The sequence below is a fragment of the Hevea brasiliensis genome, chromosome 17 (genome assembly GCF_030052815.1).
Source record: "Hevea brasiliensis isolate MT/VB/25A 57/8 chromosome 17, ASM3005281v1, whole genome shotgun sequence".
Lineage (NCBI taxonomy): Eukaryota > Viridiplantae > Streptophyta > Magnoliopsida > Malpighiales > Euphorbiaceae > Hevea > Hevea brasiliensis.
The window spans coordinates 23,246,152-23,317,644 of record NC_079509.1 but is presented as its reverse complement, the minus strand read 5'-3'; the positions used below and the strand labels follow the sequence as shown (position 1 = coordinate 23,317,644).

The following is a 71,493-nucleotide window of genomic DNA, read 5'->3' as shown; positions in this document are numbered from 1 at the left end:
ACTGGTAGAATGTTATAAATACTAGCAGAAAAAACAAAGAACTTGGTTATGGCAGTAATGTATCCTCCAAAAATAATAGTGCCAGTAGAGTGCCTATTGACAGTTTGATTTCAATGTTTAGCCAAGAAATAAGCAGTGTTCAATGGCTTTCTCTCTCTTATACATAAAAGCAAAAACAAATCTCTAGCACCCACAACACTGTTACTATGCCCTTTCCCCAACACATTGTAAGATATAAACCTATGCAAGTATTTCAAAACAGGATTCTTAATACTAGAAGCTTTAGCAGATTTAGGCCTATGATAGTCTCAGTAAGGAGCTATTTTCTTCCAAAATTTTACAGGTTGGTAAATTTGGCCTTGCCATTCTATCAGCTCATACCCCTCATATCTAAAGCCAAAGATAGCACTCATTGAACCCATATCAAGTTCTCTGTCAATGCTAGCACATCTAAATTAAATCACATCCCTATGCCCTTCTATATCTAGCCTAAAAACCAATTTCAAGGAACTCAAAAATTCAAGGGTTAACTCTGTATAAGCAGGTTCCTTGATTCTAGCAAATTCTATCCAATTAACCATATCAAGTTATTCAAATATAGATGTCGCAAGGGTTTTGCAGTTGCTAGACGATCCTCATCGAAGCGAAAAAAAGTGAGGAGTCACCACTTTAATTTTAAGAAAAATTAAAGAAAACCTTTTATTAAATTTATGAAAACCACTTCTAAAATAGAGATCCTAGGTTCAGGGTCCGTGTACGGCCAAGAAATGTGTTAGGCACCCCACCTTATCCCTCAATGAGGGCAAGTAGATTTAGTGATGTACTCTTTATAATTTAAAATTGATAATTATGGGGTTAGAATCGTGATGTTAGTCCCTGTCATTGATAGTGGGTTACCCCAAGAACATGAGTTACCCCAAGAACATGAGTTAGTGGGATGGACATTCAATGTTTCACTATTTTGGGTTACCCCAAGAACATGAGTTAGTGGGATGACCCCGAAGTGAATTGATATCATGTTTATTTTATTTGTTATATATTTATTAAGTTCCTCCCTCCTCAAATTAGGACTCTAATTCCAAAGAGGTGTTATTCGGTCCCTAAAGATTCATAACGAGTGAGGAGGACTCTCAGCTTACCCATTATGTACCTTATCATTGGCATTCAAATAACTGAGGGTGTAGTGTGTGTGATGGGTGTATAAGAACTAATATGAGTATAGATCTTCATCCCTCTTAATTAGGACTCTAATTCAAAAGGGATGCATTAATGGAAACCTAAAGACTTCCCTTCCTCAATAAGGACTCTCAGTTAATGGAGGGAGATCTCATCATCGGCATAAAATCTCTACTTATATCGTTTCCTATTAAAATTTTTTGATGTTTTATTTAACTAAGCAGAACTGAAGGGAGGATTCCCTTTTAATAATATAAGTACGAGGACCTCGAGAAGGACTCTCCATCGAGGCTTAATATAAGATTCGGGGTTCTTGGAGGGGCTCTCCTGCGAATCATTTATTAAAACATGTAAAAATTTACCGGGGCTGACGAGGAAAGGACTCTCTCCCGATCTCCCAAATTTCATACAAAATGATTTTATTAGAATTCTAGATTGCGGGGTTTAAGGAAATGACTCTTCTGATCCCTCCAATTTGACATCAAAGAAAATTCTCAAAAGCACAGGAAACTTTAGGAAAGAACTCTCTCCCGATCTCTCCCATTTAAACACTTCACAAAATATAAAACAATAGGAATTTCAGGAAAGGACTCTCTCCCGATTCCCTGATTTGACATCGAACACTTTGTAAAATATAAAACTACAGAGGTTTCAGGAAAGGACTCTCTCCTGATCCCCCTATTTTGAAAAGTGAATCTAAAAGTCACGAATGTTGATCGAAACTCTTCATCGATCTTTCACGTAATTCCTCGATCTCTTGCCATCCGAACTTCTTTGTTTCCACCCCTATAGCTTATTGTTCAAACTTTTCTATTCTGGATTTTGTGTCTTATGATCCGGGTTTGTCTTGATTGTCCGATCTTATAGCTTATCGTCCGAACTTGCCTCAATTTTTGATCTCATAATTTACTTGTCTGGGCTAATCTCGGTTTTTGACCTCACAACTCATCTGAACCTTCTACATTGACCTGGAATACATCTATTTTCCTAATTATTTTCCTTATTTATTCGGATCGAAAATTTCCAAGTCGTCACTTTTATCCGTGCTCCTTACGGTATTTATGGAGTGTTAGTGACCCGAACTTTCACTCTCATAAGAAATAAAAAGAATTAAAAATAACAATAACTATAAGACTTGCAAATGATAGGAGACCAAAGATAATATTTATGACACAAGTCAAACTTGATATGACCCTATTCCAAAAACTTGGTGTGATAAGGCACCTTAAAAATACTTACGTCATGAACACAAACTAGCGATATTTAGAGAGTAACAACTTAAACACTTACCTGTAGAGAGCTGAAACAATAGGTGAATCAATACTAATGCTCTGCGAACTCTGGAGCTGCTAAGGCTGAGATGATGGAGTGACTTTGAGCTGCCGAAGGAGATGACAATGAGGTCTTAATGACGAACTGCGATTGGACTTTCAAAATGGTGCACGATTGCTAAGGGTATGGATTGCAAGACCTGTAGCTTTAGTGATAAGATCCTTTAGAAAACTTGTTTCTAAAGTCTCTAGGAATTTCAAGAGCTTCAGAATGAAGGGTAATAAAACTATATCGAAATTCAGAGGTTTCCTGATGATAATTGCTATCCCCCTCTACAGTATTGCATGCAGGTATTTATAGGGAATGGGTAATCAAAATAGAGGGTCAGGATTCCAGCAAGAAGAGATGGAAGGCTCGGATTTAAAAAGAACGTGATCCGACGTCTTAGAATTAAAGAGAATCAAGATTAAGGGTCAGGATTTGGTTCAGAATCTCTGTCCTTTCATTCTTTAATCCAACGATCAGGGGTCTTACCTTACAAAATAGATCTAAGGGATGGGAATAAAAAGTGCAGAATCTGTTATTTACTTTTGATCCAAGGGCCTCAAATCCATCCTTACAATTATGATCAACGGTGTAAGTTGAGATGTACTGGGTTACTTTAACCATTTGAAATCTGACAGTGAAGAGTGCATCCTTACAAATGAAATGGATGGTGAGAGCTAAATAGTACCCAAAATGCTTTAACTGACTCGAATCTGACAGTAAGGGAATTATTCTTATGAATTAAGGGTTATGATTAAAAGTGATTTGACTCCCCGAGCCCTTCGATCTCTATAAGTTATTCCTCGGTCTACCCGACATTTCATTGTGATTGACTGATCTGAGGCTTGTTATTTCGATCTCTATCTGATCTTTTCTTGCTTCCCAATCTCTTCCTATTCCCCGATTCTTTCCTGTCTCTCCTCTGTATCCGACCTGTATTAGTCAAAGCAATAAATTCTTCAATTATCGATGAGCCACTTTGAGTTCTGTAGGCATTAAATGTCAAGACCCTATATATATGTAGGAGGGGAGCCTATCATTTTCACACTTACACTCTTCTCTCTCTGGCTAATTTCCCCATGCGCTACTTCTCCGATTCTAACTTTTTCAGCAAGAATTCTCTTCATGATGACCGCTTCAATCTTTTTCCTGATCGTTTTACTAGTATGATCTGTGGACCGATCTCGGACAAGGGGACCGCTACTTTTAATCTTAATATCGGTGACCGCCTCTTGAAGTTCATTTGGCTCCTAACCATGTCAGGGGTCCCGATTGAGGCTCGATTCTAGTCGATGACATCGACGATAGCACTGAGCTTTTCGTAGTCTTTACAATAGTTGATGAGAGCTATCCTCCCGATCTCCACATATCTCTTAAATGGCTTATTGAGATTGGGGTTGACCCGAACTATGAAAGCAAGATAGGTAGAATGTAGTGTAGGGACATTTGTAATTACTGATCTTGAGAGATCACCCAAAATGATGTAATCTGGTTCTTTGGAAATGAAATGAAGTCTTATTATTCAAAATTGATTCAATTTATTCTTCTTTTATTATTGCATTGATTATTTTTTTGATCCCTGATAACTGTGTCCGATCTGATCCCTCATCCAATCCCCATCCTACCGCTCCCTTTGGCTCAAAACCTTATTCTATCGGATATATGGTCGATCCCTGTTAGCCGATCTTACTTGTCTGATCTCCTTGCCATGTTTCTGGAATTTTCCTTTGTTGCGTCATTGAAATGATCAAATCCTGCTAACCGATGCGTCACCTAGGACCTCATGAGCATTTAATGCTCGGACGAGTATAAAAAGGAGAGGGAGGGGGGTTAGCCATTTACATACTTATGTTGTTTTATGATTCTCTGCTCACCCCAAATCTACTTGAAGGCTTTTCTCAAGTTCTTGATTTCTTCGGCGCTGATTCATTATCAGGTAGTAGTTTTAATCTTTTTCTTGTCATTTTGCCTCTGTTATCTAAAAATGAGTGGTACCGACGATCAGAGAATTGTAAGCCCACTTTCCGTTCACGTTTCTTGGTCTTCCGATGAAGGTGATGAGGCTGAACTAGGCAGGCGCCTCAAAGCCATTAGGGCTATCGTTCTAACCACTAGTCAGCCTACAGGGCCAAACCGGTAACAAGTCTCGATCAAAAGGAGAGAGCCTCCCATGGTAGATGAGCTCATCTCAGTTCTGGGGATGTCCGATCTCGAGTTAATAAGCCAGGAGTTCAACCTTCCACTTGACTCCTTCGAACTCATTCGATGTCACAGGGACTTTCGCGCAGATCACTACTGTGACGAGGTCGATATGATTGTGGTATACAAGGAGCAGTTGAAGGCTGGGCTGCGATTTCCTCTGGAGTCATTTTACAAGGACGTCTTGAAGTATACCCGAGTTTGCATCACCTAGGTACATCCAAACTCGTGGCGAACCCTGGTGGCTTTTAGAGGATTATGTCGAGCTAAAGAACTCGAACCCATGGTGAAGGTCTTCACCGAACTACACAGGCTTGTTCGACCGAAGGACAATGAGTTTTGGTTTTTTCAGGCAAAACCATGCTGTGGATTATTCATCAATCTCCCCTCTTGGCTCAAAAATTGGAAAGATCGATTCTTCATACTTCAAAATAAAGAACCCCATGGCTTCTAGGGGATTCCCCAAAGTTATAATTATTTGGCTGAGAAGCCAAAGAGAATAGTCGTACTGACTGATGTCGAGAGCGCTATGGTGAAGGAGCTCAAGAGCCAGGTGAACTCTTGCAAATATTCTTGCCTAAATGTGATCATGGCCGAACTCAAGTGGTGGTTGATAAGTGTGATCGCTCACAAGAACTTCCAGCTGCAACTCTCTAATCTGGGTCCCGAAACGGGTAAAACCTAAATCTTTAATCTCTTAGTCCCTGACGATCTCACTAATTTTGTTTTTCTGTGTAGATATGGCTGGAAATGAGGCAACGAAGGAAGCTCGAAAGCGGAATAAAGAGCTCAATAGGATAGTATTAGAAATGAAGAGATTTGAAGCTCAAAAGAGAGCCCAAACTGAAGAAACGAGCTCAAAGGTTCTAATCCAATATCAATCTATCCCAGAGGGGCAAATCCTTGTTGTGGAGCCTCCCGTCGGATTTGAAACTCCTCCCCAACCTTCATCACTTTAGCTTCAGAGGGCAGATACTCAGGACAAGGAGCTTCGTCTGGACGACCTCTTTCACAAATTGCTAGAATACTACTCCAATCATTAGAGAAGAACAAATTGGTGCGGCGCAATCTTGATTTGGAAAAAGTAGTGAGTGCCACGATCTATTTCCCTAAGAATCGGACCAGAATGGGTCCTAAAAATATTAATGATCTTCTCAGTTTTTCAATAAGCTTGAGCTCGGAAGCAATGGCGACCCAACACGTGATCAGAGAGAAGGTTTATCTTATGAAGAGGGAGATGTAAAGGCTGTCTCAAAACATGGCATCAATACAGAACCAACTCTCTGTCGCGAATGCCCAGGTCATCGAGCTGGAAGAACAAATGAAGTCTTATGAGGAAAAGGCAGCTCGACTAGAAAAGGAGCTTGATGATGTCCAGGTTAAGTTCTCCGAAGAGATTCAAGTGAAGGATGAAGAGGCTCTAACGAAAGAAGCTGGGGCTTATGTGAAAGCTCATAGTGATCTCCTTACCAAGCTTGTCAAACGTTATCCCAATGAGGACTTCGCCTAGCTCGAGGAACTTGCTCCAGGGGCTGAAGCTGAGAGTAAGGGCGAACAAGAGAGAGAGAGAAGGGAGTAAATGTTATGTGACTGAAGAGCAGGCTAGGGAAGATCCTCCTGCCGAATGACTTGTGCTTTTTATTTCCTTGGATGGATTTTAAAGTTCTTTTTTTTTTTTGTTTGTGATTATATCTTGGTAAGATCGGAAAATATTAAATTAAGTATAGATGAGTATTGAATCAACTCCCACTTGATCGGATAAGCTCGGACATAGAACTTAAGATTGGTTATTAATCGTGAAACAACTGTTTAAAGGGATCAAACAAATTTAATCACGAGTGTGAGATCGGAAAGCCTTGTGACCTAGAACCGGTTAAAACTTGGACGCATATATAAAAATGATTTCAGAACAAGTCTTAGTCTGAATTTGATGAGTTCGGGACCGCTTATTAAAGATCGGTTAAAACATTAACTTGGTTAAACACTAGAACAATTCGGGCAAGGTAACTGATCACAAGACGTCCCGGAATTTGGAATCTTGAACGTGAAAAGATCAGAAAACAAAATACAAAATCAGATGGTCCGAAAATTAATCAAAACAAGTCAGGAAAATTGGAAAACACTTGGTTTGAGCTCACTTTGAAGTTTATCATTTATCTGGGAGGTTACTAGCTCAAAGAAAATGACCTAGGGTCAGATAACTAGTTGAGATCGGTCAAACACCTACTAAGGGGATCGATATAATTGCAATTATTCGAACTATAATTTTAAACATTGACCAAAATATGGTGTCTACAGCAGAATTAAAAATCCCTATCTCCTTCAAAATTTCCTCATCCATGTATGTAGTAGCTAGAACAGATTTAGAGGCTAAGGTTTCATACTTTTTTTTCATCTCCATATTCTTAAAGGCCCATGTTAGAAGGGAATTTACCTGTTAAATATCTTCTATAGATGTTGAAGGAATAACTAAACCTTTAGTAAGTTAGGACTGTTTGGTTTGAGGTGCAGCAAAGGACTGAGGTGCAAGTTTTGTTACAAAACTTGAAACAGAGGATCTAGTGCGCTTTCTAATAGGCTCAGATTGTAAAAATTGGGGCTTTAAACTAGACCCAGTAGGAGTAAGTGGTTGTTTCCTCTTATAAACTGACTTAGCCATAGCACTCTCTTTAGCAACAACTTTCACTTTAGCCTGAGGGATTGGTTGAGTCTTTGGAGGTGGGGATTGCAAGTCAGGGTTTTCAATAGGGGTGGTTTGCAGTGAAACTAGAGTGGGTGGTATGAGAGATGGGGTTTGGTCTACAATAGGGCTTGTAATTGGTGGTGTAGTTGGCGAAGGAGATGATGGTGGAGTTAAAAATGGTGGAGGGTTTTCAATTGGGGATTGGGGTGGAGTGTTTTCACCAGCCATGGCTACTCTAGAATAGTGTTTGGATTTGCGGGGTTTGTAGGTAAACCACATTTTTGTACCAACCATGAAAATGCAAAAAGGAAACTACTTTAACTTGCTTATGGTAACTGCTGAAGGAAGAAAGTGGGGGAGATCACGACGACACAAGCTAGTGCTAGCCAAAAAGATAGGGAGAGAGAAAAAGACGTGTCGACGAAAGTTGGTGGGCTTGTCACAACCCAGGGATGGGGTTGGGACGTGCTCGTTCAACCAGCTATGCACTGGGTGGGACTTCGTGTCCCACATCAGAAACGGGAAGGAAAGATTTGGGCCACATATGTGAGAGCCTTCCTCACCTGGTTAGCGCGCTTTTGGGAATGAAACCTCCCAAGAGACAAATCCGTGAGGCCCACGAATCAAAGCAGACAATACTAACTAGAGATGGACTGGGCTGTTACAATTAAATTATTAGGTTTTAATGTAGCCTAACCCTAATAGTGACATGAGGTACTAACACTGGGTATAAATAAAATGACATGAGGTTAAGCATAATGACATAGGGCTAGGACCTAAGGTAAGCACAGGGAAATTGTGTGAGAAGGGTGCTAGAGTTTAGGGTTATAAAACTAGTGATACTGCATAGTGACATAGGGTATGAACAAAATGACATTGGGTTAAGCAGGTGACAATAGGTAACGACATAGGGTTAAGCAACTTTATCTATAAGTTTCGATAGTTTTTATTAAAATTGAGATTTTTCATGCTGAAAACACTCTAAAGGTCATTTTAAGGTCACCCTACTCTCCATGATACTCCAAATATCTACTAACACTAGAAAACTTAGAATTTTACCCAAAAACTCTTAAAAACTAGGAACACATAACATAAATATATGAAAGATTAAGCAGAAACCTAGCATAATTCAAATTTAATTTAGAAATGCAAACTCAAAATGGTTCAATCTAGCTTAAACCTTAGCTAAAACTCAAGTAATTACACTAGCAACACCTTAAACACATGTTAAGCATTTAGAATTTGCACAAATAACATGAAAAATAGTCTGTTAAGTAGCATAGATAGTAGCATGAACTGTAACCTAAAAGTCTACATACTAAACAATTAAAACTATAAATTCACCAAAAAGATAAATTCAACAAACATTATTTTTGCACTCAAATCAATCTAAAACATTAAATTTGGTCCTCATTCAAATTCATTCAACAAAAATACCCATATCACTTAATTAAACATGTGTTATATGTCAAATTTTCAAAATTAGCAATTTAGCACAAATCCAACAAAATTTACTATTTACAGGGACAATAAAAGTGCATAATTTCTTCCCCAAAATAGCTGAATTGCATTCTTCCTCTTTTCAACAATTTTCAATTTGCCCAATTGTAACAGCCCAATCCATCTCCAGTCAGTATTGTCCGCTTTGGCCAGTGGGCCTCACGGATTTGTCCCTTGGGAGGTTTTATTCCCAAAAGCGCGTTGACTAGGTGAGGAAGGCTCCCGCATATATGGCCCAAATCTTTCCTTCCCATTTCCGATGTGGGACACGAATCCATCCCAGTGCGTAGCTGGTTGAACAAATACGTCCCAACCCCATCCCTGGGTCGTGACAAGCCCACCAGCTTCCGCCTGGTGCGTCCTCGCACCACACACCGTACTAGAGGGAGTCCAGCTCTGATACCACTAAATGTGACACCCCTTACCCATCTACAGTGTAGCCGAGCAAGATATGCTGCACAGTGTGTCGGAGCACCAAATCATATTTCAATTCAATTTACCATTTTTTACTCATTTATTTAAAATTTTTTATTAATCTGAATTTTCCATAAATTTTATAGAAAATCCAGCAGAGTGCTGGCTATAAATTGGAAAAATAGTTCTTCTGAACCTGTTTAAAAGACACTTCCAATATAGTTTTCAAATCCAGAATTCCATTATACACACATCTCAACTCAATCTTAAAATCTCAACACTATTTTTTGAATTTTTGTTCACATCATCACTTGAAGCACATTCATGAATATTTCTTAACATTTCATTTTTTAACATAATATACAGAAAATTTCAATAACATGAAATTTTATATCTTTACATTATCACATAAGCTCAAGAGTTTGTAATTACAATCAAAACTAATACAAAATGCAAAATACAAAATACAAAATACAAAATACAACCCAAAGTCCTAATGTCCTACTAAAACACTGCAAATGTGAGGTGACTCTGAACTCTGTGTGCAGATCTGAAAGCTCACCCAGTATGAGGTCTGCTGAACTCCCCAGCTATGTCTCCAGTACCTGCGCGTGGCAAAAGCGACGCGCTAAGCAATTCTGCTTAGTGGTAACAATATAAAATAAAATAAAATAACTAAAATAATATAAATATGCAGAACGTATGTTTACATTTTAGGTAGACTTAATTTTTGACATTTATTGCAGTATAATTTGATTAAAATTTTGTAAGATTCATTATCATTGCCCGAGTAACTCATACTAGTCGACTGGACTGGATAAACGGGTAAACTGGCACTGGGTACTAAGTACCTCGGATTATCACACCATCGGTCACATTGTGTCTCCCGGTGTGCAACAAAACAGCTAATAAGCTGTAATAATTATCAGGGATAAAACCCAAGTATAACAACTCAATCAACATAGCCAAAGGCTATTACGTCACAGAATGGCACGTGAGGCCATAAAACACAGAATGGCATGAAGCCATATGCAGTACTGCTAACAGAACCCTATTGGCATGACAACCTATCCAAACAAATCTTGCTAGGTGTACTAGGGCATGTTACACTCTTAATTTATACAATTCTTGAAATTTAGGTTTAGGTGTTATTATTCATTCCATTAGTCAATAAAAATGTTGACTTTTACATAGACAATAGGTACATTAGTTTTAATACTCTCAACATACCACATTTTTCATTCTAAAATTGTTGGTATTGATTGCCAATACCATTTCTAAGCTTAATGTTAATTGTTCAAAATTTTTAGATTTTAAGTTTTGTGTTTACTGTTCCATTAGTCATTTTTGTAGTCGGAATTTGGCAAAGTGGTCAACATAAAAGTTGTTCCTTGTTGTGTCTAGTTACATTTCTTTTTTTGAATCACTCCATTTGGAGTTTTGTAGCTCAAGTTATGGCCCAAAAACCACAACTGGCCGGATTACAAATTTTCCAGATTTTCTGGACTGACCAAATCTACAGTATTTTGAGCTGTGACTATAGGTCACTTTTTGAATATGTTATGGTCATAATTTGGGTTAGGTTTCTTCATGAAAATTGTAGGTCTATATCTCAGCTTGTTGCTAGTAAAATTTGAGGTCAATTGAACCTTTCTACACTGAGTTATGACCAAATAACTAAACACAATTCATTTGGTCATTTTACCTAGGCAGATTGCAGGTCACCTGGATTAGGGCAATCTTTAGGTCCACTTGGTTTGGTTTTCTGGGCATAGTTTCTTCACCAAAGTTGTGATATTATATGTCTAGTTTTATGTCCAATTGGCCTTGCACAAATTGAACCTCTACAACTCTAGTTATTGCTACTCAAACCTGCTGGACTCATGCCCAGTCTAGCAAGTCACCAAGGGCAGCCACACTAACTTCAATTCCCACTAAACAAACCACTTCATTTCTTATTCACACACAGCCCAATGGTCAGTAATTGAACATAACTCTCTTTCACCAAATACATGAATAAAGTCTCAATTTGGGTTCAAACCCTAGCTCCACCATCCTAGATTGTTGCATTACTTGCACTTCACCTTCCTAATCAATATATTAGTGTTAAGGGCAGCCACAATATCATTTTAATTCTAAGAAATCTTCAAAACTCAACCAAGTTCAAGGCTGCTGGAATTTTAAGCAAGACATACACATGATGTTTACTAAATTTTTTTGTAAATTTGCATCAATTACCACTCCTTCAACATGAATTGAAAGATAAAAATCAAGTTTAGTCACTAACCTCTAATGGAGCTAATCCAAAGCTTGCAAAAACTCTTCCTTTTGATTTCTTTTTGCTCCCAAAAGCTTTACTAAGATGAAAGAACAAGAATATGTCTTGGGAACTTAAGCTTTAATGGGTGAAAAACCATGGAAATTAAGCTTTGGTAAGCTTGACAATGGTGGACATGGGAGAGAGGTGGTGCAGCTTGGGAAGAAAGAGAGTGGCTGCTGTGTTTTTTTTCTAGAATTTGACTTCTGTTCTGCCTATTTTATGTATTATAAGTGTTTTTCTTTAATTTGATTGGCTAAACATTTTAATTACCTCATGCTTACATAAGGAAGAGGTAATAAATCTCATTTATTCACAATTTCTCTTCTTCCTTTTCCTATTCATTTTTAATTAATTTTTTATCAATATTTGTTCATATTTTATGTCATATAATTCACTTATATAAATGGACAAGTTGGTCAAAATTTATCTCCAAAGATAAATTACCAAAATGCCCTCCGTTTGGCTTAACATACCAAAATTGTCTGTACCGATTGAAAAATTTTCTAAGTATTTTCTTGGCATTCTAATGCCATAAGAACCTCAATAACCCTTCTCTGGAGTCCCAAAAATTATTTTATAAATTTTTCCTTGGTCTAGGGTTGCTAACGGCCTTCACCGTCACTTCCCTTTCAGGTTACTCATCCATGGGGTTTCGGCTCGGTTAACCTTAGTGTATTTCATTCCTATAAAATTTCCTTGATTTTTATGAGCATTATTTAGTTTCTTTATAACTCCCAACTTTAGTCTAATTATAATTTCAAACATTCTAGCTGCCCGGACCGACATTGGTCACCGAAAAAGTAGACTGTACGGACTAGCTAAAGTGAGGATGTTACAACAATCTTCATAATTGACCCATAAAAGATAAATAAATGTCACCTTTGAGTTTAATAAGGTAAAAACCAAAATAAAATTTGAAAGTTTTAGAACTCAAATAGAGGAAAAATAATCAAACTATAAAAGTAAAGCTTGGGGTGTCTCCCAAGAATTGCTAGTTTAAAGTCTTTAGCTTGACCTTTCACTTTAAGTCACTCACACACCCCCATTTGGGGAACTAAGCCATGAAACCTCTACAACTTTTTGTGTAGGATCTCCAACAATATAGTGCTTAAGTCTTTGCCCATTAACCTTGAAAGTACTTTAAGTTTCATTTCTTATCTCAACAGCCCTATGTGGATATACCTTTGTAACTGTATAAGGCCCTAATCATCTTGACTTCAATTTTCCAACAAACAAACTTAACATAGAGCTAAACAAAAGTACAACATCTCCCTCCTTAAATTCTCTCTGCCTAATGTGCTTATCATGCCATTTCTTAGTTCTTTCCTTATAAAGCTTAGCATTATCATAAGCATCAAGTCTAAGCTCCTCAAGTTCATTCAATTGCAACATTCTCTTTTCTCCTGCAGCCTTTAAATCAAAATTCAGTGCCCTTATGGCCTAATATGCTCTATGTTCTAACTCCAAAGGCAAATGATAAGCTGTCCAATAAACCAATCTAAAAGGAGACGTACTAATGGGAGTTTTAAAAGCTGTCCTATAGGCCTAAAGAGCATCATCTAACTTTAATGACCAATCTTTTCTTGAACTATTCACTGTTTTCTCAAGAATTCTTTTTAACTCTCTATTTGAAATCTCCACTTAACTACTAGTTTGTGGGTAGTATGGTATTATAACCTTATGCTTAACTCCATATTTTTGCAATAATCTCTCAAATTGATGGTTATAAAATGAAAACCTCTATCACTTATAATGGAACGTGGAGCTCCAAATCTTATAAAAATGAACTTCTAGAGAAATTGGACCATAACTTTAACATCATTAATTAGAGATGGTATAGCTTTAACCCATTTGCGCACATAATCTACTCCAACCAAGATATATTTGTTCCCAAAGGATGATGAAAAAGGTCCTATAAAGTTAATACCCCACACATCAAATAACTCCACTTCCAATATATTTTGGAGGGGCATCTTATCTCTTTTAGAGATTTTTCCTATCCTTTGACATCTATCACAACAATTCACATAATTCTTCACATCTCTAAAAAAATGTGGCTTGCTTGAAGTACTTTTGTTGTAGTCTTTAAAACACTCATATGACTAGGGGAGAGCAGTTTTCGGTTTAAACTGAAAAATCAAATCGAACCGATTCAATTCGGTTCAATCGGTTCGGTTTTAAATTCAATCGGTTCTGTTTGGTTTATAATTTTGATAATTTCGATTAATCAGTTCGGTTCAGTTATTTTAAAAAAAAAAAATCGAACCGAAATGAAATTATTAATATATATAGGAAATCAAAGAAAATCGAATCAAACCGAATCGAATCGAACCAAAATCAAAGAAAACCGAACCGAACCTTAAGATTTTTGAGTTTTGATTTCTATTTTTTTTTGTTTTTATGTTTTATTATTTAGATTTAATGTTAAAAATATGAAATTTTATAAATTTCGGTTTGATCAGTTTAAAACTGAACCGAACCGATATTTATCGGTTTGATTCAGTTCGGTTTCCTCTTATTAATTGGTTTGGTTCGATTTTTAAAATTTTTAATTTTTGATTTTCGATTTTATCGGTTCGGTTCAAAATTGAACCGACCGTTTGCACACCCCTACATATGACCCCCATATAGTAAAGATTGGCAATATCTAATCACATCTTCTATCTCCTCATCAGCTAAACATCTCCTAATCAGCCCATCTCCATATTTTATGAACAAAAATGGTTCCTCTCAATTATAATCTCTCACATCAAAAAGAAATCTCTTTTTTTATTGCCATGTGAAATCAGGTGAAAGGATTCTACACATGAAATAATTCACAGAATCTGTATACCAAGGGATTTTTGCACTAATGTTTGTCAAAAGCTGCTCATTAGGAAAGTAATTTTCTATTGGAAGTTCTTTTCACAAACTTTCTCCTTGTTCTTACTCAATCTAGATAAATGATTAGCTATCACATTTTCTACGCCTTTCTTGTCCTTAATCTCCAAATCAAACTCTTAAAGGAGTAGTGCCCATCTTATCAACCTAGGCTTAGCCTCTTTCTTTTGTAAAAGATACTTGATAGCTGCATGATCTATGTATACTATTATTTTTGACCCCACAAGATAAGACCTGAATTTATCTACTACAAAACCACTGCCAAAATTTTTTTTTTCTGTGGTAGCATAATTCACTTGAGCATTATCCAAAGTCCTACTTGCATAATACATAGCATACACCTTCTTATCCTTTCTTTGCCCTAAAACAGCCCCAATGGCTTAATCACTTGCATCACACATCAACTCAAAAGGTAATGATCAATCAGGTGGCTGCATAATAGGAGCAGATATAAAAGTCTCTTTTATCCTACAAAAAACATTCATACAAATAGTACAAAATTAAATTCATCATCTTTACTCAATAAATTAGTGAGAGGTTTAGAAATATTAGAAAAATCTTTGATGAATCTTCTATAAAATCCAGCATGTCCCAAGAAACTTCTCACTACTTTCACAAATATTGGGGGTGTCATTTTCTCAATAACTTCTACCATTTCCTTGTCTACCTCAATAACCTTGTTTGACATAAGATGTCCCAAAATAATTCCTTCTTATACCATAAAATGACACTTTTCCCAATTCAAAACTAAATTAAACTCTTCACATCTCTGCAAACCTTAGACAAGTTAGATAAGCATTCATCAAAAGATTTACCATGCATAGAAAAATCATCCATGAACACTTCCATAATATCCTTAATGAAATAAAAAAAAATGGACATCATACATCTTTGAAATGTGGCTAGGGCATTACACAATCCAAATGGCATCCTTTGATATGCAAAGCTACCATAGGGACATGTGAAGGCAATTTTATCCTAATCATCTGGGTGAATAGGGATCTAAAAGAACCTTGAATAGCCATCCAAATAGCAAAAATAAGAATGATGAGCTAATCTCTCAAGCATCTGATCTATAAATGGCAATGGAAAATGATCCTTCCTAGTTGCACTGTTCAATTTCCCATAGTCCATGGACATTCTCCATCTAATTACAGTCCTAGTAGGTATAAGTTCATAATTTTCACTTTTCACTAGATGCCACCTTTTTGGGTATAACATGAACTGGACTTACCCAAGTGCTATCAGAAATAGGGTAAATGATACCTATATCTAGCAATTTCAAAATCTCTTTTTTCATAACCTTTTTCATACTTGAATTCAATCTTCTTTGTGACTCTCTAGAGGCATTATGATCATTTTCTAACAAAATTCTATGCTTGCACATAGAAGGATGTATTCCTTTATAACCAATTATCCTCCTACACTCCCTAAAAATGCTTAACAATTTCTCAACTTCACAATCACTCAATTTAGCACTAACAATCACAGGATATGTAGAATTTTAACCCAATAAAGCATTCCTGAGATTTGTTAAAAGAGGTTTTAACTCTACTTTCGGTATTTCACTTTCTTTAGGAATTTGTGATGAAGTAGCATCTTGCTTCAAATCTTCAATCTTCTCAATACTAGCCATAGGTAAGGATGGATTTCCTTCCAAATTTTAAGCATATTTTGTAGTTTCTGCAATTTCATCCCCTTTAGTGATGTTGTGGACTAAATAAGCTTTTAAGGGATCTTCACGATGTCACTTTTTGAACACTTCTTCAACCAATTCATCTATCACATCAACTCAAACACGAATCTAAGTCATCTTTCTTTTTCATTGCTTAAAACAAATTGACTCAACTTTTTCTTCCCCAACTTCCAATGTAAGCCTTCCATTCTTTACATTAATCACAGCTCCAGCAGTAGCAAGGAAAGGTCTACCAAGAATAATAGGAATGTGTACATCCTCTTCCATTTCTAACGCTATAAAATCCACTAATATAAAAAACTTTCCAACTTTTAAAGGCACATTCTCAATCACCTCAACTGGAAATTTAATAGACCTATCTGCTAATTGTAATAAAATGGTGGTAGGTTTCATTTCTCCAATCTTCATTTTCTCATAATTGGACAAAGGCACTAGTTGACACTGGCTCCAGATAAAGCTAACATCTGTAATGTGACACAGTATTGAAAAGCTGCTAGGATCTTTTAACTTGGGTGAAAGTTTATTTTGCAAGATAGCACTGTTTTCTTTTATAAGAGCTATTGTCTCAAATTCTTCCAAGTTCTTCTTGTTAGACAAAATTTCCTTCAAAACTTGGCATATGAAGGCATTTGTGCTAAGGCATCAGTAAAAGGAATAGTCGCATGCAAAGACTTCAACACCTCCAAAAACTTTCCAAATTTTTAATCTAACCTTTCTTTCTGAAATCTCTATGGGAATGGCAAAGGTGGAATATAAGCCTTAGGTGCCACATATTTAAGCTCTTCCTTTTCACTCTCTTTCTCTTTACTTTCTTTCTCTTCAACTAAACTCTCTTTTTCAACTTCAGCTTTTTTATCTCCTACTTTATTTTTCTCTTCCTCAACTCTCTCTTTAGCTTTTTTATCCCTGCTTTCCAAAATTTTACCATTTCTTAATGTGATAGCTTTGCAATGTTCCCTTGAATTTTTTGGCTGGCTAGAAAGCTTTCCAAATGCTTTACTATTTGAAGAGTTCACTTGCTGAACTATTTGATTCTCAAACATCTTGTTATGTATTGCCATTTGATCCACTCTAGATGTTAATTGAGAATTCATATCTTACTGACTTTGATGACTTACTAGTAGAGTCTCAATCATAGCTTTCAATCTAGCTGTCTTGTCTAGTTGTGCATATTATGGTGGAGGTTGTTATGGTTGTGGTGGAGTAGGTGCATTCTGAGGTTTAGGAATTTCAGGAGGAGGCCCTTTATTCTGCTGAAAATTCTAATGTTATTGATATGCATGAGGTTGTTAAAAGTTTTGGTGTTGTCCTTGTCTACACCCCCCCCCCCCCCTCCTCAATGAGAAATTAGGATAGTTTCTCTATGCTGTATCATAAGTAGTAGAAAATGGGTTACCAGCCCCTCTTTGATTGTAGTTCCCCACATAATCCACTTGTTCACTTGAAAAGTCTTAACCAAATGCAGGAAAATCAGTAGCATAATTCACATTTGTAGCACTAATATCTACTGAATTACTTGAACCTCCAACTGAATAATCTACTTTCATGCTCAGCTTGTCCATCTTCCTTATTAAAGCATCAAACCTAGCATTAATCATATTTATGGCATCAAGCTCAAACATACCAGCTGGTTTCTTAATCTCATTCCTCTCGTAACTCCACTGGTAATTGTTATAAGCAATTTTATCCAAAGCTGAAAAAGCTTTATCTTTAGATTTCTCCATAAGATCACCACCAAAAGATGCATCAATTGTACTCCTAACAGCTAAAGAAACACCATTGTAAAAATGTTGGACAAGCATCTACTTAGAAATCCCATGGTGTAGATATCTCCTTTGCAAATCCTTATATCTCTCCCATGTTTCATACAAGCACTTAACTTCTCTAGGTTTGAAAGAAGTCAGCTCATTTCTTAGCTTGGCTGTCTTGCTTGGTGGGAAATATTGAGCTAAAAGTACTTAAGAAAGTTCATCCCATGTTGTGATAGAACCCAGAGGCAAAGAATATAGCCATTGTCTAGCTCGATCCTTCAGAGAAAAAGAAAATAATCTGAGTCAAATTACATCATTAGAAACTCCATTTATCTTCAACACATCACTGATCTCAAGAAAGTGTGCTAAATGCACATAATGACTTTCACTTGGACTTCCCCCAAATTGCAATTGTTGTACCATCTAACAAAGTGCAGGCTTTAATTCAAAGTTATTAGCTTCCACTTTTGGCCTTGTGATACTTTGAATAAAATCTCCAATGTTATGATAGGTATGATCCTTCCCATAATGGTTGTTGGCATTGTTGATGTTAGCCATTACTTCTTGTGGTTGCACTTGCTCTTGTTCTTATTGTTGTTGAGCTCTAAGTTATGCTTTTCTCCTCTTGGTTTTCGCTCTTAAGGCTTTAGCTATCTTTTCTATTTTTGGATCAAAGAATAAACTGATTTCTTTTCTTTTTGTTATTCTCATAAAATAAATGTACCAGAAAAACAAAACAAATAAATTCTCAAAATAAAATGATAAAAGAAATTAAAAATAAAAATACCCAAACTAACCAAATAACAATCATTCAATATCAAACAAAAAATCAAATCCCTAGTAATGGGGCCAAAAACTTGATGTTGTCTCTGCAAGTATACAGGCCATATCGAGTAACAAAGTGATAAGTCAAGTATCGTTCTCACAAAGATTTGCGTTTGATTACCAAACTATGAATAAAGTGATTATTTGGGCTAATAATAAATGAAGTAAAATGTAAATAGAATATACTTAATGAAATTGGTAAATTTAAACAAAATAAACAAATAATAAGGTAAATAAATTCTTAATCAAGATGTAATTAAACTAAATTAGTAATGGGTAATTCAAATTAAAGACTAATTAATGGTAAAATTGATTCCAGAGTTGGAGTTATGCATAAATTAATTGGGATTTATCTTGGTTCATCCAATTTTAAGAAAAATAGAGTTTGAAGATGATTGATTCTAAAATCTCTTGATGTCTTTTTGAAGCAAATCAAGGAGTATTTCAAGAAAACTAAACCTACTTTTGTATGATATTTGATTTACTTAAAACCCATTAAGTTTTCTAACCAAACAATTAATCCTCTTAACCACTAATTTATTTCTAAATCTAGCTAATTTTAAGTTCTAATCCTTAATTATCTATCAATAATTTTCACCTTTCGGCCCTTCAATCAAAGATTAAGATAATATCCAATAGGTAGCAATATTTGGCAAGTAAAATAGGCATACAAGAAAAAGAATTAAAATTCATATTTATATAAAATCTGGAAATAACTAGTCCAAATCCACAAATTAATCTAAAACATGGTTCCTAACTCTGAAATCTAGAGTTTTGACTCACTCATGGTGATATTTACAAGAGAAAATAGTGAAGAAGAAGAGAGAAACATGAAAATAAAACCTAGGTGGAAGAATCTAAGATGTCAAAGTTCTGTAACTCTATACGTCTCAGCAACTGCTTGCCCCCTGACAAATCAATGGCATCTCCCTTCTTTCCTTTTCTTCCTTGTGTTTTTCTGTCTCTTTCTCCCTTTTTAGGCAAAAACTAGATAATGATGCTTTTATATGATGCCAAAAGCTACCTTGAAGTAGGTCTAAATATGGGTAAGGACAAATAAATAGATAGGAGATGAAGTGTAGAAAATTTCTGATCAGCATGTGATTTCACATTCAAGAGTGTAGACTAACAGAGTTGCTTAACCCTAAGCAACATCTCAAGCAAGGGTTTTGGCACTGCACTGCCTAACGATAGAGGGTTAAGCAGGTTCTTCAGCAAATCTTGGCAGATTCTTATTTCTTAGTGAATTTCTATTGTGCTTGAGCTTCAGCTTTACCTATGTTGCACCTTAAGCACGCAACATGCCCTAAGCAATATCTTCAGCAACATCTCATGAAATTCTCAGCAGATTTGATTTCCAAAATTTTAAAAGTGCTTTAATTCTACCCTGCTTGACTTGTGACATGCCCTAAGTAATAAGTTGAGTAATATGACATGCCACAAGCAACTACTCAAGCAAATTTCGGCAAGCTTGGATTTTAAAATTTAATTTCTTCAACTTTTTCCATTCTTCAAGCTTCCAAATTCCTTTAAATCATCTCGTAATGCATCATTGACCTTCAATTTACCACAAAAACCTATTAAAAACACTAAAATTTTAAAAATCAAATATTAAATAACTAAAATTAACAATTTAGCCAAAATAAAGACTAAATACATAAAAACACTAAATAATAAAGGCAAAATGGATGCAAAACTACTCTAAAATACCTATATGAAATGAGTGCAAAAGACATATACATTCATCAATTATAAAGATTAAATAATTACATTTTTATGAAGGTTAAGTGTCAAATGAAAACAATTAAAAATAAAATTCTCCAGTGAATTTTTCAAAATAAATGTTAAAGATCAAAAAGATGCTTCAAGCCTAAAAAATAAATTAGAAAAACCACTTGATCTAAGTATAGTAGTGTCTGTTAGTCTTCAGCTTATAACAAAGAAAAAGAAAAGAAAAGAAAACATTAAGTTGGTCGTGTGGCTTGTGAGAGTAATTATACAGTGCAACTATGATTTTATGTTAGCATTTAAAATGGAATGACAAACTAATTATAAAACAATAATTAAAGTATAAAATTATAATTTAAAAAAAAATCGTTTTTAATACATGAAAGAAATTGAATTTTGTGAGACCAATTACAATTTAATATATGTTTAAAATTAAGATTTCAAGGCCAAAATTACTTTTTGAAAAAAAAAACCATTTTCAATGTCATTAAAAAAACATTTTGAAAAGACTGTTTTATTATTTTAATATTTTAATAATTAAATTTATCACATTTAATTTTAAATTTTTTTAAATAATTTAATTAATATTTTAAAATATATATATTTTTTTCAATAATAATTTCAACAATAACATCAAATAAAATTTTAGTTATTACTATATTAATTTGTCATCGTCTATCTACAAGAAATAATCATTTATATATTATAATTTCTAGGGCGTGTGCGGTTTGTCTGGTTAGAAACTTAGACCCATATTGATGCTACCAGTGGTCTTTAGGTCTTGGCCCTGTCGCCATGTAAGCCTGCAATAAGGGAGAAAGATGAGGTGAATGACCTTCTAGCAGGCCACTTTGATACTCAAGTCAGAAATCTCTTTTTTAGAGAAAAATGAGAGAGTATTTTTGTAGAATAGAATAGCAAAATGAGTAAATGTACCTATTCCTAGTCCTTTGGTTGGTATTTATAGGCTTTTTAGGAAATAGTCATTGCTTTGTTTATGTTGATGACCTTGGCTAAATCTCCGAGGTAATTTCCATAAATCCGCTCTTTACTGGATTACATGTGTGATTATTGTTCAGTCTATGAAGTCTGGTCTCTATCTGACAATAATTGCGATTGTTGTTTGATATGGCTTCTGTTCACCTTTTTGGGCAAACGAAGGTTTTGTTCGATCTTTGTCTTGTTTGGCTCATTAGATCTTTTAATCCACACTTTTGTTCGACTTTATATTCTGCCACATTGAAAGTATTTATGTATTTGACTTTTCATGCTAGATATGACTTTGACTATTTGACTTGATTTTATAGGTGGGTAGTACCATTAGTCTCTCCCCCCTCCCCCCTCTCTATTCTTGCATTCATTTATGTTCAGTTTGTTTGATCGTCCGACTATAGTGTGGCACGACTGCTCGCATGACCTCTTTTTTGGTTATTGTGTTTGTAGCTTTTAGGGACAACTATCAGGCATTCCTTAGGTGGTCACTTTGTTGTGAGCTATCATTATTTAAAATTTCCTTAATAAGTGAGAAGGCAGCAAGTAACAGTTCATTCTTCGGCGTTATTAATTGTTTCTCCCATTTAAAAACCCCCTTCTTTTCTTTTTTCTCCTTTAACGTTTTCCCTTTGGTTTTCTTTTTCTCTGCAATTCCCAGTGGTGTTTCTTCCCTGTCTCTGATCTCCTTAAGTTACTCTATTGAAGGTATTTTTGCACTTCTCCTTGAATTTTTTTTTGTTTTTTTTTGTTTTGGTTGAGAAAATGAGTGACTTAAGTGATATCGGTGACTCGAGTGCCACTCCATGGCCACCCGCAATCGTCTACAGCTAGAATTCAAGTACTTGCAAACTATTTTTTGGTGAAAATCTAGCAGAAGTGGTGGAGTGTCTAGAGGTTGGGGGTCCAAACACTATTAATTCGATTTCGAATGCCAAAGCAATTTTCATTGGGCAAAAATGTGCCCCGAGAGTCTCCAAGACGGTGTTTTCTCTGATTAGGTGGGACCTTCTGGAGTTTTCCAAACTTATGGGATATTTATCAAACAATACCGTCTTTTGCTTGCTGGAGTAGGCAGGCGAGCTGATAGTACATTCCTTCATCTCATGCGGGTAGGGATATATGAAGAACAATTGAGGTCTGGTTTGTGCTTGCCACTGGACCCTTTGGATGTAGAAGTATTGTAGTATTATCCAGTATCTTTATCTCAAATAGAACCTAATTCTTGGAGATTTCTTTCTGGATTCTGAGCTTTATTCCGAAAGAGGAGGTAGCACATCTCAACTTGTATCTTCTCTGCATTTTTTCAACTTAACTTTGGGAGACCAAGGAATATTGGAATTTTCATGCCCGAAAAGGGATAGGGTTATTCGCCAGGCTTCCCTCTTCATTGAAAAATTGGAAAGATAAATTCTTTTTTATAGAGGATAGGGTCGACGGGCAATGGGGTGGTATCCAAATGTCTTGGAATTGTCTGGTGGATAAAAGGCCTGGCAAACTAAGATTGGATGTCAAAGAAATGGGGGTAGTTAGGGAAATAAAAGCCCTCATTTGGGAAGACAAAATATCAATAAAGGTTTTGCCAAATGTCGAGGCAAGATGGTGGAAGTCAACCTATGTGATCAGGGATCCTGTGGTGGCCGAGCATTATAATAACTTACCTCTTGAGGGCAAAAGCTTCTACTTTTTCTCTTAGTTTATTTTTACTTACTAAAATTCTTTCCTTTTCACAGATATGGGGAGCCTAGCGAAAAATATTGAGCAACTAATTTGCAAGAAGAAGAAGGCTGCTTATCTGATGGAGCATGCTTCCCCATCAGATTCAAAAAGAGTGAGGGTTGACCCACCTTCCTTTCCACCTTCAAGTGTCTCTGCTCCGGAGACCTAAACTTCTTGACCAAAGATTGAAAGAACTAAGCTGCACCTCCACCTCCCCCAACGCGTAAACAATCAGTTGAACAAGCTCTGGCTAGTGAGTCTGTGGTATATAACTTCAAACTGGCTGACTAGTTTGCCAAAAAGTATAAAATTTTGCTCAATCATGCTTGATTAGAGGGGGAGCATGATGATGACATGGCCCTTCATTTGGTGCCTCTCCTGATGGAACAACTAGCCTGCACTTAGATTTTGCGAGAGAATAATCATGCTTTGCATGGCTAGGTCAGTTCGCAGGAGACCGAGCTTAATTTTCTTGATGACACTGCAACTACTTCTAAGAAAAAAGCTAAAGACTTAGAGGGCAAGCTACAATAGATGAAAGATCAATTCGCTGCTCTTCATGATGAATTGGCAGCTACTCAGGAGAGTCACTCATCCATGCAAGCTGATCTTATAAAGAAAATTGAAGTGCTAAAGGGAGAGCTGGTTACGACTGATGACTAGATCGCTGAAATTTATGTGAAGTCACAGAATGATATGGTCATTGAGTTATGGAAGTACTATCAGGGAGATGATTTCTCCTAGGTAAAAGAACTTGTAGAGGGGAAGGGGAAAAAAGAGTGGGCAGAGGGGCGAAGGTGGTGATGTAGGTCCCTCTGCTTAAAAACTTTGTAAAAATATATATATAAATAAAAATTTTCTTTTGTTCATTTCTTGTATGTCATTTTTTATCGCTCGAACCCTCCGGCCGAGTTATTTTATTGACAAAGGGTAATTGACAAGTAAAAGTTATTTAATTTTTTAATGGTCATTTTAACTCTTCAGTTAAAAAGGTAATTTAATTATGGAAAAATGAACTGTGGTTCACCTTGATTTTACTTGAGTGGTTCATCGACGTGTTTTCTGAAAAATGCCATTGTTTGGCGATTGAGCGAAATGTTGACTTCGTGGTTTGTAGAGATTGTTTTTCTCATTTGATTTAGCCTGGTAGGTTGTCTAAGTATCCTTTAGATTATTTAACTTGGCAGACTATCACCGTGGATAGGCTAAGTACCCTTTAGATTATTTTAGCTTGGCGAACTATCACCGTGGATGGGCTAAACACCCTTTAAATTATTTTAGTATGGCGGACTATCACCGTGAATGGGCTAAGCACCCTTTAGATTATTTAACCTGGTAGACTATCGCTGTGGATAGGCTAAGCACCCCTTTTTAGGCCTTTGAGAAGTTTAGCAAATAATTCCTTTATTGATAGTATTTTCAAAGATTACATATATTCCAAGTTAGAAGTAGTATTCTTCCATTTGTTTCTGTTAACTTATAAGTTTCAGGGTGGATAACTTTTGAAGTAACATATGGTCCGATCCAATTACATCATAATTTTCCAGTCTTTGCTAATCCTCCTATAATGTCATCTCATTTAAGAATTAAGTCCCCAGCCATGAATGCTTGATTTTTACCTTTCCTATTATGCATGTTGATCATTTTCTACCAGTACTGTGCAATCCAAATGAAGGAAGTCTCTCTGAGTTCCTCTGCTGTGTCAAGGTTAAGTCGTAGTTCATCTTCTTGAGAGGCCTCCTCAAGGTGTTCTATTCGGGTTGAAGGAATGTTAACCTTTGCTGGTATTACTACTTCTGATCCATATACAAGTGAAAATGGTGTTTCTGTTGTTGTTGTTCTTAGTATGGTTCGAAAGGCCCATAAGATGTTTGGTAGATGATTGAGCCATGCTCCTTTCGCTTCTCCTAGCCACTTCTTAAGTCCATGAAGAATTGTTTGATTCATGACTTTGGTCATTCTGCTTGTCTAAGGATGATAAGTTGAGGTAAAGTGAAGGTTGATCCCCCACTCGATGCATAGCTTTCTGAATTTCTTACTGGCAAACTATGTGCCATTGTCTGTTATGATGACTTTGGCAACTTTGTATCTACGAAAGATATTTTCTCTAACGAAGGTGATTGCTCGATCTGCTGTTACATATTGTGATGCTTCTGCTTCTGACCGTTTGGTAATGTGATCAATAGCGATGATGATGAATTTTCAGGATCCTGATGCCTTGGGAAATGGACCAAATATGTCAATGCCCCATTGATAGAAGGCCCAAGGGCTTTTGATGGCTAAAAGTATCTCTACTGGCTGTAGAAGGATATTACTATGTGCTTGGCATTTTTTACATTTCTAGACCAACTCTTTGGCATCCTATACTATGGTGGGCTAGAAAAATCCTTGTCTAAATGCTTTCTTGGCTATCGTTATTACTCCTTTGTGGGCACCACATAACCCTTCATGGATCTCGAGTAGAATTAACAAACCATCTTCTCTACTGATGCATTTTAGCTATGGTTGGGGTAAGACCACCTATACCACCATCCGTCGAGTATGTTGTGTCTTACCGATCTGTATACAATCTTTTTGGCTTCAAGTTGATCTTCTGGAAGTGTACCTTCTCAAGGTAGCAGAAAATTGGTGTCATCTATGTTTCTCTGATTTCAATAGGGAAAGCTTCTTCCTCTCTGTCAACGATCGACATTATAATTTCCTCTATTGGGATCAATTGTTAGAAGTGTTACTCGCTTACTACTACTACTTTAGCTAGACTGTTAGCTTCTTGATTCTCCTCCCTTGATATTTGGAGGATGTTTACTTCTCCTCCTTCAGCCTTCATTTGTGCGAGCATTCCTGGAATATATAATTCGTATTTTCCTAATTTTTGACCTCGTAATTGGAAATTTCCCTATAATTTATTGATGACCAACTGTGAATCACAATAAAGGTTAATGTCATGGGGTTTTACCTCTTTGATAATTTGGAGGGCCATTGGGATGGCTTTGTATTCTACCACATTATTTGTTGCTCAAAAATCTAGTTTTGTTGTGTACTTCAACTTAGCTTTGTGCAGTCCTTCCAATATTACTCCTATTCCTGTGCCAAAGGAGCTTGACGCTCCACTCGTCTATACATTCCAATGCTCTCTGATATTATCTTTCCTTTTAGGTACTAGGGTTAGCTCAGCCACAAAGTCAGCAAGTACCTATGCTTTCAGTGCCGTTCTTAGCACGTATCTAATATTATATGCTCTTAAGTTGATTGACCATATCGCTAATCATCTGGATGTCTTTAGTCTATGCAAGATCTTTCTTAGTGGGTAATTTATTCAGGCTTTCACAGTGTGTGCTTCAAAGTACAATTTCAATTTTATTGCCACTGATAGAACTGCATAGGCGAGCTTTTCCAAGATTGAGTAATTGAGTTCAGATCCTTTTAGCACTTGATTGGTGTAATATATCGATCGCTGCTCACCTTTTTCTTCTCTTACGAGGACTAAACTGATAGTTTCTTTTGTAAGTGCAAGATAGAGATAACGAACCTCACCCGATTTTAGCAAATCAAGTAATGTGGGTGAAGATAAAAATTGTTTAATTTAATCAAAAGCTATCTGGCATTCGTCGAACCATTTGAAGTTCTTCCTCATTCTTAATGCTAGAAAAAAGAGAGGCATTTCTTAGCTAAGCAACTTATGAATCTCCCGAGTGTGGTGATCCGTCAATTCAATTGTCATACTTTTTTGATGTTGCTCGAAGGTTGCATATCGAGAATTGCTCAAATCTTTTCTGGATTTACTTTTATCCCTCGCTCGAAAATCATGAAGCTGAGGAATTTTCCTGCTTTTACTCCGAATGTGCATTTATCTGGATTCAACTTCATTCCAATTTTGTCAAGCACATCAAATGCTTTGGCTATGTCCTTGGCATGATCTTTCACTTTTTTACATTTTATGATCGTGTCATTGATGTAAACCTCCATAGTTTTTCCTTTCTGTTCCTTGAACATTTGGTCCACGAGCCTTTGATACGTCACTCTGGCATTCTTCAAACGAAAAGGCATTGCCTTGTAGTAGTATACTCCTGAATCTATCACGAAGGCATCGCCTTGTAGCAGTATACTCCTGAATATGTCACAAAAGTGGTTTTCTTCTCATCTTCTGGATCCATCCTTGTCTGGTGGTATCCCGATATTGCATCAACTAGTGATACCACTGCATGCCCTGCTATTATGTCTACTAGTTTGTCAATGCTCGAAAGAGGGTAGTAGTCTTTCGGGCATGCGTTATTGAGATCTGTGTAGTCGACACACATTCACCATTTTCCATTTGCCTTTTTTACCAAGATGACATTGGCTATCCAAGTCTAGTATTTAACTTCCCGGATTAAACTTGCATCCAATAATTTTTTAATTTCTATTTCAATTACTTGTTGTCATTCTGGTGTGAAACGTCTCTTCGTTTTTTGGATTGGTTTGGCTTCTGGATTGACATTCAGCTTGTGAGTTATTATCATTGGATCTATTCCTTTGATGTCCTCTGCCTTCTAAGCAAATGTCGTTATTCTATTTTTTAGCATTCGAATGACTACTTCCCTACTTGCTCCTCTGAGTGCTATTCTGAGGCATATTTTCTTCCCTTCCTCTAGTTCCTCTTCTATTATGGAATTAACTGGTTTGGGTGAGATTTGGCTTTCTGGCTTTTCGAGCAATTCAATTGGTAGGGTCATATATGTTACTACCTCTATTGATTTTTTATAGCATTCTCTACTGACTTTTAGCTTCCCCGTACTACTGTTATTTCTCCTGGTGCTAATAACTTTATGCACAACCATTTAATGTTGATTACTATGTCATGGTCATTCAGGATCAATCAACTGAGGATGATGTTGTAGGACTGAGGAATGTTAATTACTGCGAATTCTATATAGATTTCCTTTTTATGGCCTTCATCACCCAGTACTACTGTAAGATTTATGGTTTTGAGGATTGGAACTATTTTGTCCCCTAGGCCGACCAAAGGGTACATGATTTTGGTTAGGTTTTTTACTTTGTGCTTGAGCTTCTCCACAACTTCTTTCATCAAGAGATTGACCGAGCTACTTGTGTCAATCAGTACTGGTTGAACTCTGTACCTATTTATCTGCACAGACACAACTAATGGGTCAGTGTGTGGTTGGTTTACATCATTGTCCCTCAGTCCTATGATGATTGTTTCTTTGCTCAATTCATTTATGTCGACAAAAAGGATTGCTCGGCTGCCACTTGGTTTTGCTGGCTGCTTGTTGCTTATCTTGCCTGTATTTAGTCCTTCAGCTATCACATTGATCACTCCGATCGGACTTTCATCTTTGTCAGGAATGATTTCCTTATTCCTAGGAGTAGGTGTTCTTCTTTCATCTTGACCGTCTCTAGTAAATTTCCTGAGTCGACCATTTCTGATTAGTCACCCTATTTCATCTTTAAGCTGCCAGCATTCGTTAGTTGCATGACCATGATCCTTATGAAACTTGCAAAATTTTCCCTTATCTCTTTTACCTGCAGTGTTTAGCTTTTTCGGCCACTTAACCTATTCTCCGTTTTTTTGGATCCACATAAGTACTCGAGATCTAAGCTTGTTCAAAGGCGTATAATTATGGAACCTTGTTATGCTCTGTTCTTCGTTTCTGTCCAATTGGTAAATTCAATCCAAACTATAGTTCCTCTTGTTCGATTTCTTGTCATTGTTCTGCTCAAACTCCCTTTCTTCCTTAAGGGCTTATCATTCATCATCTAATCTGATATATTTTCGGGCCCTTTGCATTAGTTGGTAATAATCTGCTGTAGGGTTTTTTATGAGTAAATCTGAAAATTTAATATTATACTTTTTTTAAAGCTTCACACACTATTTCATGGTTCAAGTTTTCTACTTGTATTGACTCGGTATTGAAATGGGCAATATAGTCTCTCAATGATTCACCCTCGTACTGTTTGATAATTTGCAGATCAGAGGACAGCTTTTTAGGAGATATAGAAGAAATGAAGTTATTCTTAAACTCGGTGGCAAACTGATGAAAATTTTGGATTGATCCGGGCTTGAGGCATTGGTACCATTTCTGTGCCAAACCGATAAGTGCTGTCAGAAATATTTGGCACAGGTGGTAGTCATTCATATTCTGGAGTATCATGGTTGTTCAGAAGTTCGTCATGTGGCTCCTTAGATCTATTGTCCCATCGTATTTATCAAACGTAGGCAATTTGAATTTTGATGGGAACTATTCAGCTAGGATTAGCTCAGATAGTGGAGATTCATCTCCCATTTCGATGTCCTCTTCCTCAACCTCTTTTTGGTATTTTTGTACTGCTTTCACCAAGCCCTAATTTATTTTTGGCTGTGGAGATTCATTGAATTGCTCTTCTTATTCACTCGTCGCATCTTGTTCGTTCCTTCTACTCGAGTTGTTATTAGTTGATCGGGTGATTTCTTGCATTTTTCCCTTTGCTCCAGATGGATCTGCTTTTATGACCATTCTTATTTCTGGGGCAGGTGTCCCTGGTGGGGCACTTGTCCCTAGGATCAGACCTTTGAGGAAAAATATTTGGGCCTCTATCTCTTGGATGCATTGGAAAATTTGATTTGGGGCCTTTCCTTGGAAAGGATTTTGTTGCTCTGGGATAGTATTGTGCAATGGGATTTGCACATCGGAATCGATGGTGGGCACAGCCACATTTGGAACCAAAGATGGTGCTAAGGGATCTTCTCTCAGTGTAGGGGTGACAGAAATAATGTCCTTATTTGGAGTCTTTAAATCTGCAGCCATTAAAGAGAAAAAGACAAATATTGCAGGAACAATTAAGTCCAAGAGTTAAATACTACTAGTAGTAAAAAAAAAAAGAAAATATCGGAGAGAAAAAGAGATGATCCCAGATGTAAATATTTTAGCTGGTAATCTAAGGTTTCTCATAGATAGCGTCACTTATGCTACCGGTGGTCCTTAGGTCTCATCCCTATCGTCACGTAAGCCTACAATAAGGGAGAAAGATAATGTGTATGACCTTCTAGCAAGCCACTCTAACGTTCAAGTTAGAAATCTCTTTTTTAGAGTAAAGCCAGAGAGTATTTTTATAGAATAAAATAGCAAAATGAGTAAACATACTTGTTCTTAGTCCTTTGATTGGTATTTATAGACTTTTTAAAAAATAATCATTGTTTTGTTTATAGTGGTGCTCTTGGCTAAATCTTTGAAGTGACTTCTGTGAAATCCACTTTTTATTGGATTACATGCGTGATTATTATCAGGCGAATGAAAATTTTATTCAGTCTTTATCTTGTTCGGCTTGTTAAATATTTTGATTCGCACTTTTATTCAACTTTCTATTCTACCACGTTGAAAGTATTTTTATTATTAACTTTTCATATTTGACATAACTTTAACTATTTAACTTGATTTTTAGGGTGGGTAGCGTCACATACCCATTTGGTTCTCCTTTTTATGGGCGTGGTGGGTTGGTGGCTTTCTTGGTAAGCTTCCTTTTTTTCCTTTCTCTCCATCTAACTTTTCTAGTTTTAAATCCTCTGATCAGATGCGTGATTTCTTGGCAGGTGGGTGCAGAGTGAGCACAATGATTAAATATTATTTTTCTTTTTACGTTTTATTTTTAATTTACAAGAATGTTATTAGTTCTTTCTTAAAAGCCATTGGCGATTTGGACCCATCTCTTGTCTCCCACTATCTTTTAATGGGTTCTCACTGTTTTTCTCTATCTTCTTCTCTTCCTCTTCTTTGCAGTTCTTTATAAAGAAGAATACAATTTTTCTTTCATATCATTGGTCTGTGCTTCTTAAAGACCTTATATTTCAGGCAGCCTCTATAGAGAGAGAGAGAGAGAGAGAGAGAGAGAAAGGTTTTGAGGTTTTCTCGATCAATGGCTGGTATGTTACCTGGTGTTGAAAGTGCTCGACGGAGACGGTTCCATCATAGCAGCGGAGATTCACCTGGTGGTGCTGCTGCCTTTGGCTTAACAAGAAGGTCCTCTTTTTGCTTGTACACAAGCAACCATGAAACTTCTCATCCTTTTATCTCTTTTCTGGTAAATCTCTCTCTTTTTCTCCTGAATTTTTTTTCCTTTTCTTATTGGGTTATTGGCCATTTTTACTAAGTTTTCATTTTTCTTTTAATTGAATTAAATTTAAAATTATTTATTAAAAAAAAAAAAAAGCAAAGAAGCATATCAAACCAGGCATATGAAGAAGAGAAGCTGGGAGGATTGGCAGGAGCCGCAAGACAAGCCAAGGAGAGATTAGACGAGAGGCTAAGAACACAGAGGAAATCAGCATCCAAAAGGTAATTAATTAATTAAACAGTATAAATTTTTTAATTAAATATGTACCGTATTAATTGAGATTTAATTTCATTATTTCCCTTAATGTCTTGTATATAGGCATGAAACCGTAGGAAGCTTGAGGGGTGCAGAAGGCAGATCAATGGCAGTAAGAGAATTGCAAACAGAGGTTTTTGGTTCAAAGAAGAATAATGGATCGAATAAGAAGTTCAATTGGGCCAAATTGAGCTGGAAAGCTACTGAACAAGAAGAGTGCACCATCTGCCTTGAAAGGTTCAAGTCTGGTGAGACCCTGGCGCACCTCCCATGTGCACATAGGTTCCACTGGAGATGCCTGGTGCCTTGGCTAGAGAACAATGCTCATTGCCCTTGTTGCAGAATGGAAATTCATGTTGAATTTTCGTAATAATTAATCCTTCAAATCTAATTATTAAATTTTCGTTTTTCTTTTCATATCTGCAGATACCAAAGGGACTTTTGAAAAAGGGCTTAAGTTGTACGGTTTTGTGTCACGGCTGAGTTTGTGTTGGAAACCTTTTCTGCCCTTTTTTTTTTTTTTTTCCTCGTATTAAAAAGAAAAAAAATTCGATGTAGGAAGATTAGAATTGGCCTAATGCTTAGTTACACCTCTGAATTTATTAAAGTAATTTAATTTAATTAATTTTTAAATTTTTTATCTAATTTAACCTAAAAATTTTAATTTTAATTTTAATTCAATTTAATTTAAAGTCAAGAAATTTAATCGAGTTTCTTGATTTTTTTATTTAAATTAAAAAATAAAAAATTTAGTTTACAAATTTTAATTTTTAACTTAAATTGAATTTAAATTAAATTAAATAAAAAAATAAAAATAGTATAAATTAAACTTTTTCAATAAATATAAAAATTAAATCAAAGATTTTACCAATAAAAATTAGAAAATAAACTCAAATTTAGATAAATTATTAAATCAAATCAAACTAAATAAATATTTACTATTTTAAAAACAACAATTATTTCTAAAGAGAAGGGAAGATTAAAACAACATATTAAATAAAATGACTATCCCATACATCTCATGAATCAACCAATCTCGGAACGTGAAGGAAGATCATCTAAAATGTGATTTTCATTGCACAATGAGATCACAAATGAGGCAAACCAGTCAACACACATCAACTTTCTCGATAAACATGATTCATCCTTACTTTCCTACTCTTTTCAAGCTAAGTGTCCGATTCACATTACAGTTGGGGTCAAATTTGTTTTTCAAGAAAAAAAAAATATATATATAAAATTATTTTTCAAGAAAAAAATATATCATTTTAAATACGGTTAAATAAAAGCTATTTATTCTAAAATAAATATAGACATATATAAACATAAATACAAACATATATGATCGCTGATAAACAGAGACAAATACGAATATAAATATAGAAATAGATAGACACAAACATAGACATGTAGATATAGACAAACACAAATATATACAAACATAGACAGACATATACAGACACAAATACACACACATAAATAGATAGAGCTAGACGTAGACAAATAGATACAGACACAAATATAGACACAATGCACAAACATATATAAATATAGATAGATAAATACATACACAACTACAAATATAGACTTACAAACATATATAATCATAGGCAGATAAATACAAACACATATAAATACAAATGTAGAGGTATATATATAGACATGGATATAAATATAGACACAAATATATACAGATAGACACAGATATAAATATATACACAAACGAATACAAACACTAATGTTTAATTTTAATTATTTTAATATTTTTTAATTAATATATTTAAAAGATATTTTTTTTCCGATCGCAACTTCAATAATAATATTAAACAGAACTTAAATTGAGAGAGATATTTCCTGATGAAATAGGCACTAATCCAGAGTTATTGGTAAGCCAGATTCTGTGGATGATTAGGGTTGAACTTACAATCCAATTTGTGGTGATTGTCCTCCTGGAAGAGAATTACACACATTAATTTCTCTTTTAAGATGATGCGTTTTGATGCTAAATTCTTATCACTTCCCATCTGCAATTATTACCACTAATCCATACACTTATCAAAATCTAATCTTCTTAATTGCTGTTTCCTAATAGTACTTTCATTTTCCTACTTGTACTAATCAAGACTTAACGTCAACACCTCAAGAGTATATAGCAGCAACTACTCTGTTGGTGTAGCTTATCTCTAAAAATGAAAAATTAGAAAGAAATCACTGCACGCTTAGCCTCACAATTAAGCCTAATGTAGATGGTAGTTGATTTAATTTATAAATCTGTCAATACTTATTATTAAAAAGTTACAAAATAAATTAATATTTAATTTAATTTATATGTTAAAAAAATATATAAAATAAGTCAGAAGTCATAAGTAATGTTTTCTTATTCATGATTTGTCTACTTATTTTTAAATTATTATTTGACCAAGTAAAATACTATATTATCATAATAAGTATTAAAAATATTAAAATTATTCCAATTATAATAATCATAACATTCAATGATATATATATATATTTTTTTTGCCATTTTAACAAATTAAGTTTTTTTAAGTACCTTTTAACAAAAACACTTAAATTATTAAAAAATTTTAAATAATTTAATCAAACAATTAATTATTTATTTCTAGATTAATTTATAAATTAAAAAAAAATTAAATCAAAAAATTAAAAATAAATAGTAAAGGTAAACATCTTCTCAATAGTTGGATTTGATAATAGTGTCCATAATCCAAAAGTTCATGTTTAATCACCTTATTTTTTGCGTAAAGCAGCCAAATTATTCCGTTAAGTCCCACTTAGCATATACATAACTAAAGATTTATAATGCTTTGTTGCGTCAGAAAGCTGTATATGATTGATACTGAGCTAAATTGCAATACAAGCGTTTACTTTAATATAGTGAATGTCATTTTCACCCACTAATATGGATTAATGCCTTATTGGTTATCTTTGACTCAATTAACAAGGATTAGAGCAAGTTTAGATGTTATCTTCGTCTAGCTTATAAAATTAACTTATAACTTAAGCTAGTTTTAGCTTATAAAGATTTAAAATTTTAAGTGATTATGTGTTTGGTTAAAGTGCTTAATTAATACACAGTTATTATATTTATTAAAAAATGGTATGTAAGTATAATTATTATTAAAATAATTAAAACGGATGCTAAATTATTTTAAAATTAAATTAAACATATATAGTAAAATTTTAAAATTTTAAAAATAACTTATAAACTAATTTCATCATCTTATAAACTAGACCAAATATAATCTTAAGTTGTATTTTACTTTTAATACTTCCTTCTTTGATTTTGATTTTCTTATAAATTTCATTATCATAATTTAATTTATCTTAAAGAAATAAATAAATCATAATCACTTTATTTATGTGAAAAAGTTTATTAAGATTTCTTTATTTCACAAAAAATAATTTATCTATTAAAATTATTTTTTTAAAAATATATTATTTTTTCTTATTTAATATAATATTAAAAATCAATTATAAAATAATTAAATTCATTATTCAAAATTAAGTGAAGGAAAAAATAATTCTAAAGACATTAATTGATTACTGGTCCTAGTAATCCAAAAGCATAAGTAGACTCACAACTTAAAAAGGACTAATGATAATTAAGTAAATATTTGAAAAAATGACTTCTCAATTTTGAAATAGGAAGTCATTTTTTAAAACTTAAAAAATATTTGTAACACCCCAAAATTTTAAATTTTATGAGCATTTTTGGTATTTTAATTTTATTTAAATTTTAGGAATTTTTTTTGAGATTTTTCGGATTTTAAAAAATCGAGTTCGATTTTCCGAAAATATAAACTTTGATGATTTTTAAAAATTAATTTAAAGACCACGTGGCAAAACTAAAAATATATTTGGAGTCTACGTATTTTTCTGAGTTTTCTGGAATTTTTTTGAAATTTTTGGACCTCGTTTTCGGTCCCGAGGCAGAGTAAAAATTCAAAATTTTGTATTTCGAATCGAACCGGCCGAATCGAACCGGACCGGATCGGACCGGCTCCCTTCCTTTTTTTTCTTCCCCGCGCGCGTCGTTCCCTCTCCCCTTCTCTCTCTCTTTTCTCTCTCCTCCCTCCCCTGTAGCCGGCCAGCCACCTCCCCCTGCCACCCCAGCCAACCGGCGCCGCCACCCGACCTCCCGGCCCGGCCGCGCCTGAGCAGCCGCGCGAATTTCCTCCCTTGCGCGGCGTTTCGACTTCTCCGGCCAAAATCCGGCCGATCCGGCCACCAATTGGACCGGGTCTTGTGTCTAAAATCATCTACTCAGCGAGAGCTTTCCATAGACACCAAGAACGCCGAAATCCATCGAGCGGTTTGTCCGATTTTTGCTCGGGAAGATTTTAGCTCATTTCAACTTTTGGGCTAGATTTCTCGAAAACCGTGAATCCCACGAGAAAACCGAGGGTACCAGCACGCTCCACTCGTCAAGAACTTCGCGGCGACATAAATTTCAAATTTTTCCGACACCGTTTTTCGGTGGGTTCCACGGAACTTCGCAGTGTTTTCCGAGCATTTAATGAGCTTAGAAAATTTTGAAAAATTTATGTACTAACTCCCGTGTTATGGGCTTCGTGTAGGTATCCTCGATTCGAGGAAATTCGACAGTTGACCGGGTCTGCGAAATCCCGGCCAGACAGACCCGTTACCGAAAAAGTCTCCGAATTGGACTGAGGTTTTGGCTAGCCCCCCATTGTCAGACGTCCCGAGCGCGTTCCCGAAGTCGGAATCGGCAAAGGTAAACCCGAACCTTGTTTTTTCGTAATTTTCTAGTGCTTAAATAGGATTAAAAATCCATAAAATATTCGTGGTAGCTTAGAAAATTACAATCCTTTTTGCAATAGCTTAATAATATTGCTAAGGACCGCGGGGCAAAGTTTTAGAATTTTTAGAGCTTGTTTGGGCAGTTTTTGCAAAATGATCAATAATAAGGACTAAATTGAAATTTTACGTATTGTGATGGATGACTGATTTGATGGGCCCAGGAGGGGCTGTGTGATATGATTGAGCTGTGGGTATATGGATTGTAAATATAGAAGTGTGTTTTGAGCCATTTTGCAGGTTGGGTAGGTCCTAGGTATAGGGGAGACTCTGCCGGATTTTCGGCACGACTTAGGACGTATTGGTCTTTTTCTTTGTTTGTCTTGAGTCATTTATATTAAAAATTGTAATGTAATTGTCAGGTGAGCCGGGACAGCCTTCTTCCCCCGCCCAGCCGCCACAGTGATTGTCGTAAAGTTTGTGAGTAAAATATTAATTTTAATTGTAATTTCGATATTATTATATGTTCAGCATGCCCATGCATCACTTATATGCATATATTTATGTAGTTAAACTCTAGGCACGATTTATGATGCATTGATAACTGTTAAAGTGCCATGATGTTGTTGTGGTAATTTGGAGCAGTGTGCATGCGTTGGCGTGCGTGTGATGTGGTGTGGACTATGGATAGGACGGATAGTCACGGCTTGAGTTCTTCGCTGAGACCCGATCCTTCGAGGGGTAGTCACGGCTTGAGTTTTTCGCTGGGACCCTCGATTTGGTTTATTAAGCGAAAGTCCGGCTTGAGTTCTTCGCTGGCACCAGGTTGGATTTAAGAGAGCTGTATAGGGGATCAGCTCCCATAAGTTATGATTGATGCTACAGGGTGCGTGAGTGCTCCAAATTACCTTTTTGATGTTATGATGTGAAAATGATGTTAATGTTGCATTCCACTTTACAGGGTGCATTAGTTTTAGATAGTTATAAAGATTATGGTTAAAATTGATATTTTACTCTCTGAGTCGAACGCTCACTCCTGTTCAATATTTTTTTCAGGCTACAGGAGGATTTTATTTTGATTAACCTGCTTTTCTCCTTCGCAGGTTATTTATCAATATTTGTGTAATTTTATTTACTCCTAGAATTTCCGCATGTGTTATAAGTATTTATTGATTATGGTCTGTAATATTATTATCATGTTAGACCTGTAAACGTATAATGATATGCATGTTTGATGGATTTGATGAGGGAGCTGAGCTCCCATTTATTATTATAAGGATATGAGTATGTGGAGGGTGAGCTGAGCTCCCCAATTGAGTATTTATTGTGTTTACAGGTCGGGTGAGTCGAAAACTCCCCGTTGGTAAGTCCATTTTATGGCCGGACTCTGTCCGTTTGTTTTCTTGATATTGGGCCCAAATGGGCCTTAGAGTTGGGTTAATGAACAGTTAGACTTACTACGGGCCTCGGCGGCTTTAGGCTGGCCCAGGTCCTAGTGCCGGTCCGGCCCATAGGTTGGGTCGTGACAATATTTTTCATGATTGAAAAAATAATTTTTTTTATAGTATTTTTATTTTCAAATAACAAAAAATATGTAAAATAAATTAAAAAAAAAAAAAACTTTTCGTGAAATAAACAAAACTTTAAAAGATATTCTCTTTCTGAATTATTAAAAATAATTGTTTTCACTGAAAACTAATTTATATTTTTTGGCAAATAATATAAAATACTAAAATCACTGGCGTTGCATATTATTCCGTTGATTAATTAGTTTTTTATTTTTTTATAAAATAAATTATTATGGATCTCATTTAAATTCAATATGTCTCGTAAGCTTATGATCGCCAAGTGATGAGAACAAAAAGGGCATCGATTTAGCCCACTAATTATTGATCTCCTTTTGCACCTGCTCCTTTCCAACGGCTACTACCAGGTGACCGTTGAAGCACCCAAAATTCAAAATTTTGCAGTTGTCCAAATAAACAACCAAAGAATCACTACATCTACATTCAATCACATCAAAATTTCATCAACCCAGAAAATAAATTTGCAAAAACGGAAAGGGAAACAAGAATTCTCTGAAAATCTTCAAATCACAGCTCTGGAAACGCACAAGAATCACCAATCTTGGCTAACTCCATTCACTGGTTCAGGTGCAGAAGCAAAGAGATCATCAAAAATGGTGTACACATACACACCAACATACTACTCCACTCTCCATGATTCAATTACCTCACTCTGCAAGACTATCCTTCCCTTTTCCTTCAAGAAACGGAGGTTGCCAGCTGCGGAACACAGGCTCTCCAAGCTGCAATCTGATAACTTGAAATGGCAGCAGGATTCTTTCCACCAGATCTTGAACTTGATGGGGCTCCACGAAGAAGGGATCTTAGCTGAGAATGAGGTTTCAGCTTTCCGAGCACATTTGCTCGAGACCCTTATTGCTTCTCCAGCTGAACATGAACAGCCAGTCATTTTGCGAGATAAATTGGTCTTCTTGCAGGTAAGTTTCCATTCCAATGGGTGCTTTTCTCTTTCAATAAATAGTTTTTCTCCCTTCTTTTTCCAAGTGTTTTTCCTCTTTCTTTTCGGTAGGAGCTGCTTTATGCAAAATGTATATCAGAAGATGAGTATCATTCTTCAAAGAGACCTTTGTTACAAAGGCTAGCAGTTCAGGGGGCAGAAATTGAGGCAAGAGATGTTATTGTTGCTGGCCCCAAAGACCTAAGAGAGAATCCAGAAGAGGAGTGGTCAGTCATTGATTTAAAAGATGAGAAAAGCTTGGTTGGTAAAGAAAACTTATCGTCTAAAAGCAGATCAAAGCCTGCTTCAGCAATCAAGCATATTAAAGGAGCAGCCTCAGCTTTTGGTTTTGGATCATCTCACAAGCAAACAAAACACAGAGAAGAGAAGAGTATATTTGAAATTGAAGCAAAATTCTCCTCTCCCAGTAATGTCAGCAACGAGACAGAAAACCCACTTTGGGATAGCCATTTGAGGAATCAAGAAAGCGAAACCAAGTCCATTCTCATGCAACAAAGCATTCCAAATGAGTCCACAAAGGAATGTGGAAGCACTGACAAGGAAAAGAGGAAACCCTTTAGGACTCTGTTCCAAAGAGAGCAGAGGGAGGCTCATGGTAGCAGCGGCCGTGATGGTGGCGACAATTTTCTCAATTCTGAAGAGAAAGTGTCAAAATCAGCAAAAAAACAATGGGGTTTTGATGGGTTTAAAAAATGGAAGAAAAATGATTCTGATGATGAGACTGCTCCTCTGCCTCTCAGTAACGAAAGATCAGACAGTGAGTCCTATTTAGGGTCTTGCCACCTTGTTGATACCCCCATTGGAGAAGGACCAGACACTAAACTGATAAAGAGGAAGCTGCATTCTAATGGTTCTCCATCAGATTTTTTCATTGACAAGGTTAACCTCACTCTACAGTAAGTTTATCCATTTCTTGTTTGAACATCGGCTCATATTATGTATTTGTTTTTGCAGGTATTAGGAGACAAGATAAAGAAGGAACTGTCACGAATTCAAACAGAACTCTGCACTACAAACCCGAATCTCAAATTCTCGTAAGCATTTTCTTTTAAGCTGAAAATTTGGATGTTGCTATGTGGGGTGTGCGCATTCATGCTTGTTTTGTGGTTCGATCAGGGATGACCAAATGGAAGCAATTTCCACCAAGCTCCCAGTTGATAAGGCAGAACTGAAAAAGTTCTTTCCCAAGTGAGGCAGCGAAACCTTTACTCGCCCTTCTTTATGAAACCAATGACTGTAGAAATTGATAATAATAACTACTTTCTTGTGCTCAGATCATGGTGTGATCGTTATGGAGATGTTGTGTTGGATGTAGTAAAGAAAGAGTTCAAGGACCATGTAGGAGAGCTGGAGAACAGGAGAACTGCAGCCAGGGAGAAGCACAGCAATAACTCAAAGCGATGGACAACATTTGAAGATGACAATGATGATCATGAGAATTTTCACCCAAATCTCTTTGCTTACAGCAGCAGTAACACGTGCTTTGGAAATAATAATCCTTTCTCCCATGATTTTGGCAGTGAAAGCAATGGAAATAAGCTGAGATCTGAGTCATCCTCTTTCCAAGACCAAAATCCTTTTTGGTCTCCAAGGCATGGCCCTTCTTTGCTTGGTTAGAATGCAGAGGAAGTTCTTGTTTACTGTGTTCCCGTTAAGTGTAGGGAGAGATGTATGTTCAAAGCAGAGGCAATCAGTTACTTGTTTACTTGTGCGTTTCTATTCTATTGAAAGTGTGGTTCTTTATGAATAGTTGAAAGAAGAACACTGTTCTTCTTTTGTTGTATTGGATATGGATTAGTCCATGATGTGAGAATATAAAAGTTGCCATGCTATTGATGTAGAAGTTTCTCTCCTCTCTTAGATATCCAAGAAAAGTTTTATCCTTTTTTCTCTCCTCTCTCCTCTCTTAGATACAGTCGACAACAGCAACCAAAAGGTAAGTTGAGAACCACTGGAGATTTCATCTATGTTGAGAACCACATAGATCGCAGCCCAAGAGGCCACTGGAGGAGGAAAAAACCACAAAGAAACATCATTCTACCTAACAATTTGCAGTCAGTATGGCACTGGGGCTCGCACCTTATAATGATTTCAGGTGATGAAATTCCAGCAGAAAATAACCTTATAATGATTTCAGGTGATGAAATTCCAGCAGAAAATAATATGTAAAATTGCAGGAAATTTACAAATAACTGTACATCTCAGTTCCAGCTGTATCATGACTAGGCTTGATTTATTTGGATTACTACTATTGCCCCACAATGCCACCAGAGAACCATTAAATGGAGCAAAATATTAAGCCATAAAACCCTTCTTTTTTGGCCTTTAAAAATTCTACATAATGACAATATATGATTCTACAACAAAAGATATTTAAAAACCGTAAATAAAGCTGAGGAGGAGAGGAAGAGAGGAGAAAAAGGGGGTCAAGTGAAACAAAGGCTACCATTTACGTTCATATATACAATTCTATCAAATATAAGGGATTTCTGGATTAGGAACAGAAAACACGCTGGCAGAAGGCTCGTTGGCACCCTGACGAACATCTCCACGACACAGTGGACATACGCTGTAAAGCATTCAATAGAGAGAAGGGGTGAGAAAAATCCAACATAAATGTCTATTATGACTATGAACATGTAAGAAAATCAAAGAAAGAAAGCAAAGAATGGCAGTGACGTTACCCATGTATCTCTTTAAGCCATTTGTCGACACAAGACATGTGATACTCATGGTGGCAGGGAAGGACTCTTATTTTCTCCCCTTCCTCATACTCGGCTAGACAGATGTAACACCTGTCCAAAAGAATTTGAGAAAACTACAAACTTAATGGTTACCTACCGATAATAAAAATAATTTCATCTCAGCAATTACTCGGATCAAATGCACTCATAACACCCAAACTCATCCACTCTAACATGTACACCAAGCATAATGAGTAAATGCACGGGAATAATATCTGGTTTATTGTAATTTTGGGGAGGAGCTTACTGTTCAACATCATCACTGCCCTCAACTTTGTCCTCCTTCCTGTGATTCTTAAGAGGAAAAGAGTCAACAACTGATTCCGGGGCTGGTAGGGATACCATTGATAGGGAAAGTGACATAGGCTGGTGATGAATTTCATCCAGAACCTGCAGATTAAGCATAACAACATAACTTATTGACTGACAAAGGACAATCAATGCATGTGTAACTTCAATCATGGTAGCAGGCTTCCTTATTATATATTGATGGTGGTTGCAAACAGCAGAGTGTTTATTGATTTTCAAAATCAAGTGCCACTTAGTTCTCAATGTCAATGGATATATACATTTAATAATGGAATTGCATTTTTCATATCATAGAATTAACAAAAGACTAGAACCTCATACACCGAATTGACACGTAAACAACATAAATAAAGGCTAAACACACAAACAATCCTTACAAAATGTTTTACCAAAAAGCATGGCAATCTATGTATTTTGACATGAAAGAGTTCAATACGCTCATTTGGTATTAACCGTGGATGAAAACTACCATACAATTTGAAAGAACATTAAAAATATTTATGTTGATGCATAAATATACTTGGTTTTGAAAAATTACCTCAACTAACATAAAATCAAGTATAATAATTTTAGTATAACAGCCATGCACTGCTGAAGTTATGAGAAAGAATAGGCAAGCAAAGGATGGTATTGTAGAACTTGAAGATGACATTAACTTTAAGCAGCCAACTGGCTACAAATGTGTTCACCCCCACCACAATGCTCAGTATTGCAATATTTAAAATGTGTCCCATGCACAAAGTGAAATCGAGAACACAATGGCTCATGGATATTCATTTTTTGCCCACAGCTATTCCCCTAAATTGTAACTTAAATATTGAAATCCAATAAATAGATATCCATAATTATCTATAAAACATGAAAGATAGCATTTTTGAAATCTACACCACCATTTCAGTCCAACAAATGCTGATTATTCTATTCAAACAGGTGCATTCCACTTCCTAATAATATTCACCTGGCCAACCACCAGGAATCAAATTCAATTGATAAAGGAAAACTACCTCAAAAAGAGCTTCAGCAAGCATGACTATTCGTGATATACTTGCACGATTACTAGACTCCTCAGTTGTCGGCAATGATTCACATGAGCATGTACCATCAGCATGGAGTCCAGATGGACAAAAGGTAGTTCTCCGACCATGCTCATCAAGGCCACCACGAAGTCTTTCCCAGATCTGCAAAAAGTTATGCCAAAGCAGTTCATGAGAATTACAAAAGATAAGAATTACAAAAGGACAAAGAGAATGCAACACCTGAGAGAGTCAATATAATAAATATAGCCTTGTTACTACAGAGAGATAAAAGACGTGATTTATGAGGTAAATATCAAATGTGCAATCACAATTAAACATTGCTAAAAGGGCCATTGTTTAGGCTGCAGCTTTGCAACGAAGAGGCTCTAGGTTTGCACATCAAGAACAAACATTTCAACCAATAAAGTTTAAGGATAGGCATCTCCAGAATTTCCCTTTTGTGCAACAATAAAGACTGTTTCAACTATAGAAAACACAATCAACTTAATAGCATGCAGATCCTACAGCACAAAATTATATCCAAGAAAGTTGCAAAAGTAATCAAAAGCTTAATATTCTTTGGCCAAAAGTGCTCAAATTATCACCTCAGATCTCGAGTGTCGCCTTCGTCCATTCAAGCTGTGAATTCTACTGCCAGGGTATCCAGAATCACTGCCCATCCCAATCCCGTCATCAAAAAAGTCACCACTGAAATCAAGGAGCCATCTCTCGTGAGATAGTAGATCATCACTATTATCTGCTGAGAAAACAATAGTCGGAGAGTCGAGATGCCTCCTAGAACTGCGCCTTGAAAATGCATCCCAAAAAAGTCTTCTACTGTTTCTTCTGGCATCATGGCCACTCGTGTCAGCATTGCTGCTAGACAAAATGCTGGAAGAGATGCTTACCACATCTACATGAAGTACACTTCCATCTCCCCGGTCCTGTTCCCTATTGGCCACAAGAAATCCTAAACCTGAAGGTATTGCTTCTGGTACAGATTCATCTCGTAGAGAATGAAAAGTTCCTGGAACCTCAGACCTATGAGGTACGGAATCAGAGTCGGAAGTAAACATGCTTGTAACTTCAGCCATGTGATTCTCAATAGAAACCCCATCAGCATGTGCATCTCCAAGCCCTTCAGGAGACGAACTGCTCGGATGTATGATCTCAGGAGAGATATGAGAACCACCCTTGTCCTCTGAATTTTCAATGCCATCGACCGCATCCTTGTTAGCCAAAACATTTACAGAGACAGGATCTGAAGATTGTTGTTCTTTAAATGAAGTACTAGCTTCGGTAATACTTCTATGACTACAAGATTCATCATGACTACTAAGTCTACTATGGTCACTTACCTGATAGGAAGAAACCAACTCCTTACTTTCAAAGAAGCATTTTCCCTGATTACTTGTTCCATCATTTCTCAAACCATCTTCAGCAGAGATTCCCTCACTGGCTGTAATACTGCTTCCGGATGATGCTCCAGTTTCAGTAACAGAGCTGATAGAGCTTGTTCCTATACCAGAAATGAAAGAAGATTCCTCCGCGAGATTCCAGACCTCACTGGTTACTGGATCACAATGTTTTGCAGAATTCACCAGAATTTCACCTGGATGATTTTCCATCTGTATGGAAAAAATTGGATGCATATTAGTCTCTTCTATAAACTGCAGCCACAAAATATAAACAACAGCATCCTAATTACTGCCACATCACTGCATCTAATTCCTGATTGGCAAGAGAAGTGTCTACTTTCACTGCCTAGTGCCTGCTCATCACAGTTCAGTCCCTCCATAGCAGGACCTTAAAATGTATCACAAAACATGTACAAAAAGCTTCTCCAAAAGTTTCACCAATTAGACAAAGGAAAAGATGCTAAGGGCTAGTTGAATGCTGTTCCAGATATGAAAGTCTGTGCTCTTTGTTTTTGGTAAAAAAATGCATTTGCTGATAGTAAAACAATAAACAACAACAGCAAAAAGGAGAATATGTTATCATCTCTAATTATAGAAAGTAATAAAAGAAAAAGAATAGCATTCTATAGCACTCCAATCTTGTTGTATGTCAGGCAGAGAAAGTGAAAGTGTGTGCATTAAAGGCATCACAACTATGAATAATCCACTTTGCATTACTGCAAACAAGGAGTTACTGCAAATGGAATGTAGCATCAGCTAGTATTTGCTGTTCAATTAAATGAAAGTGAAACCATCATTTGTGGTCAAAGAACTTATTTCTATGTGATTTATGTCAACTTTTTACGTTTTGCAGCAACAACTTTTTGAGTTATGAATGATACACCAAGCCGTTAACCTATCTAAAAACTATTCCCTTACATGACAACGGAAGTTTTATTTAAGATTGGAAACAACGTAGATTTAATTGTGAAGGACATTGTTAAATGATTCTTTGTATCCAAACTTTCTAGTCAAACAAAACATTAAACATTTGACAATGTGCACATGGCTACAGCTATTGAAACACACAGCATTCCCATCTCAATTCCTTCACTTGGAAATATAACTACAGATGCAATATCATGACCAAGTTAACTTGTAAAATAGTTAACATCCCAGAAAAGAATGTATAATCTTTATAGAAATACACGCTCAAAAGCTCCACTAAGACCATTTACTTAAGCTAAATCAAACGATGAAAGCCATTAAATTGCAAACTATCATAGAATTGGACAAGATAATATGCTAAATATCAAGAAAAGAAATCAACAGCGAGTTAGTGACTCAATTCCCAATTACAATGCGAGTCAAATGCCTTCTAAAAATCCATTATCCAACCTAAGGAATTGTAAAAACCAACCTTCTACAAATCCATTATCCAACCTAAGGAATTGTAAAAACCAAAACTCCAACAAAAAGTTGAACTGTGAATCCAAAGTCCAAAGTGACCACATAGTCAGATGATTGGGAGCCTTGTTAACATTTCTTGATTGATAAATTAACCCACCCAGAAATTAAATAAGAAAAACACATCAGTTTTGCTTGAATACACGATGAAGACAGAAATGAAGTTAAACAAACCTAGGATTACCGAAAAAGGACCAATTTTCAGCATCAGATTATCAATCTCAAATCACAGTAAAGAGGAAATTTTTCTATATGACTTCAAAATTTGATCAAAACAACAAAAAACACGAAACGGGACTTCATCTTGTTCTTTCTTTCTCTAAGTCAACATAAGTAATAAAAGGGATCGATCATTGAAACCAAATGACCAATCACAATTCATCAAAGAGGGTCAAAGATATTAAACGGGGGAGAAAAAAAAGAAACAGACAACAGAAAAATAAATAAAATGGAAAAAAGAAATTGGGTTATTTTCTTTTCATCTATCTTGGATTACCTCAAGAGTAGCGCGAGAAGAGGAGCCACCGCAGATGAGAGAAGAGAATAAACTGGAGCGAGTACTGCGATTCAGTCGGGCCCGTGATGGGCGCCTCCCCAGTCGACTAGTGCCCGAACCCATTTTTTAGAGAGAGAGGTTTTGATAGAGAGATAGAAAGCGAGAGCGTGGAGTTGAATTCAGAGGAATGAAATTGAATTATTTAGAGCAGAGAGAAGAGGAGAAGAGAGGAAAGGAGGCGTTTCGTGCGATTTGGGTTACGAGTTGACAGAGTCTTTCTTTTTTCTTTGTATCCATTTCTCGAAATGAACTAAAGAAAAAGGCCCATTGCCTTATTCGGTGGCCGCACCACATGCCGCCACTACTCACATGACAGCCCACCTTTTCTTTTTTTTCCTTTTTCTATTTCTATTTTTTTATTATTTTTAAAATAAAATTTCTTTTAAAATACTTCACGACAAGACTTAATATATTATATAATTATACAAATTATAATAAATATAATTATTAGAGAATTCAATTAAATTTTTTTATAAATAATTTATTTAAAAAAAAATTCTTAAGATACAGAAAGTGAAAGAAATACCTATTTTTCATTATATATAATTATTACTCAATTTATTATATCTTTATTTAAAAAAAAATCAAACAGATAATTTCAACTCATTATATTTTATATAAAAGAGCCAATTAAATTATATTTAGGGAAAACTAAAACCACATAAAAGAATTAAAATAAATATTATTATAATAATAATAAAATTGAAGAGGAAGGATTGGGTTGTATGGAGTTTTTTTTTAGAAAAATGAGTGATTTATGTTTGATTTGCAATTTTTTTTTCTTCTCCATTAAAGCTTCAATTCAAGTTGGCAAATGATATGATAACTATTTAGTACTTTTATTTTTATATTATTTTTTTAATTTTCATTTTTATTGGATGGAGAAATTAAAAATATTTTTTATTTTATTTTTACTATTAGAAGAGTGACATTTTTTTTGCATTTGCAATATTTGAAAATTTATGTCTACTTTCTTAACAATGTCACTTTTATTGTTAGGTTAAGGTATAAATTATTTTTTTTTAATTTAAATTAGAATTAAGAGATTAAAGCTAAAATCATTTTTATTTTTTAATGTAATATAAAATTTATTAATTGTATCTTTTTATGCATAACTTGATATATAAAGTCACTTTTTCTGTTTTAGAAAAAAAAAAACTAATTGATTAAATTGCATAATAGGATAACTTTCTCTTTTTTTCATTTACTAATATTTAAATGCAAAATTTTTAATTAATAAAATCTTAAATTCTTACAATTTGATAATTTCTTTAGAGAATACAGATTTTATAAACACACATTTAAAATTTTAAAACCTTGAAAAACATCTTATCATTTTATAAAATGAGTCGTTTTGCTCGTATATTGTGTGAATTATTTATTATTTTATTTTAATAATATAATCTAATATTCAAATTTTTTGTATTTTATATTTTCAAAATCATTCTAGTGATAAAATTCTTTATTAATAATATTACTTTATCATTATGAAATTTGGAATTTAAATTGGTTTAAAATTAAAGCAATAATAATAATTATTCACAAGCCTATATATAGAGGTGTTGAAAATAAACAATGATAATGATTATGATTATAAAGCAATGTTAATGATAGTTGATGCCAAAGCTTACCACCAACTCGGCTGATGTTAACAAGCTTTAAATCAAATATATACCTGTTTAAAATTCCATGCATTCTATTCCAAGCTCTTTAAATGCAAAGTGTTTTTATGATAGAATTGCCAAAGTTGCCTGGAATTTTCATGGAGAATCTCTCAAGCTATTTATTTAGCTTGCTTGTGGTAGTGGGTGTCCATGTTTTTCAACCTTCTTTTTTTACAATATTAGCAAAGAATAATACTATACTGCTATGTTCACATGTATTTAAAAGAATTTTAGCATTCCTTTTTTAATAAGAAATGAAAAAAATAATAATATTTGCTTGCTTATTATATAATGGGAATAAAGATTTAAATACATCTATGAATATAATATAAGACTTTCAACATTTTTAAATTATGATAAATAAAATAATTATTTAAAATTTTTTTATTAAATTGCTTAATATAAAATTTATAAAATAAATAAATAAGATAATGTAATGTGTTCACTACGTTTAGGATTGGAGTTTTGTTAAGATTGTTTTAAATTATTTAAAAATTTTTAATGAATCTGATTAATCTAGAGAAATACATTCTCAAGTTTATTTAAGTAAAAAGAAAAATATAATAAATTTTTGTAATTAAATTTGTTCAAAGATAAAACCAATCATAATTAAAAACAAAAATATTGTTAGAATTAGATAATTAACCAGTCGTGTTGCCCACCGTTGCATGAATTATTAGATATTTTATTTTAATGACATAATGTTTATTTTTTATATTTTTAAACATTATATTATATAATTTTATTAATGGTAAAAGTTTTAATTAATTGTGTTTAATGCGATTTTATTTTTATTAAAACTAATGATTATTAATTATTTTTTTTATAAATATTCTTTTATAAAAATTGAAATAATATAATAACTTTATAATATAATTGCAATGAAAAAAATCGTGTATGATAAAAAAAAATTCTATAATTGCAAATATAATAATAAGTATCCTCATATATATTGTCTTAAATATTATGTTAATATTTAGGAAATAATAATACAAAATATATTTATGAGAGTGAGAATATATTTATATAAAATATTTAATATGTTGGACCGTATTTTTATATTTAAAAAATTAATTTTTAGTCTCATCAATTGTGGTTCAAGAAAGTTTTTATTTTTGAATGTTTACATTTAAAAAACAATAAAAATTTTTTATTTATTAGAGATAAATATTTATATATAATTAGAAATATAAAAATTCATATTTATTTATTTATTTATATATATACGTTCCTATATGATCTATTTCTATTAGACAATTTAAATTGTTGTCAAGCTCTTTCTTTACATAAAATGCATTTATATAATTGAATAATAATGCCAAATTGTGTAGCAACCGATTAAAATTTTGTCACAAAAATATTAATTAGCAATAAATCAATAATTAATTCACAATTAGGATTTTAGTGATGGACTAAATTTCATCGTTAAAAGTTAATTTTTGAATTTATTATAAATTAGCAACAAATTGTGATCGCCGCTAATATATTTCAATGACGAATTGGTCAATCATTTTTTTTTATTCAAATACTTATAAATTATAGAATTTTTTAACAATATATGTATTTATTAAATATTATAATTTTAAAAATGTTAGGATATTGACACTGCCCTATCATATGTATCCAAATCAATAAATTTTAATTCAGTGTTATTAAAGTTATTTTTAAAACATAAATTTAATTTCAATTGGATCAATTGAATGATTAAAAATATTAATTTATATATCAAAATTACTCTATTAATTAATTTCTTATCCACTAAATTATGAAATTGAAAACAACCCATCTTGCATGGATTACATTCTATATAATCATTATGTGGAGAAATTCTTGAATTTCAGGTAGAAACCTACCAAAAATAGACGTGCTATGTATGGGTGGGTTTGACTGGTGGTAAAGTGTATGTAAAATGAGACATTTACATGTAAAAATTCTGGGAAATATAAGGAGTATTATTGAAGTATTAAAAATTAATGCTCTTTACAATTATAAAAATTAATTATATTTAAAATAATGAAAATAAGCCCTATGAAATTGTTAATAAAAATGCAGGTGTATTAAGAACACTCAGTAATTGTTCTAAATTTTAGATTAGTCACCCAAACTCAAAGGTTGAACACAAAGATATACTCAGTGGTTAAGAAGAGTGGATATATAGACTTTTTTTTTTTTGGGATTCACATGAAAAGAGTGAGATTTTTATATGCTGAAATGATTTATTAGCAAATTAAATTGGGTGATTGAATCTAATTTTATATGATCTATGTTATTTTTTTAAGTTTGAATTTTTGATATGTTTTCATTGACCGACCCGACCCAAAAGTTTTGCTCGGTATGGACCAGTATAAATATTATAATATTCTGCCCTTTACAGTAAAGTTGTGAGATATTTGAGAAATACACTGAAATTAAGATTTGAGAGTTCTAAGTGATTGTATCTTACTTTTTTTATCATAGTGAAACTTTTTCTCTTGTCTTACTCGTGAACGTAGACCTTACGGTTGAATCATGTTAAATCATGTGTTATTCTTCTTCCCTTTTCTATACTGTGTGATTGTGTGATTTGTGTGTGTAACTTAGATTTACTTGCCTGTTATAACAATATATTTCAAAGACTCCTATTTCAACTGGATTAATTAGGTATAGGGTTGTCTTTGCGAGGTAGTTTGCCTTTTCTTTTCCTGAGAACCCTTAAGAAATAGGTAAACATTACACTACTATTTGAAAGGATATGTCTTGCAAGGAAAGAAATAAACTTTCTTTTCAAAGAGAAAAAAGAAAGGAACTTTGATTGATTTAGTCCAACAATGACAATAACAAATTCATTTAAAAAATCAGAAATGCCATATGATGAATTTTCTGATTTATCATATACAACTCAGGAGTTATTATCTGACAGCAAATGTATGATTTTTATATTTTGTTTTGACGCATGAGACATTTTTCCAATGCATGCCAAAATTTCTTTACTATGTTATTCTAATACATTAACTAAAGAGTTGAACTCAGATCTAAACGAGTCTCACTATAAATTTTGTATTTTGATTTACGATGAATTAAGTTTAAACAAAAAAATCTTAAATTTAGAGCCTTTATTAAATGATATTTCACCCTTTTAAAAAAATTATAATTTACTTAAATTATTTTAGAAATAAAACTTACGCTAATACCAATTACACATAAGTTATAACTCACCTAAATTTCATTCATTATAGATTTAAAAAAAAAAATTATTAGGTTTCACTTATTTAATATGTAAACTTCACAAAATTCACCATAAATCAAATTTAAGTAAAAATTTTTAATATGTTAATAAACAAAACTAACATATATATATATATATATATATATATATATATATATATATATATATATATATATATATATATATATATATATATAGAAGATAAGAAAAAGCACTTTGAGTAAATTTATTTTCATTATATTATTTAAAAATATTGACAATTTTATATTATATATATTTATGAAAATAATTTTTTATAGAATCAATTAAAATATATACATAATTAATATTTATATGAATATGTTTTAAAAAAATATAGAATAATTGATTATTATACTTTTTTAGTTATCATTTTAAAATATTATTTCAATTCTCTCTCTATATAAAAAATTTATTGTCCTCAAAAAATTATTAATATTATTTTATTAATATATGCACAAAAATTTTATTGAATTAATGTAATTAAATAATTAAATTAGCATTTAATTATCTTGAAATGGATTGGATTAGAATTCTGAAATTGTAGTTGGCGGCAAAATACCTTAAAAAAGTTTCACAGTAACGATCAATTTAGGTAGCTCTCGTTACCTTTAATTTCTATCACTGTCTTTAGTTTGTACCATTATCATTGTAGGCAACGCGTACATTGGGGCCGTAGGTCTCACTAAATTTCAATGAAAATATGTTACATTTTTGTTATTGCTTCCTCTAGAAGAAAGTCTTGCCTCCGTGAACGGGATAATAATTTTTAAGATAGTATTTAATAAAATAAAATTTAATATTTTAATTTTAATTAAAATATTATTTTTTATATTTATATTATTTAATAACATAATATTTATATTAATATTTAAAAATTAAAAAAATAATTCATGAAAAGTTTTATCCTCGTTAACTTTTAGAGATTGATAAAATTTTTTAACGAAGTATGATAAAATAGTATCATTATTTTTACATTTAACAGCTAATCGAATCCCTATTTTTTTGTTAAATACTATTACTTTAGATATATTAATAAGTTATTACTGCCCTTTTGCTTTTTGTTATTGTGCTTAATTTTACAACTTTTGGATTGATAGATTCATCACATAATATGCTTTACAACATGATTCTCATGATTCTTCTTCTTTTGGTATTGTAATTGCATATTATAAGTCTCTTGCATTAGATATTGTTTCTATTTTATTTCAGTTTGTCCGTGATTTACAAACGATGTTGCTCATTTATTATTTCATGTTAGCTCGGAAGACTCGTTTTATGTAGATTTTGAGAATTGAGATTCTTATTATAGATGTACTATCCTTTGATTTGCAGTAATATATTACAATCTTTTTAAATAAAAAAAAATTATTATTTAGTATTTATATTTTAATAAAATTAATTATTTAATTTTTATATTTTAAAAAATATATTATTAAATTTTTATATTTTACTTCTATTAAAATATTTAATTCTTTCGTCAAAGTTTTTGTTAATTAAATATTTTAAATCTGATCAAATTATTAGTTAATTTTTTTATTTTAATAAAATTAATTAATTAATTTTTATATTTTTTAAAAATACATTTATTATTCCTTGTTATTAATTTGGTTCCATTAACTTTTAAAATCCTTATATCTCTCTATTCATAATTCTCTTCCTTTGTACCTATATTCTTCTTCCCCTCATTCTCTTTTTATTTTTTATATTTTATTAAAAATTAATACAAATTGTATGTGTAAAAATTTTAATAAATTTTTTTAAATCTCCAATTAATCAAGATATTAGTATAGAAGAATTGTTTTTCAATAGAGAAAATACAAAATTGATCTATAGAAAATTGAATAAAAATATTTGAATAATTTTTTAACAAAATATATAAATTGATATTTAGCCTCCATATAGTAAAATTTTTATTTTTATCTAAGAATATATTTTTTAAATTATAGATATTAATTAATTAATTTTATTAAAATAAATAAATTAAATAAAAATATTTTTAAAAATATAGAGACTAATTGATTAGTTAAAAAAAAGATTCACAGATATTAACTAATAAAAAATTTGATGAACGGACTAAATAATTTAAAGGAAGTAAAATACAAGAACTAAATAGTATGTTTTTTTTAAGTATAAAAATTAAATAATTAATTTTATTAAAATATAAAAATTAAATAATAATTAAAAAAAAAATAAAAAACATACAATCAATGGATTCATTTGGCCCTCTAATGGGAAACAGAAAAGGAATGCCGACTCGAAGGACAATAAGAGCAAAGTAGAAGACGTGTTAAGAAATGGAATAATTATAACAATAAAAATAAAAATAAAAAAGAATTTTAGGTGACGAGCTGAACGCTGATTGACTTGTAGTTATGAAACTGACATTTATATAATCACCCTTTAGAGTTATTCTTCAACACCCACCAATAATTCAGCAAGAAACAACACAAAGATGCACAATCCTCCACCACATCATCACCCGCATCACCGCGATCCACCTCCTCCTCCGCCGGGTCCCCATCCTCCTCCACCGGCTCATCCCCATCCACATCCACCTGGACCTCATCATCATGGCCCGCCACACCACGGGCCACCTCATCCTCATGCACCGCCTCCTGGGCCGCCGCCTCCTCCTCCTCATCATCATCATCATGATCATCCTCCTCCACCCGCTCGGCCCCATCCACCTCCACCGGGATCTCATGGTCCACACCATCACCCACTGCATCAGCACCACTAGTGGTCACGGGGTACGATTTGATTAGTCTCGTCCATACTTGGATAATGTAATGAAAAAAATAATAGAACCTTTTGTATTAGCATCAGGTCGTTTATAGGCTTCTTGTTATCCCATGCTATTTTATTTCATTTTATTTCACTTTGGTTAAACTCTGTTATCCTCCCTAATTTGGTTCATCCCCAAAATTCATTTTAAATTAAATCTGTTAAAACCTAAAAAAGAACTGATGGGGTCACGTCATGGGCAAACCATGGTGCTAAGACCCATAAGCTTTTTAATTATTATTATGTTTTAAAATTTACATTCATATTGAGTTTGATTGAGCTCCTTTATCCAATATTGCCATTTCTAAAGCTGAACAATAATCATTTATAAGCTCATCTTTAAAACAAATCTTCGATTAAATTTAAAAAAAAAAATTGCTTACGGGGTTAAATTATTGCTCATACCTTGCAAGGGGATATTTCTCATGACAGATTGGAATCAAATTTATGGAATTTAGATAAATGCTAATAATTTACTGATAGTAAAACAAACATTGTTGGAAAAGATTATAATTATTGTGCAACTCAATCATATTCTTTAAAAAAAAAATCTTTACAAATCTCTTCACTTAAAAATCAAGTTACGAATTTATGATGTTAAGCCAAATTAATAGACAAAAATAATAAAATTTACCAGATATTCCACACTAACATTTAATAACTTTAATTATAATTTACTCAAATGAATTACTTTTCACTTAAAAAGAAAATAAAAATCCTCTGGGAGGGCAAGACTCGCTAGTGCCCTTGTCCAAATGAGGGGCATGAATGAATCGAATCATATATTGAAATGGTCTGGAGAGTTATAAGAACTCTGGGGTTAAGCGTACTCGCTTGAGTGAAATCCTTAGATAGGTGACTTCGTAGGAAGTTCTCCATTCCACCTATGGGACAAAACCGTGAGGCTCAGGATGGGGTGAGTCAAAGCGGACAATTCCTCTAGTGGTTGGAGCAGGAACGTTACAGATGGTATCAAAGCTGCACCCCCTCTTGTAGATGTGTGGTTCGGGGACGAACCAGGCAGAAGCTAGTGGGTCTGTAACATCCGTGCAGAAAGGGAAAGTCTCAGCTGGAGCAGTCCTCTGGTGCCCTTGTCCAAATAAGGGGTAGGAATGAATCGAACCATATATTGAAATGGGGGAAACTAATCACTAGAGGCGCCTTTTGGTGGAATGGCTTGGAGGGTTGGAAAAACTCCGGAGTTAAGCGTGCTCGCTTGAGAGAAATTCTAGGATAGGTGACCTCCTAGAAAGTTCTCCATTCCACTTATGGGACAAAACCGTGAGGCTCAGGATAGAGTGGGCCAAAGCGTACAATTCCTCTAGTGGTTAGAGCATGGGCGTTACAAAACCCTACTAATAAAAGACACAAGAAGTCATAATCAATTATTGATGGACATGCCTACTTCATAAGGTTCACACAGAGTCTCACCTCCCTCCTGCTGCCTTTCATGGAGCAAAAACCAATCTTGTTCCAATTTGGAAATGAAACCTTATAGCCCAAATATCAAAATTTTATTGATAAGTAGCATTCAATTGTTAAGGATGGCAATGAATAGAATGCTCACGAAAATCATTTACTCAAATATGAACTCAAATTCAATTAATATTCATATTATTTAAATTTGTCTCAAACTTGATTAAAATAAGGCTTATTTCATAAGGCTTACATAGAGTCCCAACTCCCTCCTGTGGCCAAAAGCCAATCTTGGTCCAGCTTGAAAATGAAAACCTATAGCTTGAATACTAAATATTTTTGGATGAGTAGCACTTGTTTGTTGAGAATGATAATGGGCAGAGTACTTGCAAAAATTATTTTTTCTACCCAAATCTGAGCTCAAATTCAATTAATATTTATATTATTTAAATTTGTCTCACAAGAAGTCACAATCAATTATTGATGGATAGACCTATTTCATAAGGCTCACACAAAGTCCCATCTCCCTCCTGCGGCCTTCCATGGCGCAAAAACCAATCTTGGTCCAATTTGGAAATGAAACCCTATACCACGAATGCCAAAAGTTTTTTGATGAGTAGCACTCGGTTGTTAAGGATGGCAACGAATATAATACTCATGAAAATTATTTTATCCGAATTTGAATCAAATCTAATTAATATTCACATTATTCAAATCTGTGTTGAACTCAATTAAAATTTATCTTTAACCAGTCAAATTTACCTCATATTTGATTATTATTATTCGAATAATATTCAAATCTATTTAATTTTATATATTTTAATAATGTTCGATATAAAAAATTTTTAATTAATAATTTATATTTTAAAATTTGAATAATTTTATAAAATATTTAAATTTTATTTATTTAAAATATAATATATAAAAAATATAAATATTATTTTAAAAAATATATATTTTATACTTAATTAATTGTTTATTAAAAAGTTTGAATCTTGGGTAGCCAATATGCAAAAATTGAACCTACATGGTATTGTTCCTTATCTTCGAGTCTGTTTCAAACCTGATTACATGTTATTAAACTAGTTCTATTAAGGTTTGATTGAGTCGAGTATCCACAAAATATCCCTCATTGCCATTCGATGTAGTTGAAATTGAAAAACTAATTGAATGAATTTAATACATAATTTAGATTTTTTTTTCTAAAATTGCTTTGGTTTAGTTTTAAATTTGAAATTTTAGTGTATTCGATTTGATTTTCATTGAAAAATCTTTTAATTAAACTGAACTGAATTGTATATCACTGAAAACATGTCATTGGATGTTTAGTTTAATATAACAAATGATGCCACCTGCCCTCTGCCCTTAGTCTCGATTCCCATTGTTTGTTTCCTTCTCTGCCTCACCGCTCCCTCACTCAATCAGTCATTTTCTCTCCCAGAATTGTAGACTTTGTTTTCTCTGCCTTAACCCTGTTCTTCGTTTACTCCTTTTTCCTTTATCCTTCTGGCCATTTTTGAGTCGCCATTTGTTAGTGACCATCAGTGATGAGTGTTTTCTGCTGTTATGAGTGTTGCTTTGTGTGGTTATTATTAATGTAATATCAAGAATTTGTCTTTCTTCAAAATTGTGATAGTACTGTGATATTCAAATTTTTGTTTTCATGGGAAAACTTGTCCTTGTGTCCTTTAACAGTTCATTTTTCTGTTCGTGGCTCTATTGATTTCTCTGTTGCTCGTTTAGAAGTTAGGTTTTGTTAATTTGTTTCATTTTTGCTTGCTATGTTGCTCTATTGATTTTGTTTTTGCTTGTTAATCGATTCATGCATTGCTTGATTCACTAGCCACTGCACCGAGTTTTTGTGTTTTACTTGAATTTTTGTAAAATTCAGTTTGCTTTAATCGAATCAAAATTGAAAGAAGAATTGAATAAGTCTCTGTACTTCCAATCAATGACGAAACAAGTCTAAAATCAAGTTTTGAGCTAAATAAATTCATGTATTTATTAATTAAGGCTAAATAAGTCCATATTTAATAAAACATTATTTTTTAATAATAAAATATTATTTTTTCTATTTTTTAAATAATAACATATTAAAAATAACCATTTTAATATTTAATATTCACCATATTTTTTAATTTCTTTTTTTAAAAATTTATTTTAATTAAAATTAATAAATAATTTTTTTATATTTAAAATTAGAAAAAATAATATTTTATTATGTATGAATTTATTTGATCTTGTTAAAAAATATAATGATTTGGTTAGTTTAAAACTAAATTGTGAATTTATTTAATCATTTATTAAAAATATAAGAGTTTATTTAGACTTTTTCTCGTTGAAATCTGTATATTTAGTTTGATTCGGTTGTTCTATGTTATAGATTCATTTCGATCCTAATTTTCTTGAATTTTGATTTTTCATTTTATTAGTCTGACTTGATTTGAAACCGAACTAAACAAAACATTTTCACAGCCCAGAGAAGTCAGGATCAATTGTTGATTGAAAGGCCTATATCATAGAGCTCACACATGGAGGCCCAGCTCCGTCCTGGGCCTTCCATGGAGGAAAAGCCAATCCTGGTCCTTGGTAAAGAAACCCTATAGACCGAATCACTATGTTTTTATCCAGTACAGGTTGAACCCAAAATTGAACGCTGAATTTTTCTGTCGGGTGAGGAGCGCTGTCCTACTTTCTCAAGAGCTAAAACCTCACCTATACCCCTCTCTCTAGATTTTACTTTTTTCTGATACAGCTTGCTCTTTTCTTAGAAGAAGCTGATTTTTGTTCCTTCTCTGTTCAGGTGTGTTCTTCCTTGCCTTTTGTTCTCATCTGGGTTGCCTTTATTTGTATAATTACTCTTATTTATGTATTTTTTCATGGATTTTGGGTCTTTTTTTTATTTATTGAGTGTCTATTTAAACGCGGGTTCTCAATAGTGTTGATTGTTTTTCAAGAGAATAAAGTTCAAACCCTTGAATTAAGCGGAACATTTGAGGATAAATGGAATAAAAATGAGAAGCCCAGCTGTGAGATTTACTTTTTTGATGATCCATAGTCTATTTTATTTGGTTCTTTAAGGGGAGGTGGGGGTGCTGAACTTCAAATAATTAAAATTAGAGCTTTTGTGAAGTGAATGGTATTCTCAATTGGTACATTAAATGGATAAGCTCAGCTTATGTTGTAAAAGGGATAGAGTACAGTCAGGGTCTTTTTTGGCTTCGAGTCTTCTTTGTAAACTAAATCTTCAATGTGCTGCATTTTCTAAAAATTAGGAGGAAAAAAAAATGTTTTACCTCCCTGCTATGATTTTGATTTGGCATACATTTTGATGGAAACCAGATCAATAAAAAAGAAAAGAGGGGGAAAAGAAAAAGAAAACCAGCTGCAAATTTTGCTATAGGAGAGGCTGCACTTTTCAACTCTATAACTAAAGACCGTGCTTTTGTTTTTATCTTGATTGAAAGATAAACAAGAAAACTTTAAGAACAATTGGCAGTTGTTTTATTTTAACTCGGCTAAGTTGCTGTATCGGTATGCTAATTGCTTAAATCTCCTGGCAGATTTGTCACAACATGGATGATAATCTTTATGATGAGTTTGGAAACTACATTGGTCCTGAAATTGAGTCAGACCAAGATAGTGTTGGAGAGGAAGAAGATGAAGAACTTCCAGACAAACCCCAAGAAGATGAGGCAGCATCTGATGATGAGGAGGCAATTGATGCTTCCAATGGATGGCTCACTACCAGTAATGATGTTGATATGGATAATCAGGTTGTCCTTGCTGAGGACAAGAAGTATTACCCAACTGCAGAAGAGGTTTATGGTGAGGATGTTGAAACATTGGTTATGGATGAAGATGAGCAGCCCCTTGAACAACCTATAATTAAACCGGTTAAGAACATCAAGTTTGAGGTTGGGGTTAAGGACTCCTCAACCTATGTATCCAGCCAGTTTCTTGTTGGTCTGATGTCAAATCCCTCTTTGGTTCGTAATGTTGCCCTTGTGGGCCACCTACAACATGGGAAGACATTGTTCATGGATATGTTGGTTGAGCAAACACATCATATGCCTACTTTCGATACAAATAGTGAGAAGCATATGAGGTACACAGATACAAGAATTGATGAGCAAGAAAGAAGGATATCCATTAAGGCAGTTCCGATGTCACTTGTTCTTGAAGATAGCAATTCTAAATCATACCTATGTAACATCATGGACACCCCTGGTCATGTCAACTTCTCTGATGAAATGACTGCTGCTCTAAGGCTTGCTGATGGTGCTGTGTTAATTGTGGATGCTGCTGAAGGAGTGATGGTAAGTAACATTTTTGGGTCTAAAATTTTGACAAATTCTCGCCACAAATAACCTAACCAGATTGTGCTTCTTTTTTGCATTACTTCTGCTGATAAATGAACTCATTATGCTCACATATGAGTTTCCACGAGATAAGGAACTCATGCGGAGATTAACTTTGAGATATTTTAGTTTATAATTGAGTTTTATGCAGTGGCAGGGCAGGGCCATTGGTTAGTTTGTTAAATTTTCAATGATATAGTTGTGATTTTGCAAAGTGTTCTTTCTTGATATGGTAATTCTGGTATTCTGAATGGGCAGGTAAATACAGAGAGGGCCATACGCCATGCAATCCAGGAGCGCCTACCTCTTGTAGTTGTGATCAATAAGGTAACCTCTGTGAACTGCCTCCTCTCTTTTGATCCTTCCAATTTTAACTCCAATATCTTGTTGTTACATGTTTTATTTTGTGTTTAAGGTTGACAGGCTGATAACAGAACTTAAGTTGCCTCCAAAGGATGCTTACCATAAGCTTAGGCATACTATAGAAGTCATCAATAACCATATAACAGCTGTATCTTCAACTGCTGGAAATGTCCAAGTCATAGATCCAGCTGCTGGGAATGTTTGTTTTGCAGGTGCTACTGCAGGATGGTCCTTTACTTTGCAATCATTTGCTAAACTATATCTCAAACTCCATGGCATCCCATTTGATGCTGACAAATTTGCAACTCGTCTTTGGGGAGATATGTATTATCATTCAGATACGAGGGCTTTCAAGAAGAAACCCCCTGCTAGTGGAGGAGAAAGATCATTTGTCCAATTTGTGTTGGAGCCTCTCTACAAGATATATAGCCAAGTGATTGGAGAACATAAGAAGAGTGTTGAGGCTACTCTTGCTGAGCTTGGTGTCACACTTCCCAATGCAGCTTATAAATTAAATGTTAGGCCTTTGCTAAGGCTGGCGTGTAGCAGTGTTTTTGGTTCAGCTTCAGGCTTCACTGATATGCTGGTTCAGCATATACCTTCTGCTAAGAATGCTGCTGCTAAAAAGGTTGATCATATATATACAGGGCCCAAAGATTCTATGATTTACAAGGCCATGTTAGATTGTGATCCTTCTGGCCCCTTAATGGTTAATGTGACTAAACTGTATCCCAAGTCTGATTGCAGTTCCTTTGACGCTTTTGGTAGGGTTTATAGTGGTAAAATTATGACAGGACAGTCTGTAAAAGTGTTGGGAGAAGGCTACTCACCTGATGATGAGGAGGACATGACTGTAAAAGAAGTGACCAAACTATGGGTATATCAAGCTCGGTATAGATTACCCATAAGCATGGCACCTCCTGGCTCATGGGTTCTCATCGAAGGTGTGGATGCTTCAATAATGAAAACTGCAACTCTTTGTAATGTGAATTATAATAGCGAAGATGTTTACATTTTCCGGCCTCTCCAGTTCAATACTCTTCCAGTGGTGAAAACAGCTACTGAGCCTCTAAATCCAAGTGAGTTGCCAAAAATGGTGGAGGGCCTAAGGAAGATCAGTAAAAGCTATCCTCTCGCTATCACTAAAGTTGAGGAGTCTGGAGAGCACACTATTCTTGGTACTGGAGAGTTATATTTGGATTCCATTATGAAGGACCTTAGAGAACTCTACTCTGAAGTGGAAGTCAAGGCATGGATTTTTAATCCTTGTTTTCATGTATTTATAGTTTATTTCTCTTCGGATTTTTTCCCCTCTTTCTCTCTGTCCTTGATATTCTACTTTTTGGCTGTTTTGCGTTGATGTATTTGCCTCCATTGTTCTAATGCTTCAATTCAAATTTAGGTAGCAGATCCTGTTGTTTCATTTTGTGAAACTGTGGTAGAGTCTTCATCAATGAAATGTTTTGCTGAAACACCTAACAAGAAGAATAAAATAACCATGGTAAGGACTAAGGAAGTCGACTAATTTTATTTCATCAGTTCCATTGAGAATCTCTCTTTGCGCACTGAAGGAATGTATAGTTAATTTATTTTATGGGATGTTATCGTTAAACACCTTCATTCTAGATTGCAGAGCCATTGGAGAAAGGGCTTGCAGAAGACATTGAGAATGGTGTTGTAAGCATTGATTGGAACAGGAAAGCCCTTGGTGACTTCTTCAAGACAAAATATGACTGGGATTTGCTTGCAGCACGGTCCATATGGGCCTTTGGTCCAGATAAACAGGTAATGTGGGTGCTTAATGTGATTGCTGATCAAGCTTCTGTGGTTTCATATTTTCCAAATTATCCTCAGCAATGTAAGCCTATCATGTCATGATAGTACAATTCAAGCATATTATTATAATGTCTAAACGAAAGACCCAACTATGATGTTCTTTTATCCTAAAAAAATATGATATTCCTGTTTTGACTAATTTGATACATGCAGGGACCTAACATTTTATTGGATGACACACTTCCTACTGAAGTTGACAAAGGATTGCTGGGTGCTGTCAAGGATTCCATTGTTCAAGGGTAAACTGAAAATTTTCTTTATTAATTCTCATTGCTCTAACTTAATGCTTGCCTACCTGCAATAAAATGTTATATATTTCTTCCATCAGTTTTCAGTGGGGTGCACGAGAAGGACCACTGTGTGATGAACCAATCAGAAATGTTAAGTTCAAAATAGTTGATGCTAGGATTGCACCAGAGCCACTGCATAGAGGATCTGGTCAGATTATTCCCACTGCTCGACGTGTGGCCTATTCAGCTTTTCTGATGGCGACCCCAAGACTAATGGAACCAGTATACTATGTGGAGGTAGGCACTTGCTACTTATTTAATAACAAATAAGCATGTGTATTTAAGGGAGATTATGAAATTGGGTTTTTGTTACTATAAACTGAGTATTTAGAATAATGGGGGATTTTCATGAGCTAGGGTAGAAAGCTTATTTTCTTTTTCCTTTCACCATACTTTCTTTTAATGCCTGCTTGAATTCATGAAGCTATGTCATTTCATGAACCTAGTTCTTTTACTTTCTATTGATTTTATGACATTGTTGTTTCAGATACAAACACCAATCGACTGTCTCTCTGCAATATATACAGTGTTATCTCGCAGGCGTGGACATGTTACGGCAGATGTTCCTCAGCCTGGGACTCCAGCTTATATTGTGAAGGTTTGATGGCTCAGCTTTGCATACATCTACAAGTGATCTGTAAAAAAAGTTTTCATTAGTCATTGCTTCCACTAGGAGAAAATTGCTGATGACTGTATGCTAAAAAATTTAAAAAGCATGAGAGGATGTCTGAAATTCTCAAAGCTGGGTTAGCTGTGAATGGTGAACAGATTTTAAAACTTGCTTTTCTCATTTGATAATTAATTATGTGGTTCAAAATTTAGTAATTGTTTCCCCTAGAGTTAGGGTGGGGAAGTTGCACTTTTGGTCCAAGGATTAATTTAATCATAATCAGACTGAACTAGTTCTTTAATTTATAAACACACATTCTTTTTATGTGGGAGTTGATGTAACTCTTGTAGTTGCAAAATCTGTGTGATCATCGGGTTTATCGATGTCATCTGTGACAAACGTGTGTGCACTGCACTGATTGTCGCAAACACATGCCTGAATTTTTAGTTTAATTCCTTTTATTTTTCCCTTTTTTTTCCTATTGCATTTCAGGCATTTTTACCTGTAATAGAGTCATTTGGTTTTGAGACGGACCTGAGGTACCATACCCAAGGGCAAGCGTTTTGCCTCTCAGTGTTTGATCATTGGGCTATTGTACCTGGGGACCCTCTTGACAAGAGCATAGTTCTGCGGCCACTTGAGCCTGCACCAATCCAGCACCTTGCTCGTGAATTTATGGTGAAGACAAGGCGTCGCAAGGTATGGCCAGCCCAGTCTCTGGCTATTGCTTTCTCCTTCTGTCTCTGTCAATTATACATTGATAACAAATAAGCATTCAAGCTCTTAAAAAATTTAGCATGGATGGTGCTTTGTTTTTTTTCCTTGAGCTGAATGTAAATTGCTTTGTAAAATTAATGAAAACCCACAACTAAGTAGTAATATTTTTTATTGGATTTTTCTTTATCCCAGGGAATGAGCGAAGATGTGAGCATAAACAAGTTCTTTGATGAGGCTATGGTGGTGGAGCTGGCTCAGCAGGCAGCTGATATTCATCAACAAATGATATGATGGCTCTCTTATGGTTGATATGACCATGTAATGCAGCTCAAGGATGCTGCAGGCAATTTTCTCCTGAGTTGATTCTATCCAAACCTAGATGTGACTTTCAAGATAAATCTTGTGTGTGGATATCCAGTCTTGAGCTGCTAATTTAGAACACTGCTAAGTGCTACCAACTCCTCATCCTCGCTTTTAACATTTTCCTGAAGTGGTGGTCATTTGCCCTAAAACCAAAAGGAAGGATGTGAGAGAACTGAAATTTTGAATACTATGTATTTCTATTTTACCAGTTGTCCAAGTATATGCATGCTACAAGATAATCGACTTATTTAGCATTTCTCTTGTGTTGCTGTTCTATTTCTTTTCCTTTATTAAATTCAAGGGAAAACTATTATTTAGTCTCTGAATATTATCATTAGTCAGTAGTCAGTGAGTGTCATTATTAACTAGTCTTTGAATATTGTTATTGTTTAGTCTCTCTCGTGTTGCTATGCTTCTTGCCATGGCTTCCACAAATCCTCTCTGTACTCTCTGCGTGCTTCGAGTACTTGTGAGTGTCAATCGCCTCACCAGAAACCCATTTGAGGCGGAAGGCATTGTTCTGGGATTTGAGACCACCGAAGTCACCTGCATCGCTGGTATTTGTGCATGTGGTTGTGGCAGAGCGCATGTATTTGCCTTATGTCTCATTCTCTCTCTTTCTCTCTCTCTCTCTCTCATAAATGTATATGTCCACGTCCACATGTTGATTGTTAGATTTGCTTACATATCTTTACTTGTACAGTGAACTTGAAGTGAAATAAGCACGGTGAACTTGAAATGAAATTTCAACTGCTATATTTCTTTGTTGTAATTGATAATATCATTGGATGCTTGAGGTATAGTTGTTTTGTTTTATTCTGCTTTGTTGATTCTCATACTATCGCAGCTAGTACTTGTTAAAAAATTACACCCTATTAGTGTTTTATCATTTACTTGTATGAATTTCTGCCTTGTTAATTTTGGATTCTTGCTTAATTCCTGCTATGTATTTTTAATTCCTACTGTGTGTTGGACTTTTCAATGAGAATGTAGACATTAGAAATTGGATATCGGCTGAAGACTAATAATTAGTTTTTCAAAGGAAAATTCTTCCCACACCATTGTTGGTCAGCGATACAGAGCTACGGGAAAGTACTCCAAAGTTAGTTATGTTTATTTTTTTTTTTAATAAAAAATAGAATATTGAAAAGAGAGATTAGAACAGCTGATGCGAGTCCAAGTCAAATCATCCACGTTGCCTTTAATCTCCTTTAATCTCATACATGAAACTTGAGATATTACTAATTATGTTCCAGGCATCCCTGGTGTCTCTGTATCATCTTTCTTCCTCTGCAATTGCAGTTGCTTGGTCTCAAGGAAAAACAGATCTCTTCATCTCATGGGAAATTTTCTGGTTCAGATCTTTCAAGAATTCAGAATGGTGTAATGGCATGTATTTCCTTCTACCAGAATCTTGACTTGGATCTACACCATCTTCCTCCTCTGTAACAACGGGTTGCATATGCTTATTTCTTTTGTTCTTCACATATTTTCAGTAATCCTGACTCTCTGCATGTATTCTTTAATTTTTGGCCATGGCATTTCTTGAACTCTTTCGGGGTTTTTTTTGGCATTATAGTACTATAATGAGCTGATGCTGATTTCCAATATTAGTCACCAATGCAGTCCAAAACTCTGAGCCTAGCTCCAGCATTTACCCTCTTCCCTTCCCTTAAGCCCCGACACAGAGCCCTCCTTTTCCACCAAATCATTGTACTAGTCATCGCCTTTCTTGCTTATGCCTCCTTCCTTGCCTCGAAAAAGCCGGCAAGCATTGTCAAGAGCAGATTGAACCCAGAGTTCAACTCAATTCTTCTGTGATTCAATACACTTTGATTTCAGCAGAACAAAATTCAAGCTCCACGGATACTGGCTGGGCTCCATTTAATGGTTCTGAGGGGACCATTTGGCTTGTAGAGCTTGATCTTGCATTCTTATTGTCATATTCGATAGGAATGTATTTTGCTGGGCATGTTGGTGATAGGATTGATTTGAGGTTGTTTCTTGTTTCTGGGATGGTGAGTAGTGGTGTTCTCACTATTATATTTGGTTTAGCTATTGGTTTAATATACATTTATTTTTGTGGGTGTTGAGATTTTGTGTGGTTTGTTTCAGTCTATGGGATGGCCTTGCGTGGTGGCAGCAGTTGGGAACTGGTTTGGGAAAGCAGAAAGAGGATTAACAATGGGGTTATGGAATTCACATTCTTCTTTAGGAAACATTATTGGTTCAGTTGTGGCTTCTGGTATTTTGGATTTTGGATGGGGTTGGTATTTTGTGGTGCCTGGGTTTTTGGTGATTTTAGTTGGGGTTTTGTTATTTTTGTTTCTTGTTGCTAGTCTTAAAGATATTGGATTTGAGCTTCCAGGGAAGGAGATTGCAATGAGCGTAGAAGTGGATAATGAGGAGAATTCAGAGAAAGTGGGATCTGAGGAAGCAGGACTTATTGGGACTGAAAATTTAGATTCTTTGGCTGCTATTGGATTCTTGGATACTTGGAAATTACCTGGTGTTGCTCCATTTGCTTTCTTTTTTGGATTTATTTGACTATCTCAATATTCGTCTTACTGTTAATAGAAGATTGATCTTTTCAAGATTCATGGCTATTCCTCCAATAATAAGAAGTCTTTGATTCTCCAATAATAAGAAGTCTTTCACATATGAGTCTCTTATCAAGAACTTGATTTAGGGTCATGTTAGCAGTTTTTGCTTGAATTTCTAATCAATTACCTTGACATAGATGGGAAAGGAAATTGCTTTTATTGTCATAAATTATACCAACCATAGGCAACGGGGACGTCAGGAATAAATTTTGTGAAAATAATTTTGACTAAATTTCACTTATTATCTCTTAACTTCAAAATTATCTCATTAATATCTTTCAACTTCATCTTATATCACAAGAATTCTTCAATTTCAATTTAGCTCCGATTTCAATTTAACGCAATCCAAATTCCCTAAAACCTTCCGATCAAATCTGCAATGAGAAGGCTATGTGGACGTAGCATTTTAACAATAAAAAGAATTTTCTCTCTCTCTTGTCTCTCTCTTCTCTCTCCATTGATGTCTCTCTACTCTCTCTCTCCCATGCGTTCCCTATCAAACCTTTCGCAAGAAAACTCACTCTCACCTTAATTCATCATCAAACCCAAAAACAAGAAAAACCATAAAAACATAACCACGCACCAGTGCCACCACCACCATCGATGTTCAAAATAGAGATGGCCGGAGAGAAACTGTCAACGATTCCTTACCACAATCCTCGCCAATGAGCTGTTTTGTTTTATGTACAAAAATACCCGATACCCATTCTGCTTCTTTTCTTTTCCTCTCAAAGACTCAATTCCTGATAAAGATGCCATACCCAAAACCTAGTTTTTCCTTCTTTGACAACACCATAAAATACCATGCTCTTCGTAAAGCAAAAACTAGTTTCTCTGCGCACCTTCACACTCATTTGAGATATAAGAATTTTTGTATTGTTCTTTGTTTGATGGTTAAATTTGGTGGGTTTTTTGTTTTTTTGTGTGGTAATTTTAAAGATTTGGTGTTTGATCATTAGAAATTTATCTACGGTAATTTTGGAGAATTGATGTTTGATTACGAAGAATTGATGCGCAGTAATATTAGATAATTGATGTTTGATTGTTAGGAATTGATGTTTAGTAATTTTGGATTGGAGGAGAGAGAGGATACATAGTAGGAGAGAGGAAGATGATAAATAGGGAAAGAGAAAAATTTTTATTTTGCCAAAGCCATTGCTCTTGTGTATATGTCGCAATCTTCTTCTTTTGAGCAAAATTTAAAGCATTTCTTCTTAATCTGAAAAATAATTGGCTCTCAATCAAGAGATACCAAAGCTTGCTGAGAAAGATTTTTTTTTTTCAAGTTTTTTAAGCGTTTTGTTGAATTGATTTCTGGCATAGTAATAGGGGCCAATTTTTTGTTAATAAATTTCAAATATGATCTTTTTAAACTGCAAATAATTTTCAAATTGTGATTTTTTAGTGTTTTGATGAATTAGTTTGTCCGTTGTAGTTTTGTTTTATTGCTGATTTTGGTTCATTAGAGAGAGAGAGAGAGAGAGAGAGAGAGAGAGAGTTCATGGCAAAGAAAGAAAACTTTTTATTGTTACAATGCCAATGTGGCATGTTCACGTAAATCAAGGAGTTTGAATTGTATTAAATTGAAGTTGAAAGATTTTTTTAATATAAATTGAAGATGAGGAATATTAACTAAACAACCCTCCAGATTGAGAGATGATGGTGAAATTTAACCAATCATTTTAGATCATATCTTGTGGCGATGGCTCAAGCTTTCTTCAACTGCTCTAAGCTTAACTTGCTCGTTTAAACTTGTCCCAGTTCATGCATGCATTAGATGTTAGATATTGATCACAAGTTTGTATTGGAATTACGGCTGTTGCAGGTGTTCAGTTGTCGCATGAAACAACTGGAATTCTTTCAACAATTTTCGATATCAGGGGATACTTTGGTGGAATTTTGGCAGGAGACATATCAGATATGATCAAAGCTCGAGCAGCAACTTCAATTGCATTCCTGTTGCTATCAACTCCAGCCCTTGTTTTTCAGAGTTTATGGAAGTTTATCTATGATTACCATTATTTTTTTGATGTTTCTTTCTGGTTTGCTTGTGAATGGTCCCTACTAACTAATCACCACAGCTGTTCCAGCTGATCTTCGTACCCAGGACATGATCAAGGGAGGAAAAGCAAAGAAAAAGATTGTTCAGCCTTTCAATTTTTATTCATCTGTACTTCCATTTCCTTTAAAACTGAAAGAAGCAATTATGTTTTAAGGGATTTATAAACGCAAACAAAACTCTAGAGTAAAGTGCTAGTGAAGCTATTTACCATTGTTGACTAGTTGTACTCTACAGGGGAAAAAATTGAGCATTACTCTTGCAACAGACGATTGATACTGTCAAGACCGGACCTGTCAACTGATACCCTTGTCCTCTCTACATGAGCTATGTCACGGGATGGGAGTTCTAGCCCCGTGCGGCACCTAGGTCCCCCTTGGCCAGGGCCCCTAGGTCAGCCTCTCCCTATCTGACAAGCTCGCATAAGCCCAAATATTAAGCATCTTCGAGGTTTATGGCACATACACATTAGTTAACTCCATAGGGCAAGAGACAGCTTGTGACGGCCTTGTCAACTGCCAAGAATAGGAGTGGGGAACTTCAGAACCGTTACATTCTCCCCCACCCAATCCCGCAAACGCCCTCGTTTGCGTGCGTTCACGTGGCTTCCCTACGCAACTTGTCACACTCCCTCGCACGTAGGAGCCCATACACATTTGTTGCACTTGCTCAATGCAAACACTTGAGCAGCCTGTTGGCCACCAGTTTACCAGTGCACTCACCCACTTCCGCACGCAGACACCCTCCAAAATGCCTTGCCAAGATTCATCATGTTACTCGCCAGACGCATACAAGCTGCATGACAGGCCGCACTTATCCCTCGGATCGACCCCTTTCTTATCCAATGTGGGATTGAGAAACCCGTGTCTACCTTTATTCCATTGAGGCCTGACATTCTCCCCCACCTGATTCTAGCAACACCCTTGTCGCCATCGGCACCCTGCCTACCCTAGTCTCGTTGGGGCCCTTGGCGTGATTCGGATCATCTGGGGCCTTGCTCTGATATCACATTGTCACGGGACGGGAGTTCTAGTCCCATGCGGCACCTAGGTCCCCCTTGGCCAGGGCCCCTAGGTCAGCCTCTCCCTATATGGCAAGCTCGCATAAGCCCAAATATTAAGCATATTCGAGGTTTCTGGCACGTAGCTGTACAGATTCACACTGGTTAGCTCCATAGGGCAAGAGACAGCTTGTGACGGCCTTGCCAACTGTCAAGAATAGGAGTGGGGAACTTTCGAACCGTTACAGCTAGAGGCGGTAGCTCCAAGTGAAAGCTTATCACGACAACTGTCAAGTTATCAGTTGCCCCACGTTTTTTTGCTTCTACCATTTCTTTGCAACATAATTTCACATCATTGTGCTCTTGAAGTCTTCTCCGAGCGAAGGATACTGAATTTTGGTTGGAAAATACATCCCATATTCCGTCACTTCCAATTATCAAAAACTCATCTTCCTTGGTTAGTGTAATCAATTTAAGTTCTGGTTCAGCGCTCAAGAGGCCACCCTTTTCACCCTTCACTTTCATCCCTTCGATGTGCCAATCACCTAATGCTCGGGTAACACTTAACTGTCCGTTCAAATAGCCATCTTCAACATGTCCCCCTGGGGACTCGATCCGTGCTCTTTCCTTACCACAGCAAGGCTTATGGTCCTTTGACATTTCGATAGCTCTTCCACGTTTAGATAATACTGTCCGGAAATCACCAGCATTTGCCACAAGTAAAGACCTGTCCATAAGATAGCAGTATATTTTCAGGCATTTAATGGCAGTACTTATCTGGTTTTAATATTGCCTCACTTGTCAAAACTCGTCAAACTATTCAATCACCAATAACTTGCAAATTATCATCGTTTGTATCCCCGTTTATTTTCTTTATTTCGATGCCTATAGCTTTTTTTTCATATATTTTTTTTTATTTTTACAAAACCATTTGAAAAAGCACAATGAGATGTGTTGTGCTGCAAATTCCTTAATTAACAAGGGAAAGTGATGGCTAACCAACAGTAAACAATGGAAGATATTTACCTCCCAAATATCACTGGAGTAAGTGCAGTTGTTCCAGAAGAGAGGGCAGACATGAGGGAGCAAGTTTCTGCTAAAGCAGCATCCGTCTTAATTAATGACCGTGTGACCACTTTCTCAAGTTCCAATGGGAAATCTGCATCCTCAACAATGACTCTTGGCAAATGGTCACGGACAAATTGTGCTGCACGCTCTCCCCCATGCCCATCAAATACCTGTTGTTTCAAAGCAACTTGTATCTCATATTGTAACACTAAGAATGAAAAATCCATATTATTATTAACTGTATGTGCTTATTTTGTTTTTGAAATACTTTAAGAGATGTAATCTAAATTCATTTCTGGTTGAGTACTGTTTGCATCACAAACTTGAAGTTTGAATCAAACTGAGGAATTAAGGATCAAAGATATCTTTTTACTGGTTGGGGGAAGAGGTGTTCAAGGAAACGAACTGGAAGCAGAAGGCTAAATAATAACTGCGTATGCTAAAAAGTAGATTTCCAGCCACTGTGCTAAAAGCGACAACTTCAAGTAAAGCTGAGCGACTAAAAAGGCAATCTGTCTTGCTAGTTTGATAATTAGAAAAGTGCTGGCCTAGAGCCAGTATTCTGGAAAAAGTTGCCACCACAGAACTAATTGACTGAGAAACTGGGAATCTTGTTAATAATTTAGAAGCAACTCAAATGCGAAATGAAATTCTTGTGAACTACATAAATTTTTCTTAGCTGTTAAAAAACACAGAAATAAGATTGTAGGCAGAAGACTTACACCATAGAAAGAAATAGGTTCCTCCATAAGCAAATTGCAACCAAATTTCTTTGCCAAGTCA

At 34.7% G+C, this 71,493-nt stretch overlaps 6 protein-coding genes and 1 non-coding gene across 8 annotated transcripts in view; 5 read left to right on the top strand and 2 right to left on the bottom strand.

Annotated features, from left to right (window-relative positions):
- Positions 1–17,997: 17,997 nt before the first annotated feature.
- LOC131175664 (small nucleolar RNA R71) lies at positions 17,998–18,104 on the top strand. The gene has a single exon (XR_009145856.1). It is a non-coding gene; the product is annotated as a small nucleolar RNA R71 (small nucleolar RNA).
- Positions 18,105–30,683: 12,579 nt separating this feature from the next.
- Positions 30,684–32,014, top strand: LOC110658831 (probable E3 ubiquitin-protein ligase RHY1A). Of its 2 annotated transcripts, XM_021816588.2 has the most exons (4): positions 30,684–30,762; positions 30,950–31,250; positions 31,380–31,504; positions 31,602–32,014. In XM_021816588.2, exons 2-4 carry the CDS (start codon positions 31,086–31,088, stop codon positions 31,906–31,908), a joined length of 597 nt encoding a protein of 198 aa, XP_021672280.2. In that variant the 5' UTR covers positions 30,684–30,762; positions 30,950–31,085; the 3' UTR covers positions 31,909–32,014. The 2 variants fall into 2 exon arrangements, with proteins under 2 accessions (XP_021672280.2, XP_021672279.2); XM_021816587.2 differs by lacking the exon at positions 30,684–30,762 and having other exon boundaries at positions 30,782–31,250.
- Positions 32,015–38,178: 6,164 nt separating this feature from the next.
- Positions 38,179–40,685, top strand: LOC110658833 (uncharacterized). The gene is made up of 5 exons (XM_021816590.2): positions 38,179–38,820; positions 38,913–39,740; positions 39,816–39,895; positions 39,978–40,049; positions 40,136–40,685. Exons 1-5 carry the CDS (start codon positions 38,497–38,499, stop codon positions 40,476–40,478), a joined length of 1,647 nt encoding a protein of 548 aa, XP_021672282.2. The 5' UTR covers positions 38,179–38,496; the 3' UTR covers positions 40,479–40,685.
- Positions 40,686–41,156: 471 nt separating this feature from the next.
- On the bottom strand, positions 41,157–46,593 carry LOC110658832 (uncharacterized RING finger protein P4H10.07). The gene is made up of 6 exons (XM_021816589.2): positions 46,291–46,593; positions 43,536–44,558; positions 42,919–43,092; positions 41,853–41,995; positions 41,546–41,656; positions 41,157–41,430 (listed from the first exon to the last, which is right to left on the bottom strand). The coding sequence occupies exons 1-6, from the start codon at positions 46,411–46,413 to the stop codon at positions 41,334–41,336; spliced, it is 1,671 nt and encodes a 556-aa protein (XP_021672281.2). The 5' UTR covers positions 46,414–46,593; the 3' UTR covers positions 41,157–41,333.
- Positions 46,594–58,070: 11,477 nt separating this feature from the next.
- Positions 58,071–64,306, top strand: LOC110648309 (110 kDa U5 small nuclear ribonucleoprotein component CLO). Its single transcript, XM_021802502.2, has 11 exons — positions 58,071–58,243; positions 59,004–59,759; positions 60,060–60,128; positions 60,217–61,413; positions 61,567–61,665; positions 61,791–61,949; positions 62,154–62,239; positions 62,329–62,527; positions 62,778–62,888; positions 63,393–63,599; positions 63,810–64,306. The coding sequence occupies exons 2-11, from the start codon at positions 59,016–59,018 to the stop codon at positions 63,906–63,908; spliced, it is 2,970 nt and encodes a 989-aa protein (XP_021658194.2). The 5' UTR covers positions 58,071–58,243; positions 59,004–59,015; the 3' UTR covers positions 63,909–64,306.
- A 948-nt stretch (positions 64,307–65,254) lies between these two features.
- Positions 65,255–66,639, top strand: LOC110648311 (putative glycerol-3-phosphate transporter 5). The gene is given in 3 exon segments (XM_058140008.1): positions 65,255–65,775; positions 65,778–66,045; positions 66,047–66,639. Coding segments are annotated over 3 exon segments (924 nt in total). The 5' UTR covers positions 65,255–65,600; the 3' UTR covers positions 66,528–66,639.
- Positions 66,640–69,807: 3,168 nt separating this feature from the next.
- Positions 69,808–71,493, bottom strand: part of LOC110648310 (probable protein phosphatase 2C 27) — a 3,475-nt gene continuing 1,789 nt past the window's right edge. Inside the window, exons 2-4 of the mRNA XM_058138982.1 lie at positions 71,433–71,493; positions 70,669–70,880; positions 69,808–70,369 (exon numbers count right to left, since the gene is read on the bottom strand). The exon at positions 71,433–71,493 is cut by the window's right edge and continues 140 nt beyond it. Of these exons, the coding sequence (XP_057994965.1) occupies positions 69,808–70,369; positions 70,669–70,880; positions 71,433–71,493 (835 nt within the window). The remainder of the gene's footprint in view (positions 70,370–70,668; positions 70,881–71,432) is intronic.

Excerpts from the sequence above, each read along its gene's own strand:
- LOC110658831 (XM_021816588.2), top strand. The coding sequence starts at position 31,086 with ATGGCTGGTATGTTACCTGGTGTTGAAAGTGCTCGACGGAGACGGTTC. Across the intron at positions 31,251-31,379 it reads ATCCTTTTATCTCTTTTCTG|CAAAGAAGCATATCAAACCA; the intron begins GTAAATCTCTCT and ends AAAAAAAAAAAG. Across the intron at positions 31,505-31,601 it reads AGGAAATCAGCATCCAAAAG|GCATGAAACCGTAGGAAGCT; the intron begins GTAATTAATTAA and ends TCTTGTATATAG.
- LOC110658833 (XM_021816590.2), top strand. The coding sequence starts at position 38,497 with ATGGTGTACACATACACACCAACATACTACTCCACTCTCCATGATTCA. Across the intron at positions 39,741-39,815 it reads CAGATTTTTTCATTGACAAG|GTATTAGGAGACAAGATAAA; the intron begins GTTAACCTCACT and ends TTGTTTTTGCAG. Across the intron at positions 40,050-40,135 it reads CTGAAAAAGTTCTTTCCCAA|ATCATGGTGTGATCGTTATG; the intron begins GTGAGGCAGCGA and ends TCTTGTGCTCAG.
- LOC110658832 (XM_021816589.2), bottom strand. The coding sequence starts at position 46,413 with ATGGGTTCGGGCACTAGTCGACTGGGGAGGCGCCCATCACGGGCCCGA. Across the intron at positions 43,093-43,535 it reads GGCGACACTCGAGATCTGAG|ATCTGGGAAAGACTTCGTGG; the intron begins GTGATAATTTGA and ends AACTTTTTGCAG. Across the intron at positions 41,996-42,918 it reads TTGCTGAAGCTCTTTTTGAG|GTTCTGGATGAAATTCATCA; the intron begins GTAGTTTTCCTT and ends CTTAATCTGCAG.
- LOC110648309 (XM_021802502.2), top strand. The coding sequence starts at position 59,016 with ATGGATGATAATCTTTATGATGAGTTTGGAAACTACATTGGTCCTGAA. Across the intron at positions 62,528-62,777 it reads AACCAGTATACTATGTGGAG|ATACAAACACCAATCGACTG; the intron begins GTAGGCACTTGC and ends TTGTTGTTTCAG. Across the intron at positions 63,600-63,809 it reads TGAAGACAAGGCGTCGCAAG|GGAATGAGCGAAGATGTGAG; the intron begins GTATGGCCAGCC and ends TCTTTATCCCAG.